Here is a 72,089-nt window from a genome sequence, read left to right on the forward strand (position 1 = left end):
ATGACATATCTTCACCTATGCCAAGAGTATAACCAACATATACTTCCAATAAAGCATACTAAACCCAGGTGCACTCACATATCAAACATAATCCAAAAAGATACCTCAGATACCACATCAAACACATATGTACATATCACAACTCAGATTAAATCGACAAAATGCCTCCATCAAAACACCACCGATGTACTTATACTACATCTCGGATTTAATCAACAAGCTATCTTCAATAATACCTCCGGATACATACTCCGAACTACATATCTATAATCCACAAGGAGCCTTCAAACCACATCAGAACATGGATACATATACTACTTGCAAATGGACAGTCTACCACAGGACTCCTACAACCCAAAACAATCATGATATACATGCAACATAGACATGCAAAATCAGCATACCAGCTCAATCAAAGAGACCAACCTTATGTTACCAACACTCATGGGTTACGGTATATCTAAACAAAATTCATGCATATGTATCAAGCATGAATACATCAATCAAAAGCAACCTAAAATAAAGCAGCCTAATCATCCAGTAACAACCCTGCTCTAGGTTCAAAGGAACTAGTATCGGACAAGAAAGATATACACACCATGGTATAACATTGCAAGTCAATGTCATACACTACCAAGACTATATCTAATGGGGAAAATTTTATCATCATAAATCCAAATGTACTCTCCCAGTATACACTAGTAACGATTGTATCCCATAAGTGTTAAGCAATTAGCTCTACACTTCCTTACACCAGCGGGGTCACATATCCCAACGCACCCTCTAAGTTATCCCACCAGGTATATACAGTCCACGGTCAAAATCTTCATGGAATAGGATACATCGATCATTTATAAACTATCCAAGCTGAAAATGATTTATGACTAAATCAGTCCTTCCCACGTCAGTACAAAACATGTACTCAAAGGTACTCTAGATACATAACTAAGCACAAATAACCTAAAGGTTCGAACCTCTAAAAATAGATCATGGCAATCCTTTACAGATCAACCAACAAAACTAAATCATTTCATGGGTCAATTCAACACTAATTACATCAACTCAAACTAGAGAATGTCAACCCACATAATACCATATGTATAAATGTATACGACCCAAAATAAAAAGTCAGAATTCAAGATCATCTAGACACTCTCATTTTTATCCTCAAAAATATCAGCCCACATAATATCAGATGAATCATTCTCTACTCCCCATGAGGGCAAGTTAACATTCAAAACATCGATCATTATATATCCACATAGTCCCAAATCAGAGGAAGCATATATCATATTTTTTTTTTCCATCCTGTTAACTATCCATAACCAACTAGATTTATTAAAATCTCATAGGCACATTCAACCGTAAACTCTCCAACACCCAATTTTTAATCTGATCACCAACCATAATCATCAAACCTGTAAATATCATAAATGACACTCACTATGTCACCATCAATGATAACCCAAATATAAACCATCAAAATAGTTATCCACTAATAGATCATCAAAACAAATATCTAGTAATGGATCATCAGACAACCACATAACATTTACTCTCATAAATCATTAGAAATCAACATATCACAATATCTGATCTCACAATATCCCTCAACCTCAAACCATTCTCAACAATGATCTAACATGGTAACTCCCCAATAAACAATTTCCATCGTACCTGATACCCTAATATCCAAAAGATATCAGTATAAAAACTCTACTGGCTAAGTCAACAGGAATAAGTAGTATCATCCACTACTCAGCTAACAATAGCAGAGGCTGGTATGTGCCTCCATCTCCTACTAGTAGTAACAGAAGCTAAAACTACTGATGGTATGATGTGCAAAATCACCAGAGACTATAATCCTTGATCTCTATTAAGGTCAACCATGCTCAATGGCTAACCCATCACATGTAATATAGGCTATAGCAATCAGACAGGTACTAAAGATAAAGTGCTAATACATGTCATAACTATCATAAAATAAACATCATACCTATTTGCCGTCTGGAGATGTTCCATCGCTGTCTAGTCCCCAACTTCTGACCTCAAAATTTCGAACGAGAAAACCGCCGGAAATCCATATAAATCCGAAACGGAAATCCGAAACATAACAATAACGGAAATCCGTACAAACCGAAATAGATATCCAAAAATCCAAAACACCAAAAGCAGGTATCCATAACCTGCTCTGATACCAATAAATTGGTATCAGATAAATCTCGAAAATCAAAAATACAAAAATCCAACAAGTATCGCCAAACTTGGCGCTCTGATACCAAGTAAATAAACTGGTATCAGGTTATCCAAACATCAAAAATACGAAAACAACGATCGCAAAACTTACGCTCTGATACCAAATAAATTGGTATCAGATAAATCAACGAAAATCCAAAACACATAGCAAGTATCGTATACCTGCTCTGATACCACTAAATTTTCACGCCCCGGAGGAGTCTCTGTCCGAAGAAATTTCGGCAGCATCTCCTCTGTACGGTGGACAATATGAAACTTTCTACATATCACATATACTTCAGCCACAGGCGGCTGGAATGATAACAAAAAATAAAAAAAAATAAACACCACGCAGTTTATAAAGATATTCAGCCTCTGGCTGTCACAACCACGCAGTTAATAATAGTAATCAATAACAATAGGACTCTGACTCGAAATCCACCCTACTCCACTACACTCGTAAAGCTTCAATCCAACAAACTCACCTCTTCTGCCGTCCAGGCAGGCATATTGTAGAATAAAAAAACCAAACCATCCAAAAGTCCATCAAACGGTAACAATCCGTACAATATCCATAAATAAAATCCAAAACAAAACTAAAACATAGTCTGATGGAAGAAAAACCAAAATAAAGCAAATAACAACCTAGTAGAGAATTAGCTCTACGTGCAGATGGGGGGCCAGCGACTGGAACTGCTCCGGACAGCCTCAACCTGAAAATATCAACAATGGAGGCGGGGTGAGTCCAACACTCAGTAGGTACAACTGATATGCATAATAAAACAAATAACAGACAACACTAATCATGCGTACAGTCTCCTGAATATGAGGAGGATAAATGCAACTGAAATGAAATCAGAAGATAACTGTACTGACCGGATCAAAGTATAAAGGTAACAGGTCGTCAGACCGAGTGAGTCATAATCCTGTATGCATGTCAATCAATGCATCCAAACAAATGCAGCATATAAGTGCAGCAATCACAAGCAAATAAAATGCAATAAATGCATATGTCAACCCCATACTCGAAATCAATGCTCCTGCAATGACAGAGTAAACGGAATGCTGGTCCCGTGACCCCAAATCATAAATGGGGAGCTCAATGCTCTCATCTCCGAGTACACGATGACGGGGAGGATATCTCTGCCGGCTACCACGCCGAGTCTCGACCAACGGAGCCAAACAAAGTCCACCATCCGACCACGCTGCTACCCTAAATGCCAACGGAGCCAAACAGAGCGGAACTGATTGCCGGCTGAGTCGGACCAACGGAGCTAAACAGAGCCACACACCAGCCAGATATACAAATCCATGGGTGATGTGTGCAGATATGTAACTGGCGATGAGCTCAACCAAAGTAGAGCCGACAATCGCACAGCATGCAATCATGATGCATGATACTAAACATGGCAATCTCATGAATAACATGGCATGATCCATATAAATAGATACAAAGTGTGTACCACAAGAAGACGTATCAAATAGAAGGTACACAAATCGAAGAGGGTATCAAATAAACCCTAGATCCAGAATATAACAGAGCATGTGGTTAGGTCACTACCTAAGGCATATGTGATCAGGTAGATAATATGCAGTGCAGAATAAATAAACAAACAACATGTACTAATCATGTAGCGACCAACCGAAATAAACAGGTAACACAATTACTGTTATATGTTAAACATATTATCATGCATATCAAAAGACATAAGTCAAAGTACCCGCCTCCGAAAATAGAAAGATCCAATCCAACTCCGAGATACTCGTCTCGAATCAGAGCCCTGTGTAAACAAATACTTTTACTTTTATTTAGCTAGAATACAATAAATAGCTAAATAAATCCTAAATATAAATTTAGAGATAAACTCTAACCCATCAATCTCAATCTACCTAAATTAAATCCAACGGTTAATTAGGGTTAAATTTCAACTCCCTAACCCTAAGATTAGGGTAAAACCCAAATCAATATACACAACCCAAACCTACTCATATTCATCCATCTAAACAATCGAATCAAAACCATATTCTAAAGCATATATAAAATGCCCTACACCTTACCTCAAGTCAACCGAATCAAGTAGGAGGAAGTGGTGATCTCCAACAGCAACTTTCCATAGCAACCAACCTACTGTTGATGCTGGAACCAAGCAAATCCGCAACAAAGCAAACCCTAATTTGGAGTCCCCTCTTTGTCTCTCTGCCGGCAACTGATGGATGAAGAAGGAACCGGCAGTAAATCTCGGGGTTAGGCCACAGAAGGAAGGAATTCAACTAGAGTAGAAGGAAGGCAACCTGTGGTGTGCCAGCGTTGCTCTGTGAAATGGCAATCTAGGGCAGAGAAGTCTCGGCACTTGGAATCCCACGGCAGAGACCAGGGCAAAGGGGGCGGCCGCCTGCCGGCTGTGGTGACGGTGAGCAACTCCACAGTGAGAGAGTAGGTTTCCGACGATTGGGGTCGGCGTCGGCTTCACCTCGTCGGCGGCAGAAACTAGGGCTGAGGAGCGGCTGGCCGGCACTGCTCGGTCCAGAGAATCGGCCGGTGCTAGGGCTCAGGGTGGTCGACGGTGGCTAGGGCTGACGGTCGGGCGTCACAGAGGCAGTGAGGAGGGGCGTCGGCGGTTAGGGCAAAGGGAGAGAGCTCGGGCGGCTGCTCGGTGCGCGAGGGAGAAAACACAGAAACGGCGCAGGGGAAAAATAAAAAGAAAAAGAAATTTAAAAGGAAAAGGAAAAGGAATAAGGAATTTATAAAAGAAACAATTCCTCGTTAAAATGGGGTAGCCTAAACAGGCTTTTCCGGGTCCCATTTTTATCCCCGTTAACTCGTCCGTACGAGCTCCGAAAAATTCTCGAAAAATTTCTAAAAATTCTGGAAAATTCCCTTATCATTTTCGGTATTTTACAGTTCAAATTGATTTTTACCTCCCAAATCAATTAGTTTTTCTTCCCAATTGATTGTCACATCATCATTCGACCATTCAACTTGTAGAACGGTTCTTTTTTAAACCCATAATTAATTAGTTAAACATACCAATCGATTCAATAACTTCTAATCAATTGTCTCAATCGATTTAGAAGTTTTCTGTTCGTAAGAAAAAGCATTCTAATCGATTGCCCAATTGATTCCCAAGTTCTCTGTTCTCTCAGGACAAAGACCTCAATCAATTAACCCAATCGATTGGGAAATGCTAAATTGATTAACTCAATCGATTCACCAAGCCTATGTTCTTGGCAAAATACAACCCAATCGATTGGGCATCTTCTCAATCGATTCAGCACTCTTACTCAAAAAGCCACTGTACTTCATGAAAATTACACTCCAATCAAATCCTCTGATCAATTGGATGGGTCAATCAAATATCTTAATCAATTGACTTAGGGTAAATCAATTACTCCAATTGAGTAGATGGGTCAATCGATTATCCTAAGCAATAGGCTTAAGGTCAATCGATTACCCTAATTATTTGCCCAATCCTAACTCACTTGATCCATGTTTAGGGTTCCCTTACCCAACATCCGATCAATCATGACTTGTTGGGGCATTCCATTACTTAGCATCCGGTCAGTCTTGACTTGCTAGGACTTCTTGATCAAGTATCCGGTCCTCCGTGACCCACTTGGACTTTCCCTTATTAACTCTCATTGGACTTCCAATCACCAAGTGCAGCCTTCCTTGACCCACTTGGATTTTCCTCCTATCTAACCTCTAGTTAGGACTTTACCAAGTGTCTGGTCCTCCGTGACCACTTGGACTTTCCCTTGTCAACTTTCGTTGGACTTCCAATCACCCAGTGTGGTTCTCCTTGACCCACTTGGATTTTCCTTCTATCTAATCTCTAGTTAGGACTAGTTACTTAGTAGTCTTCCACCCTACCTAAACTCAGCTAGGGCTTTCTTTTGCCAACATGAGATCATCCTTGATCCATTTAGACTTTTCTTTGCCTAACTTTAGTTAGGACTAGTCACTCGGTAGACTTTTACTCTGTCTAATCTCAATTAGGAATTTCCCTTGTCTAACCACAGTTAAGGTTTTCCTCTGCCAATGTGTCATCCTCCTTGATTCACTTGAACTTTCCTTTATCTAACATAAGTTAGGACTAGTCACTCAGTATACTTTCATCTTGCCTAACCTCCAGTTAGGACTTCGTGGGCAAGTATCCAGTCCTCTCTCGACCTATTTAATATCTCTCTCACATATTGTCAAATATCAAAATTCAAGCTTGACCTAAGGATGATTGTACCAACATAAATGATAGATTGTGAGTGTGAGGACGGCCAACATGAGATATGGCCATGGAATCAAGCAACAATCAAGGGTGAGGGATGGCGTTGAAGAGCCAACGCCCTTGAGAACTCTCTATGAGGAAGTGTAAGAGCAAAAGAAGTAGGCGGTGCCTTCAGACCTGAGAGATGCGCATACCAAACTTCTGTCAAGGTTATCACTTAGGCTACGTTTGGTTGTATATAATGTAATCGCGCTTGTAATGTAATCAAATTTGTAATGTAATGTAATGTAATCTTGATTATATAACTACGTTTGGTAATATAATATATGTAATTTTTTATTACAAAGATGATTACATTCTTTTGTTTGGTATCCATTATTTTTTATAAGAAATGTAATTAGTATTATTATAAAATGATAAAAATATCCTGCGACTTCTATTGACAGTCGCCGCACCTCTGTCGAAGCTTACGGCCGTTGGTGATGGCCGACGGTGGCGGCGGCGGCTGCGACCGGCCGACGACCGGCGATCGGCGGCAGCCGGCGATGATGGTCGGCGATAGCGGCTGGCAACCAGCAGCGGCGGCAGTCGATTGGCGACCAGCGACCAACGGCAGTGGCCGGCGATCGCCGGCCGACGACGGTGGCCGACGACCGACGACCGACGGCGATGGCCGGCGGCTGACTAGGGGTATATTCGACATTCAAATTTTGGTTAAACAGTGATCTTGTAATGTAATCAGATTACATAATATTTGCTTTGTAATCCAGATTACAAAACTTTACTACATTTTATAATTGAGATTACATTACATTACAAGTTTAAAGTTAAACCAAACAAAATAATCAGTCTTGTAATGTAATCTTGATTACATTACAAGGCATATTACACCCTACCAAACGTAACCTTAATGTCCAGCTTAAAGAGGAATGGACATGTAAACTCTTGGTAATGGCTCATCACACAATAGCCAAGTTTCCATGTTTGCTCTCCTTTGAGAATATCCATCTTAACACAAGTACACTCATCGATCCATCTAGCATACTCTCACACAAGCACGATAAAGTTATTCCAAAATGCGAAAAGATATCTTGAATGACATATCTCATCTATTTCCAATCAGTATATAGAGAAGGGAGACAACGATGATAGTTCGGTAGCGCCCCATGTAAGAGTCAAAAGTGAAAATTCCTAAGAGAGATAGCATTGATGTGATGCCACTCCGTACATTAATAGCAGTTGCTATCGTCACTGTCCACTCATGGAGAGGCCCCATGAGGAAGGAAATCAGATTACGGACACCCCGTAGTAGGCGAACTCTGCAATCTCTACCCCTATTATGAAGAGGACAGAGGACCAGTTGGTAGAGGTAGATCTGGAGGCAAAATGGCTGTAGTAGTCAACAACACCTTCCATTGGCTTGAAAAGCCTGCCTTGGGAACTTTGGAGAGGATCCATCGCCATTGCCACCGATTTGCGATATTAAAACGCTCTGCTCCCGTCCCTCATTTGGGAAGACCATATTGTTCATCGCTATTCTGTTCTTCAACTTTTGTATCTCAACCTCAATGTATCTTGCTCGTGTTTCCGCAGTGGTAGTGACGGTTCGAGTACCTTCACCATCCTTTTGCTGCCCTTCTTGCGCTCATCTTCTGCCATAGCTTGTTGTAAGATTTTTCTCTAGAAGGTGCCATTTTGATGGTCACTTTTTCCATTTACTCGGGCTATTCCTTTCTCGAATACAAGATTGGCTCACCATCCAGCGAGATCCAAGTCTCATGAGATATAACACGTATTAGAGCTTAGGTCAGCTTGTTCGCATGACCCCTTTAATGCCTAAGTCAGATATCAATCAGAGAAGGAAGAAGTATAAGACTAAAGAAAAAAACTGATGGAAAGGAGTCGCCTCTGCTTGCGAGAAGAAAAAAAACCAACTTCCTTGCATCTTACCTCTTATAGTGCTTATATAGCTATCAAAAAGGCATCTCGTTGGATCCTCCGTGTCCTTCCCATTTTCTCTCATATAAGTGAAGACACAACCTTTGACAATTCGTTACTCACTTATTCATTCATTGATCGACACGTGTTGAGATGAATGAATCAAGGGAACCAGATCTGACATTTACTACTTGCCTATCCATTTAATGATTGCCACATATTCACAACTAGAAGCTTCAAAGACTTTGCTACTCAACAGAGCTCAACTAATTGCTCAGTGGGATTTATTTGTATTACTCAAGATAACTTGAGTATCTTGCTAAGAGACACTTGGTGATGTTGCTCAACAAAACATAAATATATTGTTCGGTGGAACTTTGGTCATATTATTATGGAGAATAGACTAATTTCGAGAACATTATATCGTTGTGAGTATTGTAGAGTACTATCGCACCCGAAATTGGGATTGTTTGGAAAGATGAAGTTGATTTTTTGGAGTGCTATAGCGCAATAATACTACAGCAGTTACTGTAGTAGGATTGTTACTGTAGTACTTACTATAGCACCCATAATTGAGATTGCTCGAGAAGCTAAGGTTGATTTTCTAGAGTAGTATAGTGTAGTAACACTATAATAGTTATTGTAGCAGCATTGCTGCTGTAGCAGTCGAGCAATATATTGCATGAAAGAATAATCTTGTAGTAGAGCTATTGTAGTAATGTTATTGTAGTAATCAAGCAATGGATTGTTCGGAGAATAATATAGATTGTGGAATAAAGTATTGTAGCATGGTTACTGTAGTACTCGAGAATAAATTACTCGGGAGAAGATTCTAGCGATTTGGAATGCTCGGGGATAAATTCGGATACCATCAGATGTCCCTTCTTCAAGTCAGACTGAAGAGCGAAGTCGAATGAAGTTCATTAAAAAAGTGTTTAAAAATACTTAGCTTGGGGATAAATCTGGTTACCATCAATACCTTTGGGGAGTTCCTCGGTAGGATTTCAATGGAGTTGATTCCTCAAAGACGCTGAATATAATGGAGAAGTTCGAGGAGACTTCAAGCTCCTCCCGCAATCGCTTGTTCTCGTCGAGTAGCCGAAAGCTTTAGGATATATCAAAATGAAACAAGATCTAATTATCAACATTGATATTGAAATAATGAAGAAACCAAATGTTCGATCTGAATCTAGCGATAATACCATTTGTCTCAATACTTGTGAATACAAAGGAAGAAGTTAGGCGACAACCGGAGTCCTTGTTTCAATGGAAAAATAGAGAGGAAGAAGAAGCTTAGATTTTGGCATCATGCTTAAATTGAAATAGCTTGCCCCTCTTATACTAAGCCCAAAACTACGGCAACCATTCATCGTAAAACTGATAATATGTTAATAGCCCATTAATATTAACCAATTAGGTTATTAAATTTACACATACAATCTACATTCAATAACTTAAATCCCTTTCATACATGATGTATTAGATAACTTAATGAAGTTTAATTTTTAATGATAATTAAGTGCGATATTAATTCACGTATAGCCAATCAAATGGTGACTTACTGGGTGTTTGGTTGATGGGTTTGGGAATGAGAGAATGAAATGATAGTAAACGATAGTATTTGGATTGTAGGTTTGGGAATGACATTTTGGGAATGATTACTAGATTTATGGGAATCAACCAAACTCATATAACTTGATGGGTTTCATTTTCATTCCTATTCTCATTCCACCTTACTATCAAATCCATATCCATAGTCATTCCCATCATTTAACCAAACGCCCCTTTAATATTCAGTGACTCTTTCATGTAATCGATGGTATAGAATGGAGGTTCTGTCTATCTGTTGAAGGTGTTGAAGACCAATTGATTTTTACCCTCTTGGGTAAAAGTATGTTTGAGCCTACTTAGCTTACTTGAACTAATAAAAAATATAAGTTCAATTAGTGCATTGGCCTAACTAAAGTGATTGTTCTAGTGAAAATGGATACCCAAATTATTTCATTAGTGAATTAAAAATATTAAAAATTTAGAGGTGATATTTTATTGAAACAAATAATATAATATTAAAATTGTATATATTTCATAGATGTTGTAGATTAAAACTGCTGTGCTAATTTGAAAATTCCTTACAAAGTTGGAGATTGAGCCCATTACTTATGTGGGCCGGCCCAGGGTTAAGGAACTCGTATTAAGTAGACGACCTTAAGGCTAGCGACTTCGCTTGCCGACTCATTATTTGGTGCCATGGCCGACGGCGGCGGCAGAGCGAGGCCGAACATCCTGGTGACCGGGACGCCGGGGACGGGGAAGACGACGACTTGCTCGCTCCTCGCAGAAGCCACCAACCTCCGCCACATAAACGTCGGCGAGCTCGTCCGTGCGAAGGATCTCCACGACGGCTGGGACGAGGAGTTCGAGTGCCACATCATTAACGAGGATCTGGTCTGTCTCTCCGTAGCCCTAAACTTCGCATTCATCATCGATTCCCTATATTTTGATTTTTTTTTAGATTCCTTTTCGTTGTCCTTCGTTCGTGATCATTCGACGAGTAAAGTTGCCATTTTCTCTAGTATCTCATAGGAGAGTGCTTGATCGAATCTTTCCTAGTTGTAATCGAGGATTAGAAGCAAAATAACTGTTAAAATACGATGAGATTGTCAAATTTGATCACGGAAGTAGGTTTTGATGGAGTGAAAAAGGGGCAGCTGTGTGGAAAATAGTAGAATATGAAAGATGACTCTTTTCCTGTTGTTCTCACTATTTTTGCACATTGACCTTGAGTGAACGTTAACAATAATGTGAGCTCTCACTGGCTTCCACTATCTGGAAGATGGCCTTTTCCTATTGTTCTCACTATTTTTGCACATTGACCTTGAGTGAACGTTAACAATAATGTGAGCTCTCACTGGCTTCCACTATCTGATTCTTGGTCTTGTAGTTCTTCATATCATTTGGTTATCCTTATACTCTCTATTATTTGCATTATACTCTGGTACAATTGGTGTTCTCAGAAGAAAAGGGAAGTGAAAATAACACCAAAAGAGAAGTCGCTCAAACTTCTCCAGATCAAATCTATGTATCATGGATTTCTGTGTTGTGGTGCTCAGTAGCTTTTCCAAGTTTGTACATTTAACACTTTTTGCTGGAGAAAGCTATAGCATATCACCTCTCGTTTTCTGCTAATAGAATTGAGAATTTAATCAAGTTTCTGATGCTTTGGATATATGTTCCATAAATATGGGAAAAGGGAAAAGCTAAAAAGAGGTACAGCTGATTAATGTAATGTAGAAACAAGAAACGAAAAGAAATAAACTGGAGGCACTATGATCTCGTAGAGTTTTAGTGCTCAGTATAACTTTGAATCTCAATAAGCAAACAGCAAAACTGCCATGCACAAAGATCAAGCAAGCATTATCAGTTGTTGATTAAGCGTCGAATGATCACCACTACTCGTGAATTACTAATTGATCTCACATGTATGATTAGTCACAATCATGTTATGTCAACTTCATCTATTCCACAAAGTATGTCTGCATGGAGCAATGGTCATTTACTAATGTGTAACTGATAGAAATTCACTCTTTTCAAAACTTGATATTTCCTAACATCTTAATTGTTTTGGTTCATGTTCAAGTACTAGTTCATTGTCTGAGCAATTTTGAAGATAGTTTTAATTTGCATAGCCATCTAAAGAAGCTGCAAAGAGGACAGCTACAAAATATATTTCTAATTTTTTATGGTAATTTTTTTCTGCAAAAAGGTTTCTTGGACCTTTCAGATCTTCATAAACCTTTAGCCTTCATTGTTTGCTCATCCCATGGGTCGTTTTGATCGTGTAGAAGTTTCTTATGCTTCCAAAATATCCTGTTACTAGTTTACAAGTTCATTTTCAGATATATCACCTTTTCTTTTAACAATAAAGCCTCTTACTGTATAGTCACTAACTGTTTTAAATTATGGCATTGAATCATCATGAACTTGTTTTCTTCCTAGTAAATTGAATTGTTACCACAACGTGACTTAGTGCACCATTGGATTGGAATTTGAGACGTGAATCATCAAAAGAATTAGGGCTGAAGATGACAATACACGGTTGCTATGATCTACTGTCTTATATGTATGATATTTATCTTGCTCTATGATGGAGAGAACAATTCTCCAGTATGTCCCTTGCAGACCACTTTCCTAAGCTTCGTTTGAACGTTCAAATCAATTAGTCTTATGGTGCATTTAATTTGCCGACTGTAGGTCTCATGGTACATTTAATAAGCTGAGTGTAGTTTGCAGGTGTGCGACGAAATCGAGGATAAAATGGAAGATGGTGGCAACATTGTGGACTATCATGGATGTGATTTTTTCCCAGAACGTTGGTTTGATTGTGTGGTGGTTCTTCAGACTGACAATTCTATTTTGCACGACCGTTTAAGTAGCAGGTATTCCTTCCCGTTTAAATCTTTCATGAACATAAGAAGTGCTATCTTTCCCATTGATTCCTCTCCTGAAAATCTTGTAAATCTGGTGATAAACGCAGCAAATTTTCCTTCATCACAGTTCTTTGTTTCCTAACTTGTATTTGTCATTCGTTTATCGCTCGCAGAGGATACATGGGTCCAAAGCTTATGAACAATATCGAATGCGAGATCTTCCAAGTCCTACTAGAGGAGGCCAAGGCGAGTTATGCCGAAGAAATTGTAGTAGCATTGCAGAGTGACACTGTCGAAGATATCAGTAGGAACGTAGCCAATCTGACCGAATGGGCTGCTAATTGGACTCCTCGTTGATTCTGTCAATACGATATGGTCATTGTAGCTTCTGAGTGCATCTATTCTGTGTGACATAACGCTGAAGAGCGATTAGTTAGGAAGGTTAGTGACCAAATAAATGTTGGTTCCAAGAGTTTGTAGTTTGTACGTGTGATATTTGCTATTTAGTATTTTGCTGTCAATTTACGATGTCTTTGGCTGTTTACTTACGAAACGAATTGAAAGGAAAATCTTTTCTTAATAAAATTCCCCAGTTTTGAGGAAAAAAACAGTGAATTAATAGATTTGTCAGCATTATCTTATGTTTTACTTGGGGGGAATATTATCTTGTTTTACTATTGATAATGTATTGTAAAATAATATTTTACTAAGGGGGTGTGATGTAGTAAGTAAAATATTTAAAGAAATAACTATTTGAAAAAGGTTTTCTTTTGGTCCAACTAGTTCCGAAGATGAGCAGACTTCTTTTAAGTAGGGATGATAATGGGTCGGGTTCGGATTGAATTTTATATCCTACGTCCTCATACCCATCGAGTATAGGATCTCCGATATTAAATGATCGGATATCTTTTATAGTTATAATTCTTCTTCTTTCTATCTAACTATTATCATTCAACAAAAATATATTAAAATTAGAGGAATGATATTTGCCGCGACAACTCGCCGCGATACATATCCGCGACACTGTTGGCAGCCCTCGTGGCCACCTCCACCTCAGCGCTCTCTCTCCGCGACGCGAATGATCGGTCTGTGGACCGATCAGGAGGCAACGGGAATTACTGATCGGTCTGTGGACCGATCCCCTATCCTTTCTCCCGAACGCTGAGGGAGACGAGCCTCGCTGAGGAAGAACAGTTGTTGCTTCAGCGATGGGGAAGAGAGAGTCAAAATAGTGCTGTTGCTACTGCCCAAAGTGAGGGAGAAGAGCCTCACTGAGGAGGTGCCGTTGCTGCTTCAGCGAGGGGGAAGAAGGGGCTGCGACGCTTTCGAAGGAGTTGGGGCTGGGGAGGGTGCCGTTGCTGCTTCAGCGAGGAGGGAGAATGGGAGGGAGAATGGGCTGCGGCGATTTCGAAGAAGTTAGGGCTGCGGAGGGAGAAGAGAAAACGGCAGGGGAGAGCTTGTTAGGGCACGCGAGGAACAAGTTTTGGCCCGAGTGGATTTCATTCGCGTCGCGGAGAGAGAGCGCTGAGGTGGAGGTGGCCACGAGGGATGCCAACAGTGTCGCGGATATGTATCGCGGCGAGTTGTCGCGGCAAATATCATTCCTCTTAAATTAACAATCTATTAAAATATATATATATAATTAAAAAAATAGATTAAACATCTATATAGTCTCCTTCTAATATCAACAAAAATAGTAAGTTGATTTTAGAAAAAGAAAATTTTCTTTAATATATGTATATATATTATTTAATCGGATATTCGGATCGAGTATTGATAGTCCTTTCATATCCTCTTTCATTCGGGTCGGATATCGAATCTTTTATCAGGTTCGGATGAAATTGTCATCCCTACTTCTAAGCTTCCACATTTGTATTAATGTAGGATTATTATAATATCTAAATGATTTTACAAACTAATAATATGGTTGAAGGTTATAATATCCTCATATTAACCATGTTTAATTGTTTAAAGGTAGTTAATGAGTAAATTTTATATAAAAAAATTTAAAACTTAAGAAAATAAATTTTTAATATAAAAATAAAAATAAATAAATATATTGTGAGAATCACACCTAATCAATGTTAATATTACAAATAAATGTAATATATGTTAATAAAAGGAAAGTATTAATATAATAAATACATTTTAAAAATGCGACATATATTAACGTTTAAATCAATATAAATATCTAACCCATATAACATGAGCTGTTCTTTGACACGATAGATTAATTGTCTCAATAAATCAAATACTCATCGTGTCTTTGATAAAGGAGCTCAAATTTTCTGGTCCATAAAAAATAGATTAAGGAATGAATCATTTATAATTACGGTCGGATTATGGTCGTAATTTAACTGCAATTGATTGTGATTCCTCCCTAGACTTACTATCCCTTTCAAGTTGTAATTTGGGTCAGGGCGGATGATCGAAAACCGTCAACGGTGGAAAAGTAGTCAGGAAGCTTGGCACCGAGTGGGGGTAGCCTCCGACCATCCACCCTAGACTCAAATTATAATATGGGGATGATGAATACAAGAAAAAATCACAATCAACTATGATCAAATCATAATCATGATCACCGTAATTATGACCTATTTATTTCTTCTTGGATATTTTTTTTTATAGACCAGACTATGTGCCCTGTCGGAGGGAAATAAAATAAAAAAAAAATGGATTCAATTATGCAAAAATAGGCTGTGCGAGAATACTTTGGCCCAATAAAAATGAACACCACACACGGCCCGACGAGGGTTTTTATCGTGACTGATATTTTGGGCAGCCAAAGACCTCGTCGAGGGGGCTCTTGGTCCGATCCCGATAGTGCCATGGCGACGTCGTCTAGATTCGCCTTCTTCCTCTTCTGCCTGTCACTCCTGTACTCTACCGCGCTCTCCGACCTCGTGATCTCGAGAGTCGATCGACGGGTGAGCAGATCTGTTTCTCCCGCCCTGCTTTTGTCGTATCGTTGGTTGACTAGCATTATTTTGCCTCAAATTCGATCGTTGGATTACATATAGGTTGAATGTGATGCTCTTGTTACTGATCTGTTCCACGAAAATAGATCGCTTTTTGTAGAACAGAAAAATTTGTGATGTGTTAGCTAGGTGAACGTACGAGGTTTGAAGAATGGAGTGGTTGTTCGATTACCTTTCTTCTTCACTTGGTGCGCATAATGACGTATATTTGATGGGTTAGTCATCGGGGTGTCAAAAATTTCGAGTTTGAATTTGTCCTAGTGTATATTTTATCGCGAGTTTAAAGAATCTTATTGCTGAGCATTTTGTATACTTGGAAGCTGTATGCCAATAGATGGGATAGCTCTCTGTATCTTTGGACTGACGGAGATCTGTTTTAAAAATGTTTAATCGCAGTGCTTTGGTGCTGTGACAGAGAAAAAAACGTCTTGAATTTGTTATTTCTCTGTCGTAAGTTTCTTGTTGTTTTGGATCGAAAGCAAGTAGAGATCCAGATAAGTTAACTTAGATGGCTTGGAAGTAATAGGTTAATATTATTAGAATTCTCGACGTGAAATACTATTATTATTATTGATGAAAATCAGGCTCACAAGCAATGACACTATATCAGGCAAGATGAAGTCGGTCACATTTTTTAGTAATTGTAACCATGATATTTATCATTAGTATTTCTTGAACTTTCCCAGTGGAATCAGTGGTTACATATAAGTAGGAGAAGGTCCTTTACGTTAAGATTGTCCAATAGACTCTGATTTGGAGCAGTATTTTTGACCAAGTTAAGTGTGAATCTGTAGAATCAGAATCAATCACTCAAATCACTGGTCTAAATTGTTTTGATATGATAAAAGCTAACTTGAAAATCATTGTCGAATAGATGAGATTAGTCACAATTTATTCAGGTAAGACTAACTGACTCTTGTTGTTCTCCGGCTAACTATTTTGTTCCTCACTACAATGATGCACTGGGAGATGTATCACTTAATAAAGTTATATGACAAAGTCACTAATATTTATTGATAATGACATCTTTTCAGGTCTTGAATTTTACATTGAAAACTAGAAGTTTTCTTCATTTCGATATGCTTATACAGCAGATGGATGTGTGCTGATTAAAATATAAAATTTATATTTTGTTTTTTCAACATCTTCTTGCAGTATAATTGTTTTTCACAGATTTTGTTAATCTTCTTGTTAATCTTATTTGAGGACACCACAATTTGTTTCATGTTTGAAGCGCTTTTGATTACATTGATCTAATGCTGTTGCATGTTTGTTTAGTTCTTTATTTTAGCTTTAGTGCCCCTTATAAATCACTGACTCTGGCTTTGATTCTGAGAGACAGATATGGTAATAACTAATAAGGCTGGTTCTGCTTTGTCAAAGATATTCTTGGTCACTTAACATTCTCATCCTTTTTGGTTCCTGAGCTTATTTTGATCTATATTTACGTTGATTGCCACCTTCTTATTGTTCACAAAAATGAAACATCTCTTTCCAACAGGTGGATTTGACTTCCCACGTTGTACGGATATTGTCCTCGTTAAAGGTAATATATCACTTCTCTACATATTTTTCATAACCTTTAGGGTACTAATTGGGATTTTGTTGTACCATTTGATATTTACAAGTTTCTGCCATATAATCGCTGTGAGAATCGCCATAGTTTTTCTTTATTATTTTCTTGTTATTCAAACCTAGCCATTTCTTTCTACCATATGCACAATATTTCAAAGTCAAAATTGAGTAACCAATTCCTTTGGTTCTTATATCTGTATAATTAGGTTGAGTTGTGGATGTGAATTGAATTCTAAAGAATCACCATTTCAGAATAATCTCCGTGACAATTGTTCTTATTGTTGATTCTTGTGTTCCATGATGATTTCTTTTTAAAGAATTATTAAATAAAAGAATCATGATTCTGACTTCTACAGTTTTGGCCTAAGTTTTAGAATTCATGTCTCTTAAGGTAGAAAGGTTATTATCTCCATCGAAATCATTCTGTTATGGTAAAATTCAAGCGCTGAATTGGTTACTGCCTCAATCATTCTAAAGCTTGTGTCTCACTGTTATACTAATTAGATTAGCATTGCACTTCCATGGATGAATGTATTTTCAACAGCAGTGACCTCAGCATAATGCTACTGTTCCTTGAAGAATCAAACACTTCTATTTGATATGTGATCATTATGAAATTCACTAGCTCTACCATAAACATATCATTTTCTTCCTTGTGTTTAGATCCCATGAAACTAATTTATGGTTCCTGTTTTTTTTGCTTTCCCAGCATATGCTAAAATGCCTTTTCCTGCATGTAGATTTTCTAAATTGTGAAAGCAATGTGAATGCAACTATACAATCTGCTAAGTGTTGATAATAGTTTTTAAAATTTTAATTGGTAATAAAATATTTTTTTATCCGTTAGTACAAGTCAGGTTATGCAGTTCAAGTCTCAGGAACTATCAGAGGCTCTGCTTATTTGTATCAAATGTTTTCTAGGGAAAATTTTTACAAGGAAAATGAATTATTCTGTTGTTGGGATATGATAATAAAATATGTTAGCAAATATTTTTTTGTGTTTGGTGCAAAGGGGAAAACATATTTTCCTCCTCTTTAGGTTGGTCGGAGTGGTCTGGTTGAATCAGGCTAGCTGGTTGGTCGATCTAGCTGGGTTGGGTGGGCTAGTCAGCCTAGTTGGGTTAAGTTGGTCAGATAAGCTGGTTTTGCCTGTCAATTTGGTTGGTTCAGTGGGTCGGACAGGTTGGTCGGCCCACTTGGGCCCGTCAGTCTGGTTGGTTCAGTTGGGTTGGGCAAGGCCGGTTGGTTAGCTTTGGAAGTACGGATCAAGCTCCTGATGCAAAAATGTTATTTCAGACATAATGCTTTATGGTAAATCATTTAGTTATTGTGTCAGACTCCCTGGAAGTATGGAACCTTGCCTGCGAGATAAGAGATTGTTTCCCTGATTCCCTTGCTGCCTATGTCACACCAAACAACCATATAGTGATGTCATGATGCATTGTGAAAATGCACAGGTTAGTATAATTCCAAACATTTGCTAGCAAAAAATTTTAGGAGAAAGAAGTATCAATATTGACAATTAACTATGACATGATAACATTTTGTCAACCCATTTGAGATAATCCTTCTTTCTTAGTCTCTTACGAATCATGGGTTTCACCAATCAAGTTAATTAGGTTTGAGAACTTATATTTTCTTTTTTAATTTTGAGGTTCTGGAAATGATTTTCACGTTGATGTCTAATTTGTTTATTTATTTATTTATTTTCTCTTGTTAGGTAGAGAATGGTGGTAATGAAATTGCATCAGAAGTTTTGCTGGCATTTCCTAATATGCAAGCAAAAAACTTGGCAGCTATTAAAACATTTTATAGTGAAGGAAAAGGAAAAGAAAAGGGTTCTAGTGTTAGTCTTCCTACTACACTAGTTGAACCAAAAGGAATGCCCCAAGAGTTGACTTTTTATTCCGTGTCCTTACCTAAAGGTTTAGGAAAGGGAGGAGCTATTACTTTGGATGTGCTTTCTGTATTCACTCATTCTCTGCAACCATTTCCTGAAGAAATTACTCAAGCTGATGTGCAACTTGTACTCTATCAGGATAGTGCCTACTATCTATCTCCTTACAAAGTGAAAATGCAGACTCTTGGTATTAGATTGCCTGGTGGAAGAGTTGAATCTTACACAAAACATCCAAATTCAAAACTTGTTGATTCAGAAATTAGATACGGTCCATTTGAAAAGCTTCCTGCCTTCTCCTACTCTCCTATAGTTCTTCATTTTGAAAATAATAATCCTTTTGCTGTTGCACATGAATTGTTACGTGAGATTGAGATTTCTCATTGGGGTAATGTTCAAGTTACTGAACACTATACTCTTGTTCATGGAGGTGCCCTAACAAAGGGAGGGTTTTCTAGGTAGAGTTTCTGCTGCATTGCTACTTCTGTTTATAGTTGATCCATTTAAATTTTGTTAGTGAAATTTATTTTATCCTTTTTCTGCAGGCTCGACTATCAAGCCAGACCGGCGATAAGAGGGGTTTCATCGTTTAATCATTTAATTTTTAGATTGCCACCAAGGGCACATTCTATATATTACAGAGATGAAATTGGAAACATTTCAACCTCACATTTGTGGGGTGATTCTAGAAAGGTGATCTCTCATTCAGAAGAGCCGCCATGTATGAATGCGGGTCATTGTAAGATTAGATTAACTTTATGGCATCCATATGCTCTTAAATGAGATTGTGTTATCTCTGCAGACACAACTAGAAATAGAGCCAAGATTTCCAATATTTGGTGGTTGGCAAACATCATTCACTGTTGGCTATGGTTTACCATTGCAAGATTTTCTATTCAAGTTGGATGGAAAGTATATGCTCAATATTACATTTGGCAGTCCTATGGATGAGGTTGTCATTGACAATCTCATTGTAAAGGTAAATTAATTTTCTATTCTATGTTCTCATGCGGCATTTGATTTTTAACATATTGCAGATTGCTGGATGTGCTATCTTTTATTTTTAGAATGCCAAGAACTGAAAATACCAGATGATTAGTGTATTTATGTTTTTAACTGAAAATACCAGATGATTATTTTACAACTTCATGGAACTTCTAAGTTTTATTTAAAATACATGAAATATCTTGGTGCTTTTGATGAGACTTAGTTAAGGGTTTGATGAAATCACTTCCACGTGTAAGTAAACATGATACCATTTATTTTCAAACATTAAAGCTCATATAGCTTCTGATTTGTTGAATGAGGTCAAGAAAATGAGCTATTGAGAAAAAAACATTCTGTGTATTATAAGAAAGATTTGAAACCTCGAGCCAAGCCGGGGTTTCACTCCCCTTTCTGCTCGAGATGATTTTGTGTGCCAATGATGTGCCGGTGATGTGTCAAACACCAGAAGAGAGGACAAGGGGAAGAAGAACTTGCTTCAATTTTGGACGTTTAAGTGGAGGAAGAAGGAGAAAAGAGAGGAGGGAGCAGAAGAAGGGAGAAGGAGATGAATATGCTTTGTTCTGCACCTCTCTAGTTTCGTCGCACCTTGCTGCTCTGGTTTTGTCATGCTGCACATTTCTTCTTTCATTTTGTCACTCAGGTTGCATCAGCGTGTTGACGTCAAAAAGGAGGAAGAAGGGGAGGCTAGGTGGAAGGTGTAGCGCCATGGGCTGTTCCGCATGCCAGAATTAGCTGGCATAACAAAATGTTTCGCCCATGCCGGTTGGCACGGAACAAACTTGGAATACTGATAAAAAATCATCCAGTCCATAGTTGAGTTGAGACTTTGAATTAATTTCAGAGATGGGTTCAGTTTTAGCATCTAATTTTGAGATATTTTGGTCTAAACTATATATTGTAAGACTGGTGAAAATACATCAATCAGAATCCTAGTAGCATTGATTTGTTGAATGAGGTCAAGAAAATGAGCAATTGAGGAAAAAAAACATTTTGTGTATTATAAGAAAGATTTGAAACCTTGAGCCCCGCTGGGTTTCGCTCCCCTTTCAGCTTGAGATGGTTTTGTGTGCCAATCAGGTGCTGGTGATGTGTCAAACACAAGAAGAGAGGACAAGGAGGAAGAAGAGGAAGAAGAACTTGCTTCGATTTTGGACGTCTATGGGGAGGAAGAATGGGAAAAGAGATGAGGGAGCAGAAGGGGGAAGGAGATGAATTGCTTTGTTTTGCACCTCTCTAGTTTTGTCACATCTTGTTGCTCTGGTTTTGTCACTCCGCACATTTTGGGTTTCATTGTATCACTCAGGTTGCATCGGCGTGTTGTCGTTAAAAAGGAGGAAGAAGGGGGAAGGGGAGGCCAGGTGGAAGGTTTAGTGCCATGGTGCAGGGCTGTTCCACGTGCCGGAATTGGCGGGCGTAACAAAATGTTTCACCTATGCCGATTGACATGGAACAAAGTTGAAATATTGATGAAAGTCATCCAGTCCATAGTTTAGTTGAGAGTTTGAATTAATTTCAGAGATGGGTTCAGTTTTAGCAACTAATTTTGAGATATTTTAGTCTACACTATATATTGTAAGATTGGCGGAAATACATCAATCAGAATCTTAGTAGCATTCCTAGACAGGCTGAGTTATGCTGGTCTTTATTGTAATCAAAGAAAACCTAAATTACTTTTTTGATTATAGATGCAAAAATAGGCAATGTTTTAGACGAGATATTGTTGAAACAATAGTTGTTAAACATTGTTGATCCCAATAAGGTTCAGGCAGGATCAGCAATAGCCAATCCAATTCTTACCGATATCTCAGACATCTGTCCAATCTGGAATGATAAAGAATCAATGAAAAGAGATTGGGACCCGCTAAAACAATGGAATCATGTAGGAATTGAAAGAAATCTGGAAATATTTATTAAAAATTTGATCAATTTTAGTAGGATTGGAGAATCTGGTCTGGAGAAGATCCATTCACTGCTGGATTTTCAGCAGCAATGTTCAGTATGGGAGAAATATAAACCACTAACCCGAATTGCCACCCATAGAAATAAGTGTGTTTGGCATGCAAGAATAGAATGGAATGAAATGAGAATAAAGCTAGGAACACAATGGAATGAAAAAAAAAATGATTCAATCTGCTCTTTTATTTTGTTTTAATTATGGAATGGCACAATATATCATGTGATTCATTCTTATGTTTGACCTGTTTTTTTCCTTTTAATTCATTCACCCAATTTGACTTAATTGGTCTATTTGATATGTTTTGAATTCCCAATATGCCTTGTACTTTGGAGATACCCACCTTGGTCTATCCGCCTTACTTGCGCAGCCTAGTTGATCCATTCGCCTGACATGGTCATCTTGATCAATCAATGTTGCTTGATTGGCCTTTTGGGTCACGAGATGCTCAATTGACTCGAGTGGTTCATCCTGAATAATCAGATCAATAGTCCCTGTTAATTAGCAACCTATTAGCTTGAGTGGTTGATCGGCCTGCTCCTCTCAACTGATCCTCCTAGTTTTTTTTTACTTGACTAACCAGATAGATCTGTATCACCCATCCAAATCGGTTGACCTCATGATCCACTCATTCTATTTATCTTTATTTCAGTTATGAAATGATAATTTGTTAAGTTGTATTATATTTGATGGAAGTGGAATGAAGCTTTTTCATATTTTAAATTGTGGAATGGATAGAATGGAATGAGTCATTCATTGAAATGGATGATTTTACTTCAAATTGTTCATCCAAACAATTTAATTAAATCCCAAAGGGAGTAAACGATTCCCACTTCATTCCATTCCCCCTATAAATCAGCAGGGCATCCTTTCTTTATCCTCATAATTTTGTCAATTTTTTTAGCTGAAAAGATGATTTGCATTTTGAGATCGTTGCTCCAACTTTAGCAAAATCTTTACTAGTTGAAGTACACTATTGATATTTGAGATCATACATCTCAGAGTTGGATTTATGAGTACTAATAAATATTTTTAGTTGATCTTGGTATTTCACTTGGATTGGAAATCTTATATTAAAATTGCTGGATGCAGATTGTCCTTCCAGAAGGTTCAAAAGGAATTTTTGCTGCTGTTCCCTTTCCTACAAAACAAGCAGAAGAGGTAAAGGATTCTACCTTGAATTTTAATGACATATAATCATCCCTTAGCCAGAAAATTATGAAATGATTTTTATCTTTTTGCAGATTAAATATTCCCACCTTGACATCGTTGGAAGGCCCGTTTTAGTCTTGGAAAAGAATAATGTTGTTCCAGAAGATAACATCTATTTCCAGGTATGCTTTGACATTGATAACCCAGTATCAGCATAGCCTAATTTATTAATTTATTCATCAATTTGTAGAAACTTAATCTTTTGGTTTGTGGTAAACTCGGAGATTGTTTTGCTTGTTTGATTTGATTAATTTAGTTAAAATTATTGATATATTCTTGTATAGATGCATATAGTTGTTGCATAGTTTTATCACAACCATATCCATCTGTTGTTTCTAGAAAGAAAAATCTGGCTTGAACAATATGTTGCCATTGATCTTCAAAGTAACTCCTTTACGTTGATAAGAATTTGATCTAAATTTTATTTTGATGCTGATTTGAGAGGAAACTCCTTTTCCTTTTGACGTTCAGTTTCACAAATTGTCATCAGTAGGTGTTTGTCTAATGAGACACTTACCTTTGTGATGTTTATTTATTTTTACCAAAGACCTTATGTTTTATCATATATTAGCAAAATGTGGAATATAGATTAAATGAGATGCAAATCGGTTTTGAAGACAAATATTCACCAAAAATAAGCTCTAAAAACTTATGAATTCTTCTCTAACGTAATTAATGATATATTTTCTCTATCCTTTTGTCCATTCATATAGTTGCCTCATTACTTGGTTTACCAGGTAGAGTCAACCAAATATATTGCATATATTGACTACTGATTTCCTGCATCTCTCTACTAATTGGGGAATTCTATTGGTTACAAATTTATGATGTTTAATTCACAGAATTTATTGTGTGGAAATATCCCTGTTGATTAACTGGATTAATGAATCTCATTTGACTTTTAGGTCTACTACCAGTTCAGCAAGATCTCATTGCTAAGGGAGCCAATGATGCTAATTTCTGGCTTCTTCCTCCTTTTTGTTGCTTGCATTGTTTACATTCACACTGATATGTCAATCTCGAAGTCTTCTGCGTCATATATTGCAAAAATTCAATCAGAGGAGGTATTAAACTTTTTTTTTTCTTCATCTTGTCCTCATGGAGTTAAATTCATAGAAGCAAGTTTTCTTTGATTGGGGTTGCTACAACATGGTTTACATTATGGATTTTTTTATTCATATTGCAGAACAAAGATTCTTAAGTTCTGTGTTTATATAATAGGTAGCAAATTTTATAGCTTGAATGTGAGATATAAGATGATGATAATAACAATAATTTAAAAAGATTCTTTTGTTTTGGAGTTAAAAAGGAAACTTATATTATTGAAAATTTTCTTAAATACTATGACATGGAAAAAATATTTTCTATTCTAAATATCCATCTTTAAAATGTCTAATTGAATGTACATATTGTTTATCTAGTTATGCTTGCTGGGATCTAGATCCTACATAGGAACAGTAAACAAACATATCATAGGTTTGATCCAATGCACTAATTCAGATCCGACATAGGATATAGATCATCTAGGTAGTTTGGACAATAAGATTGTAAGATCGGGATTGCAATCTTGATTACTATGGTTACATTACTATGGCATCCATCACTCACCACTCACCAGAAGGGAGGCCTACACAAAATGCGGCATAGATGTTCCCAATTGTAGTATCAGGAATTCTCTAAAGAATTCCTAATAACCTGGGAATGAGCTGTGAGGGACGCCTGTGGTGGGTGTAATCACCTTTTGCTACAAAAGGAATTCTCTAAAGAAATTGCATCTTGCAATGTGATTTTAGGATTGATGTTATTGTTTATATTATTGTTATACTTGACCTTCTGGTTGAGAGGTTAAGCATCATGGATCACTTTTTTCGGTTTTTCTTTTTCTTGATGATGCTGTTATGTTATGAGGTCTTAAACTTGCTAGGATGAGTTAGCTAAAAAATATCTAGATACGTAAATAAATTGGAACACTTGTCTTTATTGTTTATTCTTATCAAGTATCAAGAATCAAAGGAGTAAGATATTTTTTTCAAGTGTAAATTTTCAATAAACAATTGAATTTTTGTGTTGAGAGACATAGTAATAGATATGTTGGGATTCAATTAAAGTAACATATTAGAAAGATTTGGAAAAGATCATGAGTTTAAAAGGATATAAAATATCTCCATTGGCATGAGACCTTTTGGGTAGAGCCCAAGAGCAAAGCCATGAGGGCCTAGGTTCAAAGTGGACAATATAATGTCATTGTGGAGATATGTGAATATCCTTTGGGCACAACAAGATATGACTATGTCTTACCTTCCTGACTTGTTACTCTTCTTGATATGTATTGTTTGTTTCTAAATGTTTAACATGGATGCATATTCTTATTTTGATTCACGACTTAGGTCAATTACAGAAATGAAAAAAGATGATTGTAATGTTAGTTCATTCATAACTTGACATCAGATATCTAAAATCCCCCATGCCTTTATGTCCGGAGGAAGCAATGTATGTCTATGATTAAAAAGTGAAGGGACTGGTGTAAAGAAGAAAAGATGCATAGCTTTTCCTATCCAGTATATGTAGATGGTTTTAAATCCAAAAATATGACTCCACAAATTATCCTCACAACACAAGATTAGTGCTTACTGGTATATACAGGATTTTAATGAACCAGAACTATACTTGGATTGCACTTGCAAATGAGGTTTAGATCATTTTCATGGGTTGTCTTTGTCGGCATGTATTGGCATTTGGTTTGCATCTTGATCAGAGTGTTTTTCTTTGATTTAATTTTCATCCACTCTTACTGTTATATTTTAATCCTTTAGACCAGTTATTATGCTTCCTCTTGAGTTTCTTTTGTGGTCAATTGCCATGTTTAAATGTTTGAAAGTTTTTCTCAGTTGCATTATGTCATTTGATTAGACAGTTCCACATATTAAACACATTTCATTTCTCTTTTTTCATATTTTCTGAGTATCACAGTTTACAATATCTTCTCTAATGATGGCCAAATTGAGTGTGCTTAAATTTGACATGCGATCATATTGATTTTGTTGCAGGTGCAAGCAACAGTTCAACAGGTTCTTAATATCATCAACCAATGTTTAGCAGTTCATGACAAGCTGGAGGCCTCACTAAGAGATCTCTCAAGGACTGGAGATGTCCAGTCTTGTAAAACACTTCGTAGGACAGCTGATGCACAGCTCAAGGAATTGGTTAAGGAGTTGAAGCCATTGACAACATTTTTACACCATTCTCCTCAGGCTTCCCATATATTACCAAAGGTAATAACATTATTTATTTATGAACATGCAATGTGGACTCTTCTCGTTTAAACTATGATGGTGTTACTTTCTCATAATGAAGTGGTCTCGGGAATATTAGAGTTGACATTTGACACTGGTAAAATATTACAGTTAAGCATTGGTTTAACTGTGGCAAAAATTGTCATACTCGTGCTTGCATTGAAATTGGTCGACTAGTTCATATTTGTACAGTATGAAAAAAAAACAGTTATTTATTGAAATTTTTTTACATTTGAACTGAAGGTTTTAAAACCTGACTTGCGTTTGATATTATTTAATCATGAAAGGATGAGGGATTGTTGTTCATTAACCATGCCATGCAGCGGAAACTGGGGGCACTCACCAGTTTGGGAGAGTGCCCTATGGTGTTATGCAATCTGCAATCACAAGTGGGATGTGGATACAGAAAAATCCTCGTTGGAAAAAGTTGTGCAAACTGTTTGTTTCGTGACTCAAAGAATTAGACTTAAAAGCACTATGGTTCTGGTTTGTTTGAACTGTCAATCAACATTGAAATAGATTACCTGCTTTTAGGAAGGGTCTACTTTGCGAATGCCAACAGAAATTGTTCTAGCTTCTTGCTTTTTATCCATATTTTTTTCTTTCTTTCTAATAATTTTATTAATTTTTTTGTGTGAAATATCTATTTTTTCCAGGTGGAGGAGCTGATTGCTAAGGAGAAAGACTTGCAAGACAAGATGATGCTGAAACACTCCACCGTAGTTGATTGTTTTGAAAAGAAGTACAGTGGAAAAGATATAGAGAACCGCATTGCTCCTCAGCAGCAGAAATTAACTGTCCTGAGGCAAGAGATGGATGACCTTCACGAGTTCCTTGATGAAATCTAAGCTCATCACGATTCCCACCGTAATCCTTAGCATTATGAAATGTTATTGAGAGTTTTGTGGTACTATGAGATGTCTTGATTATTAACAGTACTAGATCTTTTAATTTGTTTTATCAGTAGGTGGCTGGAAAACAATCTGTTTTATAGATACGCAGCATTCTTATCATAGAACCAACCTGACAGCTCTCAATTCTATAGAGGAATAACTGTTTTTTGGTAATGCACTATTCGCATAGCTTGTAGTAGCTTGAATTATTGCATAAATATGCAGAAAATAGTTGCCACCGAAACAAAATTTCCCATAGCTCATGTTATATTCAAGTATTCAAGTTTGCTCGATGCTTTTCATTGCTAGTGTGTTCACATTGTGCCAGATGATGCATAAACTACGTGAATCGCCATTAGCATTTAGCACTCTTAAGAAGAGGGTTTGCAAGCATTGAAAGGGAAACAAAACAAAACCAGCAACCAAAACTAGAATGAAAAATGAGACCAATTCACAAGTCAAGGGCAACGAAAATGATCAGAGGAGTAAAATTCTTGAGTCATCTAAGAAGGTAGTTCCCATCAATATCAATTCCAAAACAAAAAGCAAGAAACACCCACTAAAAAGATCGAGGGATTACACTTAAGTACATGCGGGCTGTATTAGACAGTTTAAACCTCCTATGACTGCTCAAAATAGTGGTACTAGGAGTCAAATGAGTTTAGTGACCAAGGGTATCATGAACGCTAAACATGAAAATGAATAATAATAATAAATAAATAAATAAATAAAATCAACTCAAATTCTGGTCGTTCAGGCTCAATTCATCGAGCTATAGTCAATATGGGCCCGGCCCAAATACGCGTGTTCGCTCTTCTAACGGTCTTGCTCTTCAATAAAAGCGTGAGAACGTGGCATCCCTTCCTTCCGACTCTGATACCGTCACTAAGCTCAGATTCATTCTCTTCCCGCCAATCGATCGAGCAATCGCCGCCTCCACTTCGACCTCCACCTCCGCTGCTCCAGGTACGAACCCCCTCCCTCTCTTTGATATCGCCAGTCCTTCATCTTGCTTTTGGATTGACGCGGCCGAATCTCGGGCATTGTTTTTTGGTTCCATTTCGCATACTTTTGGCTTCTATTTGTAGATTGGTTCTGTAGATAGCTTGCTCTTTGTTCTCCCTTTCTTTTTGATTTGATTACCAGATGCAGTGGATTAGGTGGGATCTTGCTAGCTGTTTAGTTGGGCATCTTGGGTTTTGTTAATTTGAGCTAGGTTTTTTTTAGTCCAGAGGTCATCGTCGTTTGATTTTAGGGAAATGAGTAGAACTTCTGATTTCTTGTTCCTTTTTGCATGAGCTTCGGTTTGTAGATTGGTTCTTGTAGATAGTGTGCTCTTTGTTGATATTGTCTCCCGTTCTTTTCGATTTGATTATTACCAAATGCAGTCGATCTGATCTTGCTCTTTGGATGGATATCTTAGGTTTTGATTAATTTGGGTAAGGTTCTTTTAATCCAGAGGTCATCTTCGTTTGATTTTAGGGAAATAGGTAGAATCTGATTTCTTGTTCCCTTTTGATTGAGCTTTGGTTTGTAGATTGGTTCTCGTAGATAGCGTGCTCTTTGTGATCTTGCTGTTTGGTTTTGATTAATTTGAGTTAAGTTTTTTTTTTAGTTCAGAGGCCATCTTCGTTTGATTTGAGGGAAAGATTTCTTGTTCCGTTTGCTTGATCTTCAGTTTGTTGATTGGTTCCTGAAGATAGTGTGCTCTTTGTCGTTTCGATTTGATTACCAAATGCAGTCAATCTAATCTTGCTGTTTGGATGGATATCTTAGGTTTTGATTAATTTGAGTAAGGTTCTTTTAATCCAGAGGACATCTTCGTTTGATTTGTTTGTACAGACTTTTAAATGGAAGGTCATCGTACCGATGATACTGGGAGTGTTGCTAATACAAGCGAAATTTATATCGACGATGTTGTAATATGTACGAAGTATGGGGGTCGACCTCCATACTTCGTACATATTACAACATCGTCGATATAGACTTCGCTTGTATTAGCAACACTCCCAATATCGTTAAAGCTATTGATGACAACGAGATACAAGTCGAAATAACTTGGATTGATGGTTCTGAGACCACAGAAATTACTAGTGATGTTACCGTAGTGGACAGAAGATTCAAGCACGGTAAGGTTGTTGCTTCTGCTGTATCAACACAACAATTAGGCCTTGTTATGAATGCCAATATTTCGGTTGATTTACTTTCTATGGATGGGAAAGTGATAAGAAATGTCTGTTCTAAAGATCTCAAACCCATAAAAGAAGTCAATGTCCATGATTTTGTACTTCTGGGTTCTGCATTTGGCAAGGTAAAGAAAACCGTAGATATTGTTACCATTCTATCTGACGATGGATCCATATGTGAAGCAATTGACGTTAATCCTTTGGAACTGAGACCTCTTTTGAAGTACACTAGAAATTGCCCGTACTATCCGGGTCAAAGGGTAAGATCTGTTTTAAACACTGTTTTCAAAAGTACTAGATGGATTTCTGGCTCGCGCAAAGCTAATCGTCTTGAAGGCACTATCATCAAAGTTCACCCAGCTTCTGTGAATATCGATTGGATATATCCTTTGGATCTGAATGATACTGAGCTGCCACCTGTTGCTTGGCACAATCCGAAGGACTTAACTATGTTGTCTTTCTTTACCTACACACAATGGAAATTAATTGCTTTTTGTCAACTTCCATCTTGTCAGCAGCCACCATCTGTTGTTTCTAAAGGTACTTCAACTTCCAAAGAGACAAATGACACCAAGTCCACTGAGGGTTCTCAGGAAAGCTGGCCTGACTACGATAAAATGCTACAGAACATCTTATCTAAGAGAGAGATGAAAGCTTTGAAGAAATCTTTGGAAAAAGAAGAAAGTTTTGAAAAGTGTTTTTTCATATTAAACACATACACAACGGTTGATGTGATATGGCAGAATGGGACGAAAGAATATGAGGTGCAATCGACATCATTAATTCTGAGTTCTCAAAATGACGATCAATTCTTCCTTGGAAATTTTGTGACAAAAAAGACATTAAGCGAAGAAGGTGATTCTATTGAATGCAACCGTGTTGGTGTAGTTGTAAGTGTGAATTTTGAGGATAGAATTGTATGTGTAAGATGGAGTGACAAATTAAAACAATTGGATCGTGAGGAACTTGTTAGTGCATATGATCTTGATATAGAATATAAGTACTGCTATGGCGATTTTGCTGTGCGCGTCTCTAGTACTCCAATAGATGATGTAACAATTTTATCTAACTTTGGTAACATAGTTGATTTTCGAGGTGGTGATGTTGTAGTTGCATGGGCAGATGGGGTGATATCAAAGGTATGATTGATATAAATAATAAATTCCAAATCTATAAATATCTTAATTATTTTTTTTTTCAGGTTGAACCTCAAGAAATTGTAGTCATTATTTTAAATGATGATGAAACTGGGGCGGATACATCTGACAGTAATGGACAGGTTATTCAATAAATATACCCTTGACTTGTAAATATTGTTTTTTTTTTAATATTTATGTCTTGCATTCTAGGAAACTAATTCAGTGAACAATGGCGAGGACACTACAACATCACTAGAAGTTAGCGCTGGTGAATCACAAGAAGACAACATTAGTGAATATAAATTCGAACATTATGATATTACTGAAAATGCAACATCACGAGAAGTTACTGGTGATACACAAGAAGACAACATTAGAGAATATGAATTCAAACACTTTGATATTATTGAAAATGCAACGGGTCATCATTATTATGGCGGCGATAAGACGGTAGTTGAAATCTGCTATATTTATTTTATTCTTAGATGTGAAATTTGTATTTACATTTAATTTGCATTTTATTATTGTATTAATTATATCAATCAAAATACAGGATAATAGTGGAAGGGAATGGGCTAGTAGAGTTCAACGAGAATGGAAGATTCTTCAGAAAAATCTACCTGGTAAGTCAATTATGGCCAAACCAACTGCATTAATTTTTCTTTCATATAAACTCTACTTGTGCTTTGTTTACAGATGATATTTACGTTCGAGCATTTGAGGAACGAATGGATTTAATAAGGGCTGCAATAATAGGAGCAGATGGGACGCCATATCAAAATGGCATATTTTTCTTTGACTTATATCTTCCTCCAGACTACCCTAAAGTCCCACCGGTAATTGAATAAATCCAAAATTACTAGTGTTTAGTTAATTTCCAAATTGTATTGTTTTCTACACTCTAACTTAGAATATTATTCCAATTAATTTTGTAGTCGGTCTATTATTACTCTTTTGGCTTATGGATAAACCCAAACCTCCTCGAGGATGGGAAAATTTGTTTAAGCCTATTAAATACATGGACTGGTGAGGGAAACGAAGCATGGCCATCTCACTTGGTTACCAGGATTCATAAACTCTAATACTTAAGCCTGGAGGTTTAGAGTTCGAATCCTGGGAGAGGCAAAAATCCACTGACCAGGGGTGGAAAGTCCTAGTGAGTAACGACACGGCCAAGGGTCGTCAGTCGACGACATTAGAGGTCGCCAAATGGACCGACAACATAAGGGCCGACGGTGGACGACATGAGAGGTCGCCAAATGGGCCGCCAAATGGGCCAAGAGGGTCGGGTCGTTACAATAAAAGACGCCTTTTATTGTAACGACCCGGCCCTCTTGGCCCATTTGGCGGCCCATTTGGCGACCCTCGGGTCGATCGTGCCGTTACTCACTAGGACTTTCCACCCCTGGTCAGTGGATTTTTGCCTCCCCCAGGATTCGAACTCTAAACCTCCAGGCTTAAGTATTAGAGTTTATGAATCCTGGTAACCAAGTGAGATGGTCATGCTTCGTTTCCCTCACCCGTCCATGTATTTAATAGGCTTAAACAAATTTTCCCATCCTCGAGGAGGTTTGGGTTTATCCATAAGCCAAAAGAGTAATAATAGACCAACTACAAAATTAATTGGAATAATATTCTAAGTTAGAGTGTAGAAAACAATACAATTTGGAAATTAACTAAACACTAGTAATTTTGGATTTATTCAATTACCGGTGGGACTTTAGGGTAGTCTGGAGGAAGATATAAGTCAAAGAAAAATATGCCATTTTGATATGGCATCCCATCTGCTCCTATTATTGCAGCCCTTATTAAATCCATTCGTTCCTCAAATGCTCGAACGTAAATATCATCTGTAAACAAAGTACAAGTAGAGTTTATATGAAAGAAAAATTAATGCAGTTGGTTTGGCCATAATTGACTTACCAGATAGATTTTTCTGAAGAATCTTCCATTCTCGTTGAACTCTACTAGCCCATTCCCTTCCACTATTATCCTGTATTTTGATTGATATAATTAATACAATAATAAAATGCAAATTAAATGTAAATACAAATTTCACATCTAAGAATAAAATAAATATAGCAGATTTCAACTACCGTCTTATCGCCGCCATAATAATGATGACCCGTTGCATTTTCAATAATATCAAAGTGTTTGAATTCATATTCTCTAATGTTGTCTTCTTGTGTATCACCAGTAACTTCTCGTGATGTTGCATTTTCAGTAATATCATAATGTTCGAATTTATATTCACTAATGTTGTCTTCTTGTGATTCACCAGCACTAACTTCTGGTGATGTTGTAGTGTCCTCGCCATTGTTCACTGAATTAGTTTCCTAGAATGCAAGACATAAATATTAAAAAAAAAACAATATTTACAAGTCAAGGGTATATTTATTGAATAACCTGTCCATTACTGTCAGATGTATCCGCCCCAGTTTCATCATCATTTAAAATAATGACTACAATTTCTTGAGGTTCAACCTGAAAAAAAAAATAATTAAGATATTTATAGATTTGGAATTTATTATTTATATCAATCATACCTTTGATATCACCCCATTTGCCCATGCAACTACAACATCACCATCTCGAAAATCAACTATGTTACCAAAGTTAGATAAAATTGTTACATCATCTATTGGAGTACTAGAGACGCGCACAGCAAAATCGCCATAGCAGTACTTATATTCTATATCAAGATCATATGCACTAACAAGTTCCTCACGATCCAATTGTTTTAATTTGTCACTCCATCTTACACATACAATTCTATCCTCAAAATTCACACTTACAACTACACCAACACGGTTGCATTCAATAGAATCACCTTCTTCGCTTAATGTCTTTTTTGTCACAAAATTTCCAAGGAAGAATTGATCGTCATTTTGAGAACTCAGAATTAATGATGTCGATTGCACCTCATATTCTTTCGTCCCATTCTGCCATATCACATCAACCGTTGTGTATGTGTTTAATATGAAAAAACACTTTTCAAAACTTTCTTCTTTTTCCAAAGATTTCTTCAAAGCTTTCATCTCTCTCTTAGATAAGATGTTCTGTAGCATTTTATCGTAGTCAGGCCAGCTTTCCTGAGAACCCTCAGTTGACTTGGTGTCATTTGTCTCTTTGGAAGTTGAAGTACCTTTAGAAACAACAGATGGTGGCTGCTGACAAGATGGAAGTTGACAAAAAGCAATTAATTTCCATTGTGTGTAGGTAAAGAAAGACAACATAGTTAAGTCCTTCGGATTGTGCCAAGCAACAGGTGGCAGCTCAGTATCATTCAGATCCAAAGGATATATCCAATCGATATTCACAGAAGCTGGGTGAACTTTGATGATAGTGCCTTCAAGACGATTAGCTTTGCGCGAGCCAGAAATCCATCTAGTACTTTTGAAAACAGTGTTTAAAACAGATCTTACCCTTTGACCCGGATAGTACGGGCAATTTCTAGTGTACTTCAAAAGAGGTCTCAGTTCCAAAGGATTAACGTCAATTGCTTCACATATGGATCCATCGTCAGATAGAATGGTAACAATATCTACGGTTTTCTTTACCTTGCCAAATGCAGAACCCAGAAGTACAAAATCATGGACATTGACTTCTTTTATGGGTTTGAGATCTTTAGAACAGACATTTCTTATCACTTTCCCATCCATAGAAAGTAAATCAACCGAAATATTGGCATTCATAACAAGGCCTAATTGTTGTGTTGATACAGCAGAAGCAACAACCTTACCGTGCTTGAATCTTCTGTCCACTACGGTAACATCACTAGTAATTTCTGTGGTCTCAGAACCATCAATCCAAGTTATTTCGACTTGTATCTCGTTGTCATCAATAGCTTTAACGATATTGGGAGTGTTGCAATACAAGCGAAGTTATATCGACGATGTTGTAATATGTACGAAGCATGGAGGTCGACCCCATACTTCGTACATATTACAACATCGTCGATATAAATTTCGCTTGTATTAGCAACACTCCCAGTATCATCGGTACGATGACCTTCCATTTAAAAGTCTGTACAAACAAATCAAACGAAGATGTCCTCTGGATTAAAAGAACCTTACTCAAATTAATCAAAACCTAAGATATCCATCCAAACAGCAAGATTAGATTGACTGCATTTGGTAATCAAATCGAAACGACAAAGAGCACACTATCTTCAGGAACCAATCAACAAACTGAAGATCAAGCAAACGGAACAAGAAATCTTTCCCTCAAATCAAACGAAGATGGCCTCTGAACTAAAAAAAAAACTTAACTCAAATTAATCAAAACCAAACAGCAAGATCACAAAGAGCACGCTATCTACGAGAACCAATCTACAAACCAAAGCTCAATCAAAAGGGAACAAGAAATCAGATTCTACCTATTTCCCTAAAATCAAACGAAGATGACCTCTGGATTAAAAGAACCTTACCCAAATTAATCAAAACCTAAGATATCCATCCAAAGAGCAAGATCAGATCGACTGCATTTGGTAATAATCAAATCGAAAAGAACGGGAGACAATATCAACAAAGAGCACACTATCTACAAGAACCAATCTACAAACCGAAGCTCATGCAAAAAGGAACAAGAAATCAGAAGTTCTACTCATTTCCCTAAAATCAAACGATGATGACCTCTGGACTAAAAAAAACCTAGCTCAAATTAACAAAACCCAAGATGCCCAACTAAACAGCTAGCAAGATCCCACCTAATCCACTGCATCTGGTAATCAAATCAAAAAGAAAGGGAGAACAAAGAGCAAGCTATCTACAGAATCAATCTACAAATAGAAGCCAAAAGTATGCGAAATGGAACCAAAAAACAATGCCCGAGATTCGGCCGCGTCAATCCAAAAGCAAGATGAAGGACTGGCGATATCAAAGAGAGGGAGGGGGTTCGTACCTGGAGCAGCGGAGGTGGAGGTCGAAGTGGAGGCGGCGATTGCTCGATCGATTGGCGGGAAGAGAATGAAGCTGAGCTTAGTGACGGTATCAGAGTCGGAAGGAAGGGATGCCACGTTCTCACGCTTTTATTGAAGAGCAAGACCGTTAGAAGAGCGAACACGCGTATTTGGGCCGGGCCCATATTGACTATAGCTCGATGAATTGAGCCTGAACGACCAGAATTTGAGTTGATTTTATTTATTTATTTATTTATTATTATTATTCATTTTCATGTTTAGCGTTCATGATACCCTTGGTTACTAAACTCATTTGACTCCTAGTACCACTATTTTGAGCGTTTAAACTGTCTAATACAGGCCACATGTACTTAAGTGTAATTCCTCGATCTTTTTAGTGGGTGTTTCTTGCTTTTTGTTTTGGAATTGATATTGATGGGAACTACCTTCTTAGATGACTCAAGAATTTTGCTCCTCTGATCACCATGAGTTCATTCTTCAAGTTGGTTTTCGTTGCCCTTGACTTGTGAATTGGTCTCATTTTTCATTCTAGTTTTGGTTGCTGGTTTTGTTTTGTTTCCCTTTCAATGCTTGCAAACCCTCTTCTTAAGAGTGCTAATGGCGATTCACGTAATTTATGCATCATCTGGCACAATGTTAACACACTAGCAATGAAAAGCATCGAGCAAACTTGAATACTTGAATATAACATGAGCTATGGGAAATTTTGTTTCGGTGGCAACTATTTTCTGCATATTTATGCAATAATTCAAGCTACTACAAGCTATGCGAATAGTGCATTACCAAAAAACAGTTATTCCTTTATAGAATTGAGAGCTGTCAGGTTCTATGATAAGAATGCTGCGTATCTATAAAATAGATTGTTTTCCACTCATAAATATGAAGCATTGGATTATTTTATTCATTATATGAACGAAGTTGAGAATTAAACAGAACATAAAGTTAAGATTTTACGCACAGACCGTGGATGGGAATATTTGTCTGATATATTCAAGATAATATGTAATGATAGAGGGATTATTAGACAACTGACAATCCTTGGAACTTCATAGCAAAATGAGGTAACTGATAAAAGAAAAAAACTCTTCTTGAAATGTTAGGTCTATGATGGCACAAGTTAATTTGCTGATCTTCTATTGGGGAGATGCATTAATAACTGTGGTCTATATACTTAACAAGGTGCCTTTAAAATCAGTTTCATCTATCCCATATGGATATTGGACAGGCAGAAAATTGGATTTGAGTAATCTGAGACCCTAGGAGTCAACCACTTATGTTTATGATAGTTCTCACATGTATGGAAAACTAGGACATAGGGGTAAGAAATGTATCTTTATTAGATATCATGAGACCTCCAAAAGTTATGTTTTCATAGGCGATGTGACTTTTTTCGAAACAAAGTTCCCAACCAGAGGTGATTTGATAAAAGAGTTCTTCTATTTCAGGAGGATGAGATATTATCAATAAGAGAGGTGTCAAAAGGGATGCCTGAGTCTAGTCAATCAAGTGGGAGCGATATGTCAAGTAATGAGTTGACTTCTCAAAAGCCCAACTTATGAAGAAGTATTAGTAAAATCAAACCTAAGAAGTGGTTTGATATTGAGAATAAGGCATTGATGGCACTTTCAGTTGATGATGATGAACCTCAATCTATTGAAGAAGTATTGGGATGTAGAGTTAGAGAAAAGTGAGAAGTTGCATGGTTGAAGAGACGGAGTTTATGAATCAAAATTATATTTGGGACTTAGTTGATATTCCTTCAAGCCGAAGGGCTATTAGAAAAAAGTGGATTCTCAAAATAAAGAGGAAAGATGATGGATTGATTAGCAGATGCAAAGCTCGTTTAACTGTAAAAGGATATACCCAAATTGAGGGTATTGATTTTGAAGAGACATTTTCTCCCGTAGTAAAATTTTTATCGATATGAGTTATTTTGGCCTTTGTGACACATTGTAACTTGGAATTACATCAAATGGATGTAAAAATTGCTTTCCTTAATGGTGAGCTTGACGAGAAAATCTATATAGTTCAGCCAGAAGATTTTATTGCTGAATGTCAAGAGGAGAAAGTATGTAGACTTAAAAAGTCTATATATGGGCTAAAGCATATATCAAGATAATGGAACATAAGATTTAACGAAGTCGTTTTATCTTATAATTTCAAGATCATCAATGAGGATAATTGCATTTTAAAAGAGAGAAATGAAAGTATGTCATTTTATCATTATATGTTGATGATATGTTGATCGCTGAAAATAACATAGGGTATGTGAATAAAGTCAAGAAATGATTGTCATCACAATTTGATACAATGGATATGTGAGAAGCTAAATACAACTTAGAGGTGATGATCATTAGAGAACGTCCTAAAAGATTTTTGGGTCTGTCACAAAAATCTTATATAAATAATGTTATATCATTTCAGTATGTCAAATTACAACGTAGATCATACACCTATTGTGAAAGGTACTTGATACGGTGCGTAAATGAGGGGTTTGAAAAGGCCAGGAAGTCAAAAGTCAAGGGGGTGTGACAGTTAAAAGTTAAAAAGACGTGGTAGTCAATAGTCAAGGAGAAACGGAAGTTAGACTATCTTACGTCATCAGCTGCATAATTTCTGGTTGGTCACTGGTAGGGTAGGTCCCTAGATCCGCATAATTTCTGGTCGGTCATAGGCAGGGCAGGTCACCAGATTTGAGACATAACACTAAGCTTGGACTAGTTCCTGGCCTGCACCTGACTGATCGTACTTCCTGAACTCAAGCTTTATAGATGATCCTAGTGTAAGACCGTTGGATTCGATAGAGGGGGGGGGGGGGGTGAATATCGATTCGATAAAGATGAGTATAAACGCAGCGGAAAAAGATAAAGTAGACACAAATATTTTTACTTCGTTCGGAGCCTGTGACGACTCCTACTCGAAGGCCCGTGGTCCTTGACCACTTTCGTTGGGCAATCACTATCAATTCGAATATTACAGAGTTAAGTACAAGAATTGACAGATAAAGAAAATACCGACAATAGAATTAAAACAAAACCAGCACTGAGTCGGAGAGTTTTTCGTGGCGTCGCAAGAGCACAGAGCAACAGATCTTGGATTCTGAGTTCTTGTAGAAGCTCTACCCTTGCCCCTTCTTTTATATGAAGCTCAGGGCGCCCCGGATCCCTTCCAGGCGCCCTGGTGAGACGTGGCAGGTCCAACCAGTGAGCTCCACGTGGCGACGCACAATCGGGATAAAACTTGCCTCCCGGGCGCCCGGACCCCTCTTCTCCAGAAAGTCCTTCTCCTGCAAGAAAAGGTTAGTCCGAGGCAAATGTACCCTGCAGCAAAGATTGTTAGCACAGTTTTATAGATAAGCAAAGTATGACTTAGATTCCGTCTTTCCGAGACCGGAATCTAATCACGATCTCGACTTAGATATCCGAAATGGATCTAAGCCGGATCGACGCCTAATGTTCCCTTCCCGGGAACGCGTCCTCGCAGTCACTTCCTTGACTTACCTGCCAGACGTCCGGCGCCCGTGCGACCCGTCGACTTCTGCGTCCGGTGGCCCGTCGACCGCTTGGACTTCTCGCCACTATCCGGCCCGTCGACCTAGCAGGACTTCTCGCCAAGCGTCCGGTCACCGTCGACCGCTTGGACTTCTCGCCACTATCCAGCCCGTCGACCTAGCTGGACTTCTCGCCAAGCGTCCGGTCAGCCCGTCGACCCGCTTGGACTTCTCGCCAGACATCTGGTCAGCCCGTCGACCTGTCTGGACTTTTCCTGCACACTCGATCAGAGTGTTAGACAACAACAAGCTAACTTAACCTGATTTGTCATTCATCAAAACCTGGGTTAAATCGTTAGTGCAAACCGCACCAACAATCTCCCCCTTTTTGATGGAATGACAACCTGGTTAAGTTAGTGTAAACATATGCATAAAACAACATGCATTTAATGTGGTTTTTAAGTTAGTTTGTATTTTCAGTTTGGTTCAGCTAACTTAACCACCTAACTCTCCCCCTTTGGCATTCATCAAAAATAAGCATGGATTAACTAAGCATAGACTTTAAACAAAAAACATGTCAAGATAATCTGGGGAAGTTTAAACTTTTGAAACTTGTTTAAAGCGTTAGCTTTTAGAAAAATAGCCAAGTTTAGACAAAATCTCACATACAAGTTTCAATTTTGAAATGCTTTTCAAATAAGTTTTCAAAAATTCCAAAACTGAGTTTGAAAAGGATTAAAAGATTTAATTTGTAAACTTAAGTTTTTGAAAAATCTAATTTCCACAATTTTCAACACTAAGTTTTTGCAAGTTAAATTTTCAAAGTAAGTTTCAACTTTTCAAACATAAGTTCTCAACATCAAAATTCCAAAACTAAGTTTTCAAAACTGATTGAAATTTATTTTTCAACACTAAGTTTGTAAAAGAATCAATTTTCAAAATTAAGGAAAATGATTTTGAGAAGCTTTGTTTGTAAACTTAAGTTTCGAAAGAAATCTAATTTCCACAATTTTCAATAACAAAGCAATTTTTAAAACTAATTTTTTGTAAAAGTTAACTTTCAAATCAAAATGTCAAAATTAAGTAAAATCAAATTTTAAGAACTAGAGTTTTAAATTCAGTTTTCAAAAACTAAGTTAAATCTAATCAATTTTCAATAAAAAGTAAAACAGCTTAGTTTTTCAAAAATAGGTTTAAGAAAATATTTTTCAAACATAAATTTTAAAATATTTTTAAATAAAGGGAAAATTTTAATTAATCTCTCCCCCTGAACTTGACATAAAATTTTAAAAGTATTTGCTAAAAATATTCAAAGTAATTTTTTTTTTTAAATTGAGGTAGAATTTTCTAGAGAGATTTTAAAGAGAAGATTAAAAACTAACACTTAAGGAGATAAATAAACCTCCCCCTGAATTTGATACTCCGTTAATATATTAATCCTCCTTATTTATTACTCCCCCTTAATATAATGCTAAGGTTTGAGTGTGTTAAATTTCAAGCCCTGACACATTTGTCTACCTAGTAACACTTATATTATTATCTCTGTATCCTTGGTATAATTATCTATTTGAGTTTGATTAATCATTAATTTTAGATTCAGGCTTGTAAGCTTTAGTTTAAGGTTAAATAAGATACGATTTTATTAATTCAATAACAGTTAACCATTATCAATAATTTATCGATTAATTTTTACTTGATTTAATAATTTAATACTTATTTAAAATGATTTAACCTTTGTATTAATTAATTGAATTGGTTAATAAAAGTATTAGTTATAATTCGATTTTTTCACTTATTTCCTTTTAAGTTGGATTAACTTAGTTTAAAGTTAGTAGTAATTTGAAGTAAAAAAAATTATTCAACATAGTTAAAGTTCAATTTGAATTAATAGTTAATAAGGATAACTTATGATTTAATTTATAGTGAAATTAGGATTTTGATTAACGTTAAAATTAATATTTATTGAGTTAAATTAAGAATTAATTAACTATTTAGTGTAAGTTAATTTTTTAAGTTCTTATTTCAATTATTCACTTATTTAATTGAGTTTATAATCTTAAGTTAGTCAAATTTTAGTTATTTGTTAACAATATTTTTCAATGTAATTTTGAATTTAATTATTTAATTTTATTTAGTTTTAAGTTTATTCTGAACATAGTTTTTGAAGGTAATTTAAGTTTGATTTTAATTGTGAATTATGTTTAAATTTTAAGTCTTAAACCTAAATTAACTTTAAAGTTTTGATGTTAAGTTTTAACTATAAAAATATGTTTTAATCTTTAAAGTTTTAAAGTTAAAATAATGTTTGAGGTTACAATAATGTTTAATGTTAAAAATATGCCTAAAGTCTAAATCATAATTTTTAATAGTTTTTATTATTATTATTATTAAAGTGAAAAGTTATTTTTAAAAGAGTTTTCTAAAATAAGTTTTAATAATTTTAAAAATAATTTTTAAAAGAATTTTTAAAATAAGTTTTAAAAGTTATTTTTTAAAAGAGTTTTTAAAATAATTTTTAAAAGTTTTTAAAAGTAATTTTTAAAAGAATTTTTAAAATAGGTTTTAAAAGTTATTTTTTTTTTTAAATAGATTTTAAAATAAGTTTTAAAAGTTTTTAAAAGTAATTTTTAAAAGAATTTTTAAAAGTTTTAAAAGTAATTTTTAAAAGGTTTTTTTTTTAAAAAAAAAAATAAGTTTTTTTAAAAGTAATTTTTAAAAGAATTTCTAAAATAAGTTTTAAAAGTTTTAAAATAATTTTTAAAATGATTTTTAAAATAAGTTTTAAAAGTTTTTAAAATAATTTTTTAAAATTAGTTTTAAAGGTTTTAAAAGAATTTTTAAAATAAGTTTTAAAAGTTTATAAAAGAATTTTTAAAATAATTTTCAAAATAAGTTTTAAAAGTTTTTAAAAAGAATTTTTAAAATAATTTTCAAAATATGTTTTTAAAAGTTTTTTTTTTTTTAAAAGAATTTTCTAAAATAAGTTTTAAAAGTTTTTAAAAGAATTTTTAAAATAAGTTTTAAAAGTTTTAAAAGAATTTTTAAAATAAGTTTTAAAAGTTTTTAAAAGAATTTTTAAAATAAGTTTTAAAAGTTTTAAAAGAATTTTTAAAATAAGTTTTAAAAGAACTTTTAAAAGAATTTTTAAAATTAGTTTTAAAAGTTTTTAAAAGAATTTTTAAAAGAGTTTTTAAAATAAGTTTTAAAAGAATTTTTAAAATAAGTTTTAAAAGTTTTTTTTTTTAAAAATAATTTTTAAAATTAGTTTTAAAAGTTTTAAAAGAATTTTTAAAATAAGTTTTAAAAGAACTTTTAAAATAATTTTTAAAATTAGTTTTAAAATTTTTAAAAGAATTTTTAAAATATGTTTTAAAAGAACTTTTAAAAGAGTTTTTAAAATAATTTTTAGGTTAAGATAATTTAAGTTTAATTTTTAAAATAAATTTGTAAGTAAAAGAGAAATTAAATTTAATTTTTAAAATAAATTTTTAAATTAAAGAAAATGTTATTTTAATTTAATTGATTTAATTTTAATTTAATTTAATTTAATTAATTTCTTTTAGGTCCTTAGTCATCTCACCTGATCTATATTTTCAATCAGGGAATCCTACAATTTTGTGAGATGAATTAGATTTAATTATAGAGTTTGATTTAACTTGTGTTAGATTCAGGTTTAGCTTTGGTATCAACAAATAGGCATTTTTCGGATAAACTTCTAAGCTTGGCGAGTCACTTGGACGTCATTAGAAGTAACCAACCTTTCGAGGTTTTCCGAATAGTCCTATCCATGGAGCTTAGTACTAAACATTGGTCTAACTAGTTAGGTTCTGTTTAAGGGTAGTTTCGGTCAGTTCCACTTGGCCAAATGCACCAGATCGAAGCCATATCTTTCTAGACATGCGATGCCCAAGCTTCCCTAACGTACTATCATCCAAAAACTTTACCCGTACCGTGATTCAAGTTAAACTGGGTCCCTTTTTAACTAATCCTAATTACCCTGCTGGGTTAGTTTATTTGGGTTACCCTGTCGGGTAAGTTATTTTTGGAGGTGCCAGCTATTCTGGAGCCTCCCCTTAAATTATTGATTTTTCTTTTTAAGATTTCTTGTATAATTAGAGTTGGTTTTAGTTAAGTTTTATTGTTTAATTTGTAATTTAAATTTAAGTTTTTAATTTTGAATTAATTAAATTGGTCAAATTATCTTTCTTTAAAAGAGTATATTTAACATTTAAATTTTCTTTCAATTTCAATTTCAATTTTATTGGGTTAATTGAATTATCTTTCTTTAATAGCTTATTTTTAAAGTTTAGGTTTTTATTTATTTTTGAGTTAATTAAATTGTTTGAATTATATTTCTTTAAAGATTTATCTTTTAACTTTTTATTAATTGTTAATTTTAAATTTTCTAGATTATTTTTGTTTAATATGTTATCTTTTACATTTAATTTTAAGTTTGTTAACTTTCGTTTTGATTTTATCAAAGTGTTTGATTTTATCAAAGTGTTTGATTTTATCCTTATATTTTCTTTACCTTTTAAGTTGATATAATTAGTGGAATTTATTAAATAAGTCTTATCATTAAAATTTAATTTTTGTTAATTAAATTATCTTGGGTTTGGATAGAATTTTCCAGATTGATATTGTCTAGATTATTAAATAATTTATTAATTATGTCTAGATTAATATTGACCTTGTCATCCTTTTTGTTCGAATTTTCAAATTTGTTTAGGTTTAAATTCGAATTTTTAGATTTATTGATTATTTTTAGATTTTCTGTATTTTCTAAATTAATTATATTTGTTTTATCAGAAAATATCCTAGGGGTATTTTCTATATTTTCTGAATTAATTATATTTATTTTATCAGAAAATATCTTAGGGGTATTTTCGCAAGTATTGTCATGTATACTATTTTCACATATACTTTCAGACATATCCAAATTAACATGCACATATTTTAAACTACTACTAACAAGGGTGTTTTGGTAATTATTACTAACCTTGAGCGCAACCCCTAATTCAGCAGGCTTCTCCGTTGGATCTGACTCGAGTCCGGATTCGACTTTAACTTGATCTTCTAGCTCCATTGGTGTCTCGTGAAGCTTGATCAACTGGGTCCATAGCTCATATGCATTCTTGTATTTTTCTAGTCTGCATATAATATTGTTAGGTAAGATATTATAAATAATTTTACTTACGTTTTTATTCAGCTCCGAGTTCTGAGAAGGTTTTTTCAATATTAGCATATAATCAATATCTACGCTTCCTAAGAAGCATTCCATTCTTCGCCTCCAGTAGTTGAAATCTTCATCGTACGGTGGTGGTTCATTGGGGTTCCATCCTTCTTGAAAAGACATTTTTCTTGCACACAATGAAACAAAGACAAAATCCCAAGACTTGGTCTTGGATTAGCAGTGTTGAAAAAAAAATAATATTTCACTACTAATTTTTTTTTTAAAATAATAAAATATTATTAAAATATTAATAAAAAATATTATCTCAAATTTTTGAAAATGTAATATTTTGTCGATACTAAATAATAGTGAAAAGATGACGATGTATTTTTCAAAACCAGTTTTGGAGGGAAAAAACGAAAGGCGTAAGGTTTTATTTTAAAAACGAACGATATATAATTTTTCTTTAAAAAGACCCCCTCTTTGTCTGATTGGTGGTTGCACCAAATCAGAGCGGTACCTGCTCTGATACCACTTGTAAGACCGTTGGATTCGATAGAGGGGGGGGTGAATATCGATTCGATAAAGATGAGTATAAACGCAGCGGAAAAAGATAAAGTAGACACAAATATTTTTACTTCGTTCGGAGCCTGTGACGACTCCTACTCGAAGGCCCGTGGTCCTTGACCACTTTCGTTGGGCAATCACTATCAATTCGAATATTACAGAGTTAAGTACAAGAATTGACAGATAAAGAAAATACCGACAATAGAATTAAAACAAAACCAGCACTGAGTCGGAGAGTTTTTCGTGGCGTCGCAAGAGCACAGAGCAGCAGATCTTGGATTCTGAGTTCTTGTAGAAGCTCTACCCTTGCCCTTTCTTTTATATGAAGCTCAGGGCGCCCCGGATCCCTTCCAGGCGCCCTGGTGAGACGTGGCAGGTCCAACCAGTGAGCTCCACGTGGCGACGCACAATCGGGATAAAACTTGCCTCCCGGGCGCCCGGACCCCTCTTCTCCAGAAAGTCCTTCTCCTGCAAGAAAAGGTTAGTCCGAGGCAAATGTACCCTGCAGCAAAGATTGTTAGCACAGTTTTATAGATAAGCAAAGTATGACTTAGATTCCGTCTTTCCGAGACCGGAATCTAGTCACGATCTCGACTTAGATATCCGAAATGGATCTAAGCCGGATCGACGCCTAATGTTCCCTTCCCGGGAATGCGTCCTCGCAGTCACTCCCCTCCAGTGACTTACCTGCCAGACGTCCGGTCTGCCCGTCGACCCGTCTGAACTTCTCGCCAAGCGTCCGGTCAGCCCGTCGACCCGCTTGGACTTCTCGCCAGCTATCCGGTCAGCCCGTCGACCTAGCTGGACTTCTCGCCAAGCGTCCGGTCAGCCCGTCGACCCGCTTGGACTTCTCGCCAGACATCTGGTCAGCCCGTCGACCTGTCTGGACTTTTCCTGCACACTCGATCAGAGTGTTAGACAACAACAAGCTAACTTAACCTGATTTGTCATTCATCAAAACCTGGGTTAAATCGTTAGTGCAAACCGCACCAACACCTAGTACTTTTACTGAGACAACGCCCAACCGACCCTTCAACGGTCAAATCATGAAAGATGGATCTCTCGCCGCAGTTTCATATAAAACATGATCAGTTCACCATAGCTCATCATCAAGGCTCAGTCCTGGTAGCACATCTGAGCAGTTGTCCTAAGCTGGCTATAGCTAAACCTGGGCATGACGAAAAGCACTAAGCGATAACAATGTCAGAGAATTATAACCTCCTGTCAGAGAATAATTGTCAAACGCTAGGAAATATTCTAGTGGTATATCATTCTCTGAGAGTGGAACCTTCCTTCTACCAATAGGAGGTCGTCGCACAACCTCTCTCACTCAACAGGCCCTAACACCCGACATTCTCTGACAATGGTCAGGCTCTAAGGTATGCAGCGTCATATAAAAAGGGAGGTCCTCTTTCTTGGCCAGGTACGTACACATACACACTCATCTTCAACAGTTCTTTTTTCAGTCGTACACTGTTCTTCCGGGGAAAAAGGACCTGACTTGAGCGTCGGAGGGCTTGCGCCGGGGACTTTTTACTTAGTTTCTGGTCTCTAACACAGCCTTTGGAGGTTCCATGTGGGGGTTCACCTTTCCGATGTACGTACACAGGGTGCATTAAATTCGCATCTCCGTCAACACCAATGTCATCTCTGCCAGCCTTCATCTGACTCAGATTTTGAATAGGATCAGTACTATTTTGAGCAAGAGTATGTGCCCCAAAATTCCAGATAAAAGAGCTAAAATGAATAAAAAATCATATGTCAGTGCTATTAGTAGTTTGATGTATACTATGTTGTGTATACGTCCCGATATCAATTATGTTGTTGGCTTAGTCAGTCACTTCCAGTCAAATCTAGGAACGAGACACTGGAAGACGGTAAAAATGATATTTAGATATATGAATGCGACAATAGATTATTGTCTCTATTTTCAAGGATCAGATATGAATCTGAAAGTTTATTCATATGTACATTAGGCTGGAGACCTAGATGATAGAAAATCTACATCAGGCTATGTATACTTGCTTAATGGTGGCACCATCTCATGGAGTGGCAAGAAACAAGCTTGTTGCTTTGTCAACTATGAAAGCTGAATATGTGGCATGTTCAGTGGCTATACAAGAAGCAGTCTAGTTGAGAAGGTTCCTGAAGCATCTAAAGATTGCTGAGGACAGTGGGAGTCCAATAACTATCTACTGTGACAGTCAAATTGCAATAGCTTGTTCTAAGGATTTCAAATATCACAGCAAAGACAAGCATATAGCGATAAAATATAACTTTGTGTGGGATATTGTGGCTAAAAGAAAGGTAATTATTGAGTATGTCCCTACACATACTATACTATCCTTTTACTAAGCCAATGACTAGAGAATCATTTAAAGAACATGTAAAGTCTTTGAGACTTCATAGAATGTAACAATATTGTAATAGCAATCAAATATTGTGATTTGATTGTGTAATTTATTATAATTTATTCAGTGTATATGATTTTGTTACATTCATACAAGATCTCAGTGAGCATGTTAGTAGGTTGATATCCACTCATATGGACAATCATCTCTATTTGTTAGGTTCAAATAGAGATAAAACTATTACTTATAGGACAGTTTACGTAGCTGTGATTAGAGACAGATCCATAAGTTAAGGTCGCCTTGATAATTGTGTCAAGATCACTTATGTTGAATAATAATAGAAGTAAGTGAACTCACTATTTACTAAACTTGTTGACGGCCAGATTGAAATTCATATGTTGAATTCAGGATTAGATATTATATATGTCTATATCAAAATTTGTACGATGTTAAATTTGAGGAAAACATGCGATCTTTTTAGTAAAGAGAATAACATCATAGAATGTGTTTCATACCACTTGTGCTATTACGACAATAAAAGTAATAGGGTAATGGATCATTATTTCTCTACTATGTGAGACCTTTGAAATTATAAGTTAATCTCGATTTTTTCCCTTTATGATTATTTAGTTGTTTACTTGAAATTTTAATCAGTGGCTGCTACTTTAACATGTATCCTATGACTATGGATGATTCGCTCTATGGAGCATAACTATGAAAGTGATTGATTAGAATGAATATATTTTAACTAAAAAGGAAGATTAAATAAATTTACATCTTTTGATGTTATTTACTGGTCGATCCATTTCTGTTATGTATAGAAATGATTATGAATATTGAATATGGAACATGCTCTTGACATAATAGTCATGATAAGGGATTAGAGATGTTCATATTAATGTAAATGAAGATGATTTAATTTGGATAAATAGTAAGATATGGATATTTCCAAAATAATGGCTGTGTTACTAGGAGATTGGATGTTTTCTGGATAACGAATATGTACCGCTAGGAAAGAGGCTATGTGCCATAATAAGTATGTCTCTAATTCATTTGAAAAAACGGCTAAGTAAAGTGTAATAACTTTGTTAGCATCGGCTATATAAGGTGTAACAATCTTCTTAGCAATTATCGCTCAGTGTGCTTGCTGTCACACAAACTATTTTCTCTAAGTATGGATTAGATGTTCTGATATAGTCTTTGTGACTAAACCCTTGTATAGTCTATGCGATTTATTTAGTTTGTGACTAACTAGTCTTAGTGACTTACCTTGGACGAGTGGAGATGTAGGAAATGGGAACGTGGGCATGCCCACTTTCTTTTTAGGAAATTAAAAGCCTCTTTTACCCCTGAGATAATTCTCATTATAAAAGGTGCGCCCAAGGGTGGTTCACGAAGAAAGGAAGAGAGGGGTTGTGAACGTAACATTCATTTTCACATAGAAGAAGAACATCTGAGATTGCGAGATTTGATTTGTGGATTTACGGAGAGCTTTCCGATTTTGTGATCGCTCTTCTGACAACAAGAGGCGTCTTCCTCCATCCAGTATTTTCTTCTCTCCAAATTTCATCGCAACAAGGTATGATTTATTATTTCATACAATAAATTTCTATTATACTTTCATCACGAGGCAAACCATCGTAGACAGTGCCATGAAGAGATTCAAGAAGAACGGAAGCGGCGTCCGAAATGGCGGCGTGGCTAGGATGGGGAGGAAAGCGGAGTGAGGAGGATGCCTGGAGGAGACGGCCGGATTAGAAACTGATTAGGGATAAAAACAAGAAATGTAATTTGATCATTTTGACATGCAGTTTGGCTAAGTATTGAACCGAGCACGGTTGCGAGTAGCAAATCATATTTTATTTTTTAACTGTTTTGTAAAAAGTTAAAGTTTGTAATTAAATGAACAAAATTAAATATCTCATTAAATTTAATAAATAAATTTGAAAAATATATTTATTATTTAATTCATTAATTTTATTATTTTATTAAAAATATATCTATTTTACTAACTAATTTTGATGAAGTCTAAAATAAAATTATGTTAAGATCTTTTTTTTTACATCGAAAATAATTTTAAAATTTATTAATAATTTCTACAAATGCATATCTAGAGTTTAAGACTAGTTATTAAGAATTTTTCTCATTAATTAATCAATGATCTAGAGTTTAGACTCAGTTATAACGTATTATTGAGAAGCATCTATAAATATATTGAGTCGGCCATGTTAGAATGCATGTTTTTCTCGACTTTTTAGCTAAGATCAAGTATGATATTACATTAATTTTTTATAAGGGGAGTTCTTGCTGCTGGAATTATCAAGCATCATCCTCGCATTGCACTATTGCATGGGTCTAGCGCACTCTTGCCTAATTTATGAGTGACCTTTTGACTAAGATTAAATGTAATATTTGTTCTTATCAATTTAATATTTGATATAAATAAGTTTAAGTGTAGTATTTGTTCTTATCAATTTAATATCTGCTATAAAGAATTAAATAATTTTTTTTAATGAATGAGAGTCAGTTATCCGCACGCGTTCATGTATTATATTGCACACGCAACGACGGGCAGAGCCATGCCTGCTGTGCTTTTTACTGATAATTTGGGTGTCATGTCTCCGAACTACGAGTTACTCATATTCCTACTGAGAATCAGTTGGTTGATACACTTACAAAGTCGCTTTCTCGACCTCGGTTGTTTACTATTTGCAGCAATATTGGTGTCATTTTTGGAACACCATCTTGAGAGGGCGTATTAGGAAATAATTATTATAAGTAAATAGTTATTTATTTTTTAGTTATTAGGAAATAATTATTATTAAAAAATAGTTATTTGTTTCGTAATTATTAGAGAATAATTATTATTAGGAAATACTTATTTTTTTCTAATTTATATATTTTCTAATTTTTATTTGTAATGATATTTATATATATCATATACTATCATTAATAATATGAGTGAATTCTATCATTAATATTATCAATTTGATAAACAAGCTTATACTTTGTTAGCTGCTTGAACTTCACTAGAACAGCGCTGTCCCATGACTGAATCATGTCTTGTTATAACCGGCATCATTTAGGGTAGAAATGACAGAATCTACTATGCTAAAGCCTAATTGCTGAGCCATAAAAGCAGCATGCTGTAACCATGGAGGCATTAGTATCTACTAAAGGCTTAATCCTATAAAACATTCGACTAATAATAAATAATAGAATTATTCTAATAAATCTTTTTGGTCAGCGAAATCAGTGCAATCTGGATAGTCAAAACTCTCTACTGGCTCCATTATGTGAGATGATTAAAGGTTTCCCTGTATTATAATTTTAAATTGTCTAAAGTTGAGTGTTATAAAGGAAATCAGCATATGCTTTTGTTTAACTGAGACAAACAACATGCAACAATTAAAACTAATTCAAAGTAGTAGCCGGAAATTCAAATATGTGATTAGCTATCACACTGTCAAAAAATATTCATCTCGGCGAAAAAAATGATGGGATCTGCTACCGGATCATAGCTTAGTTAAATCTCAAAATGTCATCATTTGCAAAGTCTGCTGTGTAAATCTCCAACCCAGCTTTATGAACATCGTTCACAATGGATGTGTAAGGTAGCAGATAATTATCACTTGAAACTGACCAAATTCAATTCTTTGGAACAAGAATTCCAGGAGCAAACACCTTAATAAATGTGAGATTACTCAACAGTTGACCATGTGATTTGTTTAGGCGTTCGAGAATAAATTGCTTGCGTTAGTTACTGATCCAGATATAATCAATGATGAGTGATACGGTACATAAAGGAGGAGTTCGATAAGATCATGAAGTCAAAAGTTAAGAGAATGCGGTAGTCAACAGTCAAGAAAAGACGGGAGGAGTTAGCCCGTCTTGCGTCATCAGCCGCATAATTCCTGGTCAGTCGCAAGCCCTGGCCGGTCACAAATAGGGTAAGTCCCCATATCCATATAATTTCTAATCGATCACAGGCAGGGCAGGTCCCTAGATCTGAAACGTAAGACGAAACTTGGACCAGTTCCTGGCCTGCCCCCGGTTGATCAAATCTCCTCAACTCATGCTTTATAGATGGTCCTGGTACGTTTACTAAGGCAACTCCCGACCGGCTCTTCAACGGTCAAATCATGAAAGATGGGTCTCTCGACATAGTCTCAGATAAAGCCCGATCAGTTCACCACAACTCATCATCAAGGCTCAGTCCTGGTAGCACAACTGAGCGATCGTCCCGAGCTGGCTATAGCTGAACCTGGGAGGGACGAAAAGCACTAAGCGACAACAATGTCAGGAAATCGTAACCTCCTGTCAGAGAATAACTATCATACGACAGAAAATATTCCAGTGGTATGTCACTCCCCGAGAGTAGAACCTTCCTTCCACCAATAGAAGGCGGTTCCACACATCCTCTCTCACCTGATAGACCCTGACACTCGATATTCTCTGGCAACGGTTAGACTCTAAAAGTATGCAGCGTCATATAAAAAGGGAGGTCACCTTTCTTGACCAGGTACGCACACATACATACTCATTTTCAACAGTTCTTTTTTTCATTGTATACTGTTCTTCCCGGAAAAAAGGATCTGACTTAAGCATCAGAAGGTCTGCACTGGGGACTTTTTCCCTAATTTATGGTCTTTAACGTTTCGTGTGGCTGTCTGAGTGTGCAGAGTCTGAGTACCACCAGTTCTTCTACCACAGCCTTTGGAGGTTCTAGGGGGGCTCGTCTTTTCGACACGCATACACAGGGTGCGTTAAAGTCGTCTCTCCGTCAACACCAATATCATCTCCGTTAATTTTTGTCTTATTCAAATTTTGAATAGGATCAATGAATATGTCATCCTTCACGCTTGTTTTAAAACAATGTGTATGCAGACATATTTTGTACTAACAGTAAACTTGTGACAAATCATTTATGGTGAAGTCCACACAGAGAACCAGCCCGATGTGTTTACGCCATTAACCATGTATGCTGTCTTACTCTGGGATAAGTGGATACAATATCAGTGCAATTGTCTAAATTGATGTTGGGAAGACAAACCCAATGCCATCTTTTGTCAATTGCACATTACACCATAAAGTTGTGTCGTTTGAACTGGTAAGTGACAAAAAAAATATAAGCAATGGGACTGTGAATCCTATGACTATATATCCTATGACTATGAATGATTCGTTTTATGGAGTATAACTATAAAAGCGATTGATTAGAATGAATATATTCTAGCTAAAAAGAAAAATTAAATAAATTTATATCTTTTGATGTTATTTACTGGTCAATCCATTTCATTAGAACTTGATCTTTTAACAAAGAATTTATTCAGAGCACCTCTTTGTGATTTACTTAATTGTTCTAGTCTTTTTCTTTTTTCACATCCAGAAATATATTTTTTAGACAGCATATTATAAATTTATAATGCATAAAACCATAATAATTGCAAAACTATAATTTAAATCAACTCAATATAAAAGAAATAATTGAAATAATTGCACTTGGATGAAAAAGATCAGAAGAGTAGATTTGTAGATGACAATCGTCAACTGTCGCAACTCGCAAATCGCAAGCCGTAAAGGTTCAGACTTCAGAAACCTTGTCGTTGCTGTGGAAGTTGCACGCAGCACGCTCCTTGGCCCTTGCAACGCTGCGTGCATCGGTGCAGGAGGTGCTGTCGTGCTGGTGCAGGCGTGCAACCATGTAGAATAGAGGCAAAGCCGCAAAGGTGCAACCGCGTAACCTCGCCGTCGTGGAGTCGCAGGTAGAGGAGAGTAAACAAAAATGAAAAAGGAAGAAGAGTTGTGTAATTGTAAAAAAAAAAAAAATCTAATAGAGAAATAGAGAGAATCTGAGAGACACGGAGCAATTTGAGCAAAGCAGGTGTCGATGGAAGTTTGCGAGGGTTGCACTGTTCATACGAAGAAAAGTTAATCTAATTCCTAAAAAATTATGCATATACATATAAAAAGGCTTGCATGCAAACATTTCTTACCTGCAAACATAACACGTGTGTATTTACCCTTGACATTTCTTACCACTTGACATTAACACCAGTGGGTCCCTCCCAAATTTTGGGTCCTAGGCAGTCGTCCAGGACCGACCGACCTCTAAGTTGGGACATTGGCTATATAAGGTATAATAATCTTCTTAGTAATTATCGCTCAATGTACTTATTGTCGCGCGAACTATTTTCTCTAAGTATGAATTAGATGTTCTGATATAATCTTTATGACTAAACCCTTATATAATCTATGCGATTTATTTAGTTTTGTGACTGATTAGTTTTAGTGATTTACTTTGGACAAGTGGAGATGTAGGAAATGGGAACTTGGACGGTTGGAATACCACTTTCTTTTTAGGAAAAAGTCTCTTTTACACTTGAAATAATTTTCATTATAAAAGGTGCACCCAAGGATGGTTCACGGAGAAAGGAAGAGAGGGGTTGTGAACGTAAAATTCGTTTTCACATATAAGAAGAATATCTGAGGTTTCGGGAATTGATTTGTGAAATTACGGAGAGCTTTTCAATTTTATAATCACTCTTCTGACAACAAGAGACGTCTTCCTCCATCCAGCATTTTCTCCTCTCCAAAATTCACCATAACAAGATATGATTTATTATTTTATACAATAAATTTCTATTATAATTTCATCACAAGGCAACCCGATTGTAGATTTCATCGCGGACATTGCCATGAAGAGATTCAAGAAGAACGGAAGCGGCGTCCGAAATGGCGGCATGGCCGAGATGGGGAGGAAAGCGGAGTGAGGAGGATGCCTGGAGGAGACGACCAGATTAGAAATTGATTAGGGATAAAAGCAGGAAATGTAATTTGATCATTTTGACATGCAGTTTGGCTAAGTATTGAACCGTGCACGATTGCGAGTAGCTAATCATATTTTATTTTTTTTAATTGTTTTGTAAAAAGTTAAAGTTTGTAATTAAATGAACAAAATTAAATATCTCATTAAATTTAATAAATAAATTTGAAAAGTATATTTATTATTTAATTCATTAATTTTACTATTTTATTAAAAATATATCTATTTTACTAACTAATTTTGATGGAGTCTAAAATAAAATTATGTTAATGTCTTTTTTTTCACATCGAAAATAATTTTAAAGTTTATTAATAATTTCTACAGATGCATATCTAGAGTTTAAGACTCGGTGTGTTATTGAAAATTTTTCTCATTAATTAATGAATTATCTAAAGTTTAAGACTCAGCTATGACGTATTATTGAGAAACATCTATAAATATCTTGAGTCGGCGATGTTAAAATTCATATTTTTCTCGACTTGTTAGCTAAGATCAAGTATGATATTAAATTAATTTTTTATAAAGAGAGTTCTTGCTGTTGGAATTATCGAGCATCACTCTCGGATTGTACTATTACATGGGCGCACTCTTACCTAATTTATGAGCGACTTTTTGGCTAAGATTAAATGTAATATTTGTTCTTATCAATTTAACATATGATATAAAGAATTAAATTATTTTGTTTATGAATGAGAGTCAGTTATCCGCATGCGTTCATGTATTATATTGCACACGTAATGATGAACAGAGTCACATATAGTTTTGATGGGATAGTTGTCCTATCTCAAATTTTTATAAGTGCCTCTAGAGATGTATAAAATTATAAAAATAATAAAGTCTGGCCGCACTAAAAAAATAAAGATAGAGGCAATACTTAAAAATTAAAATCATTTGCTATAAGTTAAATTTTCTTCTAAATCTCTCCTTGTATTACCTCATATGATATAAGGGGTTTAAGTCACGCAATAGTAAAGATTAAGAACGGCCATGAATACACATCCAAACCGTATATTAAATTTATAAATAAATAAAATAGTTTCCAAAATAAACAAATAAATAAATGGTAAATTTTCACTTCACTCCCTAAGTAACAGGATGTTTTCACTTTACCCCTCAGAGTTAAAATATAATATTGACCAACATTTTTTCAAATATTTACTGAACATGTGGAAAGAACAATACAGATAACAGATTCAATACCATGAAATGCTACATTGAAATGTTGACAGTGGTTTTGATAGCTTAGAGTAGAGTAGAATAAACAACAGAAGGATGAGGAACCATAAAAAAAAAAGGAACATAATCAAATCAAAAAAGAATAGTAAACGGAGCCAGATGATCACCGCAGTAGCTTGCTTACTCGCCGTGACAAATTTCAGAAAAGCATTCGGGTTTGAGTCGGATAAGAAGGTCGACGCAAATATAATCATCAACAATGTAAAAAACAGCATGGATGAAGGATAAATGGATTGTTTCCCAAGGGCCACAGCATTGGCAAATCTCTTGATATCCGCCACTGAGGAACTGATAGCATCACGAATGGACTTATCAATTTGATAGACAAGCTTATACTTTGTTAGCTGCTTGAACTTCACTAGAACAGCGCTTTGTCACATGACTGAATCATGTCTTGTTATAACCGGCATCATTTAGGGTAGAAATGACAGAATCTACTATGCTAAAGCCTAATTGCTGAGCCATAAAAGCAGCATGCTGTAACCATGGAGGCATTAGTATCTACTAAAGGCTTAATCCTATAAAACATTCTTATTTGCAAATTGGATATTGTTTAGAATTGCAGTCTTAAGAACTATATAATTAGAAGAATTTTGATGATGATATTCATTTGGATCAAAGGTACAAGTGATTGTCTCTTTACTCTCACCTCCACGGAGATTAAGATCCCAGACAAAGGTTTGTTTTCCGCAAATGTTAGAAAATCAGATAGTGTCATGAAAGCTCCACTATTTTTGTGCCGTGGATTCTGCACCATACCATATGATGTATATGTAAGTTCATTGATATTTGTCCTAAGGACAGTAGAATATTTAATGTATAAGAAGTATTTGGTCAATTGATTAATTAATCTGGATAGTCTACATTCTCGACTGGCTCCATTATGTGAGATGATTAAAGGTTTCCCTGTATTATAATTTTAGAGGAAAATATGGAGAAGAACAATCATAAGCGGTAATTGTGTCTAAAGTTGAGTGTTATAAGGGAAATCAGCATATGCTTTTGTTTAACTGAGACAAACAACATGCAACAATTAAAACTAATTCAAAGTAGTATCCGGAAATTCAAATATGTGATTAGCTATCACACTGTCAAAAAAATATTCATCTCGGCGAAAAAAATGATGGCTGATGCATTTAATTCTTGTTTGCATTTATCAAACTAAAAGAACATGGAAGATAGTCTGAAGCAAGAAGAAGAACACTTTATACGAAGCTTAGTTGCACAGCTGGTGTTTTGGAGGGAAGAAATTAGTTTCTCTTACAAGAAAATAACAAATTGTTTAAATCTTCAGGGCAAAAGAAAGAGAAAGATTTACCTATTGCTTCTGATGGAGTTATAGGGAAGTCTGTCAGTAGCCCATCAACTGAGAAAACTCCATTGTTAATGAACATGAGATACCCTGCTACCGGATCATAGCTGTAGTTAAAGCTCAAAATGTTATCATTTGCAAAGTCTGCTGCGTAAATCTCCAACCCAGCTTTATGAGCATCGTTCACAATGGATGTGTAAGGTAGCAGATAATTTTCACTTGAAACTGACCAAATTCAATTCTTTGGAACAAGAATTCCAGGAGCAAACACCTTAATAAATGTGAGATTACTCAACAGTGAACCACGTGATTTGTTTAGGCGTTCGAGAATAAATTGCTTGTGTTAGTTACTGATCCAGATATAGTCAATGATGAGTGATACGGTACGTAAAGGAGGAGTTCGATAAGATCAGGGTGTCAAAAATCAAGGGGGCGTAACAGTCAAAAGTCAAAAGAACGTGACAGTTAACAGTCAAGAAAAGACGAGAGGAGTTAGCTCGCCTTGCATCATCAACCGCATAATTCCTGGTCAGTCGCAAGCCCTGGCCGGTCACAGATAGGGTAAGTCCCCAGATCCGTATAATTTCTAGTCGATCACAGGCAGGGCAGGTTCCTAGATCTGAAACGTAAGACGAAACTTGGACCAGTTCCTGGCCTGCCCCCGGTTGATCAGATCTTCTCAGCTCATGCTTTATAGATGGTCCTGGTACGTTTACTAAGATAACTCCCGACCGGCTCTCCAGCGGTCAAATCATGAAAGATGAGTCTCTCGACATAGTCTCAGATAAAGCCCGATCAGTTCACCGCAGCTCATCATCAAGGCTCAGTCCTGGTAGTACAACTGAGCGATCATCCTGAGCTGGCTATAGCTGAACCTGGCCGGGACGAAAAGCACTAAGCGACAACAATGTCAGGGAATCGTAACCTCCTGTCAGAGAATAACTGTCATACGCCAGGAAATATTCCAGTGGTCTGTCACTCCCCGAGAGTGGAACCTTCCTTCCACCAATAGAAGGTGGTTCCGTACATCCTCTCTCACCTGATAGATCCTGACACTCGATATTCTCTAACAACGATCAGACTCTAAAGGTATGCAGTGTCATATAAAAAGGGAAGTCATCTTTCTTGACCAGGTACGCACACATACATACTCATTTTCAACAGTTCTTTTTTTCATTGTATACTGTTCTTCCGGGAAAAAAGATCTGACTTAAGCATCAGAGGGTCTGCATTGGGGACTTTTTCCCTGGTTTCTGGTCTCTAACGCTTTGTGTGGCTGTCTGAGTGCCACCAGTTCTTCTACCACAGCCTTTGGAGGTTCTAGGGGGGTTCGTCTTTCCGACGCGCATACACAGGGTGCGTCAAAGTCGCCTCTCCGTCAACACCAATATTATCTTCGTCGGCTTTTGTCTTACTCAAATTTTGAAGAGGATCAATGAATATGTCATCCTTCACGCTTATTTTAAAACAATGTGTATGCAGACATATTTTGTACTAACAGTAAACTTGTGACAAATCATTTATGGTGAAGTCCACACAGAGAACCAGCCCGATGTGTTTACGCCATTAACCATGTATGCTGTCTTACTCTGGGATAAGTGGATACAATATCAGTGCAATTGTCTAAATTGATGTTGGGAAGACAAACCCCAATGCCATCTTTTGTCAATTGCACATTACACCATAAAGTTGTGTCGTTTGAACTGGCAAGTGACAAAAAAAATATAAGCAATGGGACTGGAATCAGGAAACAACCCCCAAAAAAAAAAAACCTCCCTTAGCTATTATTGAGGCACAGCACAATAACTAACCTTTTGTCATGTGATGAAATAATGACCTTAACTGTATGTGATTCATGGCTAAAGTGGCCAAATAAAGATGGTAAGTTTTCAGGAAACATGATTCAGCTTCATAGGAGCCAATGGTATAACAGTGGCTAACTCAACCATGGTGCACGTCATTTTACATTTCAAGTTTGGTTAGGTTAGCTTATTTAACCGAGAGAATTTAAAAATTCACTTAGGTTTTTTTTTTTTGAAATTTCAATTTTTTCTAAAAAAGTTATTTATATATATTGATTAATGCGATTAAGTTTCGATTATAAAATCTCTTATTCAATTAAACTGAATAAATTAAAATAAAAGGAATAAATTAGTAAATTTCTGACTTCTGAGCCTATAAATCCCTAACAAACCAATAAATTATTGAAATATGAATTGAAAACGCAATATCCTTTAAACTAAGTCCGCGTGAATTCTAAAAGGCATCATTCCTTATCTTAGGTTGCGTTAGCATGGTGAGCCATAAATGTTAGAGCATGCCTTTGATATGAAATGACAACTACAGTATGTCTCTAATATAGATTGACAACTGACCCCACAGATCATCCGAGTTGATATATGGTGGGATATTTGCCACATGAGATCGCGGGGTCAAAACTTAGGGTAATCGGGGCGTAAATTCTCGGTCCCTGTGCAACTCACCCCACCTGCCACATGCTAGCTCAGGATGCTGTGATTTATCTCCCTCGTGATGACCTTAGGTCGGGTGCGACGGAAATACTGGGGACGAACGATTTCACCTTTTACCACATAATCTAAATTGACAACTGTAGCATACCCTGACATGGACTGACAATTGCCTTATGCACAAATAGTCTCCGCCCGTACCATAAAAAAAGTGATTTGACATGGATTGTTGTGCACACAAAACCAAACACTATTTATATAAAAGATAGATGAAGTTCATTTAAAAGGATTCCTCTCTTATCCTCCCCCTCCCTTGATTACTTTGCCAAAGAACTCACCATAACTAAAGATGATGGTTTGACCCGATCAAATACTATTCTTCATCTTCTATTTCTCCTACTACTACTCTTGCAAAAGCTCTTTCTCCGATGGAAGACACTCTGCTCTGCAACTCTGCTCCGCAGACTATAAAAGTCGGCATTCTACTTCACAACTCTACTTCAGGCTATTTTCTTTTTTTTATCCGAGCTATCTTCTTTTCTTTCTCACATATTTTTTTCTTTTTCTCATAGAAAATTCAATTGCTCCTCCTTATTAACGATGTTGGGCCCACGGGCTATAGCTCGGCACGCTTACGGACACATCAAGCAATCTTGTTATCTTTTTTTTTAAAAAAAAAGGGATAAAGCAACATAGTCATACAACCCTATACTAGTAATAACAACCGTAGTAGTAGTATTAGCTCAACCGCCGTGGGAGACAATTTAATTAGATTCTTAATTTTAATATGGATAATATATATATAGAGAGGAATTAGTTAAGGAAATTTTTATTCAGTTCCAGTTAGAAAATTATTCTAATAATTTAAATATAGATTTTAAGGAAAAATTTTATTTAGTCTAAATTAAGAATTCGTCTAGCAATTTATGAGCATGACATGTTAAAATTTAGAAATTAAATTTATAAAAGGAAAATGAAATATATAATTATTAATCATCCACTTTTTTGTTTTAAAAACATTATTTTGTTATGGAAAGATAAAATTGATTTCTAAATATAGATGGATGATTAATAATTATATATTTCATGCACGTTTAAAGTTTTATTATTTAGAAATTTAATTTTAAAATTTTAACTTGTCAATAGACTAATTCTTAAATCGGACTAATTAAATAAAATTTTTCATAATTAATAATTTTCTAAAATGTATATATATTTATGCTGATAATTCTTAGATTGATTGATTGATTCTCTAATATATCTAAACTAAATAGAAATTTCCTTAATTAACTTTTCATACATCTTATCTTAGACAACTATCTATATATATATATACCCACCATGTAAAAAAAATTAAAAATCAAAATTGTATATGATCAATGGAGGTTGAGGTAATACCAGGGTTGCCTGACGCTGTTGCTCTTGAATGTCTCATCCGCCTCCCTTTCTCTTTTTTACGGATTGCTCGACGTGTCTGTAAGCGATGGAGGCATGAAATCTCTTCGTCATCTTTTTACCGCCTCCGTAAAGCCGCCAACGTCGCTCGTCTTTTTGCTGCATGCGTAGTATCGAATCCTAAGCATCCCTTCGAAAAGTGGGTAGCCTTGTACGACGTGACCGAACAAGTCTGGACGAGGCTGCCGATGATCCGTGACTCGGCTGCCGAATGTCAAGTGGTGGCCGTGGGGCACGAGCTGGTGGTGATAGGACGACGGCACAGCCCGACTAATTTGGTCCACGTGCACAATTTGTTGACCGGCGTTTGGCGGCTGGGGGCGCCCATGCCGGGCCCGCGGAGGGCCTTCTTCGCGTGCGCCGCCTCAGCGGAGTCGCCGGTGGTGTTCGTGGCCGGCGGGCGAGACCAGAAAGGGATGGCGCTGAGATCGGCGCTGGCCTACGACGTAGAGACGGACGCATGGGCGCCTCTGCCTGACATGGCGCGTCCCCTGCACAAGTGCAGAGGATTCTTCGCCCGTGGCTTATTCCGCGTTTTCAGCGGTCAGCTGCTAACGTTTGAGGCGTTCAAAGCCACGATTGGCAAATGGACAACGAGGCGTATAGTGATCCATCAGCCGACGGAGGTAGCTGCGGTGGAGGAGAATGCTACGGAGGAGGAGGAGGAGGAGGAGGAGGAGGGGAGGGCGTCCACGTCCTACTTGAGAGCATTAAAGCACGCCCACGACCAGGTGCTGGTGCTGATTATAGCAAGGAGTCGGGGAGGGATAATTGACTACTTTTTGGGGAAGTTGAAGGAGAGGTTGCAGAGGGAGAAGTGGCCGACGCCGTACGGTTTCGAGGAGCAGAGGTTCGTGGCGTTGCTGAGGAAGAGCGACGGCTTTTGCGATGTCGAGTCTCTATGTTATTTCTATTTTTAATTTTTATTGGTTCATTATTGCCTATCCGAATTTATTTGCCAACGCTTAATGTAATTAATTCAAAAATATGTTAGTCAAAAACTCTCAAAAATAAATAAATTTGTTTTATTTATTATAAAATCTCAAACTATTTTTAATACATTTAAAAAGCATGTAACCTAAATTTAATTAAGAAAAAAACTATGACTTCTTAGTTCTTACGAATCCCCATAAAGACTATATGGAGATTACCCATAATCAGATAATTTTATTAGTAATAAAATTGTTAATTAAAAAAAAGACAAAAATTTAAAAAACAAAAAAGCACTCTTTATTTTTGAAATCATTAAAACACACTCCATTTTATTTTTTTTTTTATCAAAATTATACCTCATTGTCTTATAAAATAATCCAACTATCATTCACTATATTATTCCTATTATTTCCTGTCTCTTTTATTACAATCAAAAATAGGTTATTAAAAAATATAATTTATTCATTACCTAAATATACATTTGATAAATAGTATTTTTCTAAATTTTGGAAATAAAATTTATTCCAATACTAAAAAATCTCTCTCCTCTAAGTAATAATAAAAAAATATAGAGAAAAGATAAAAAAAAAAATATGGTAAATTATAAAAAATTGTAGTGAAATGTGGATATCCAAATTTAATAAAATAATTTTTTTATTCTAAATTTTAGATTTTGGATGATGATTCTATTGTGGATGCGATTAATTAATTTATTATTTAAATCTAAATTATATAACTTTTTAGAATGGTTTTAGTTATTTTTAGAATTACCTTGATTAATTAATTCATATTGTCTAATTTTTTAAAATTACAATTTGAGCTATCAGAATTATCTTGATTATTATTAAATTTATTTAATTTAATTGGATTATCTTTATTGAATACTAAAAATGTGGAACCAGCCTCGTCCCACGGATATAGATTATCTTGATTGAATACTAGATCAAGTTTCTTATTGATTTCTTCAAAATTTAGATTATATTAATTATTAATTAAAATTTTATCTTCGTTGAATTATTAATATTTATTAGATTATATTTATCTTGATTATTAATTAAATTACTTGAATTTTTCAAACTAGATGAGTTATTAATTAACTTTGGATTTATTAAATTAATTAAATTTGAATTAGTTTAAATAACTTTATATCTTAAGATTTAATTAAATTCAAATTATTAGGATTAATTAGAGTTGAATTATTCGTTTTAGAGTTATCTTGATTGAATAAATTAAAAATTAATTAAGATTAGGATTGATTTCATCTAGATCTATATTTACTTGATTTTTTATTAATAATAATTTCTAAGTTTTTAATGTTTATCTTTAAATTTATCTTAATATTTGAACTACTCAAACTATTTCATATTTTTTTCAATAAAAGATTTATAAAATAATGTGATTTACATATTAATCAGTATTTTTTTAATATCCACCAAATTTCTTTCTTTAATTTTGGTTTTTTATCATCATAGGCTGGATTTTTTTTCTTTTTTTTTTTATTTCTTCTATTTGATTCTAGATTATGATTTTCTTATATCTTTCATTTCATTTTGTCTAATATATATATTGAACTTGCATGAATCAAATTATTTCTAAAATTATCTTGATTAATTATATTTAAAATTTTTAAATTAATAGGTTTATTAATAAAATCTAATTTAAAATTATCTGAATTATTTAAAATTTTAAATCTAATTCATTATGCAAAATATTATCTAATTTATTAAAAAAATATTCTCTAATTTATCATAGGGTATTTTTATAATTAAATATATTAATTGGAATCACAACCCCTAACTACTACAACATATATGAAAAAAAATAATTTAAGACTAAAATTATTAGAAACCTCCGAAACGATTTTAAATGATATTTTTTTAGTTTGAAACTGAGTCATTATGGATTCCATCCCATAACTAATTATAGATCTCTGAATGAGTTCTAATTTGATATATTGTGAGTCTCGTGGTTCAACTCGAGTCAAAATAAATAAGTTTGATCCGTTTTACTGAGAAGGTCCACTGTTCGAGTCCGTATAGCCCTATAATCCTAATATATTTTTTATTATTTTAGTATAGTTTTCATTTCCTCATATTTATGGCCAGATATCGTAGAAATGAAAAAGGATTTGAAGATGAAATCTGATAGGTTGCCAAGGTATGGTATCTAACGCCCGATACCTCTTTAGATTTCCTCAACCCGCAAAAGGTGAGGGAAGAGCTGCCCGACTCAGAGAAGCGAATAAATGAAAGGGCATTATCATGTTTTCTCTTGTAATTGGCCAAAAAATTTGATATAAAATATGTATTGATACCATACATAAATTTTTGTTGAATCAGGTAGACTGGCTAGAGAAGGGCAAATAGATGACGTACAATCAAAATTAAAATTTCTCTTATTTTCTACTTAGTAAAGATACACGGTTAATTAAATAAAAATAACATAAAAAAATTAAGGGATTCTAAATTCTGCTGACAATGAATGGGGATGGGATCCTCTGGATCACCTTTCTTGGTCTGCTCGGTGGCAGACAATAGCCCCCACATGTTAAATAGATGAGGGTCATTACCTCTCACCAATACAAATGGTGTACCAAGAGATGGTCCAGTATTTATGGACCAAAAGATCCTTCCCCCAGTGAGGGTGAGCTGGGAGGCTGCGACTGCTTGACGGGGGAGGAGGAGGCGGCTAGGGGGGGAGTCTCACGGAGCAAGACCATAATGGATTTTGGATGATCCAGAGTGAGCCTAGTCTTGATCATGATCAGTTTCCTCATTAATTCATCCACTGCCTGCTGCAGTGACCAGAGGAGCTGGATGATCGAAGCTACGGCAGATAGGCTTTAGAGCGAGCCATCGACTGCCTACTACAGTGATCAGAGGAGTGAGATGATTAGTGCCATCAGTTTGCCGAAGGTCTGCTAAAAAACATAGGCAAGTGGAGGTGGGTCGAGGAGGGAGTCTACCTTTGAACCTCGGAATATACCTGGCCGGATTTTGCTCGATTGTTTGGGAGTTGCAAGAATTTGGAGGCTATTGAGACACTGCGGGATGGTTGAAGAGGAGCAACTGCGAACGATGGATCACATGGATGATGGTAGTGTGTATTGGTGATGAGGGATGTTGATTTTATTGGTATCATTAGTTCTTGTATAGATTTTGATAATATATATATATCCTTTTTCATATAAAAATAGAGTGATCCGACTTCTATTAAATAAGTATAAGGATTACAAAAATTTATCATGCCAAAAATAATATTAAAAAAAAAAACTAAATCATCCAATATCCATTTTGCTCCTCCATCAAAAATAAAAAAGAATAAAAAAGTTTATTTAGTTTAAGTTAGAGAATTAATCTAATAAATGTAAGCATAAATATAAATTTTAGAGAATAATTATGAAAAAAATTATTTAGTTAACTTAGGAATTATTCTAAATTTTAAAAATTAAATTTCCAAAAGAGAAATGAAATATACAATTATTAATCAACCATCTATATTTAGAAAATAAATTTATCTTTCTATACCAAAATAAACTGTATTTTTATATATCATATTAATATTTTAAAACACGATCACTTAAAACCATCCTAAATCGGTTTTCCATATTAATTATTCACTAAAAAAATTCTCATAATTATGATTGTTCCTGTCGGGAAGCTGAGAAGATGGATCTGTCTGTGTGACGTGTCTAGAATGTTGACCACATCTCCATGACCCACATGGTGAGCTGTCTTCTGTGTTGACCAAGTCGTTAGATGTCCTCTGGTCAGCAGTACCTATAGCCAACGACCGGATTGCCCCGATCCCTGGTACCTCGATGCTCGAGGCGAGTCCGAATAATGCATAAGAAACAAGCTGAATAAATAGTGGAATAATGAAATAAATAGAGAACGAGTACGATGACGTACCCTGGCCCCGAGGGGGGAGGGCGCCCTCGGATGGATGGGTGAGCTGATCGAGTCGTCGCTCGACTCTGGATAGCAGATAAATATCCACCAGGTGAGTAGCTGGCTCCGGTGGCTCGAAGCTGGACGCGATATGGATCCGCAGGGCGACGCACAATCCGACTACAGCCTCGGCTCACAGGCCGGAACGCCACAGCGGCACAAAGGCCGAACACTCCATCGGCTCGCAGGCCGGGATATAATAACAGCACGAAGGCCGAATACACTCTCGGCTCGCAGACTGGCATATAGACATAGTACGATACCTAAGCCCTTGAGCGGCGGTTGCTCAGAGGGTGGCGACGGCTGCCAGGAGGTGTCGGCGGCTGTGGCAGTGGCTGCCAGAGGTGACGGCGCTGGACGCCGGAGGCACTGGCTGCAAAAGGCGGCTGTGGCAGTGGTCGCCCGAGACGATGACGCTGGTTGCCGGAGACGGTTGTTGTGGGAGGCGGCTGTGACAACTGCGGGGGATGACGATGATGCCCCCCAACGGCGTCAGCGCCAGAGAAAGGAGGAGGAGGCGGCGGTGCCGCACATCTAGTAAGGAAGGAAGAGGTGGCACGTCACCTGCCCCAGCCGATTGTGGCTCGGATCGGGGATGAGGAGAAGGGTGAGAAGAGCAGAGAGGCGGTGTCGGCCGACGATGGCACCGGCGGGCAACATGAGATGAGGAGGGAGGAAACCCTCTTCGTGTTGGCGGCGGCTCAAGGGAACGAACCCAGTCTCCTTCCTCCTGATGACAGAGCCGGAGTGAAGAGGAGGTAGAGGAGAGGAGGAGGGCAACACCGACAGCTTTGTCTGACACCGGCGAAGGGTGTGAGAGGGAGAAGGCGGCGGAAAAAACTTGAAACCCCCCTTCTCTTCTCGGTTGCTACAGTGCCCTCTTTAAAGACAAAAACCCTTATCTCATGAAAAGACCTCCTTGCCCTTCCTCTTCCCCCTATTTCCATCCTATGCGATAACCTGTATCCGGATCACAAGCCTCTCCTTCAAGTCTAGTCGAAGGAGGCGCAAGTCCGACTGACTAGATAGTTAGTCGCAAAAGCCGAACTACTCTCGCACAAGCTGAAACGCTCTCGATAACAAAATCCCATCGTCGAATCTCTCGCATAATGTTACGGAAGCAATCGCTGTATGGTGCCTCATGAGGGATGGAAACAATGCCGAGCGGACTGCGAGAATGTCAAGCATGCGACAAGTAATATGATAGTAGATCGAGCGGCACGCGGGATAACGAGCAGGCCAAGCGGACGAGCGATGCCGAGTGTGTGACCACAAAGGTGCCGATCGGACGATCGAAAGGATGTCAATCGAGTGGATAGACGTCGGGCGGACGATACTGAGCGCGCGACCGTGAGGATGTCGACCGAAGGATCAAGAGAACAGGAACCGAGCCATCAAGAAATATCGACTGGATGACTGTAAAATGTGACCAGGCGACCTAGGGAGTGTCGAGCGCGCGACTTACTTCAAGCGTGTGGCCGATCGAACGACCAAGTGATATCGGTCGGACGACTATGAGAGTGTTGACTGAGCAGCCCAGAGAATGTCAAACGGGCGATCGCAAAATGCTGATCCATCAATTGAATAATACCGAGTGAGATAATGCTGCCCGGGAGATGATCACGGGGGAACGAAAAGTACGGAGTTGGCTTCCCGAGTGGGTGCGAGGCTCATGCAATCGAAAGGCCTGGAGCCCGCAAGATGCCCCGATCGACGAATAATGAAGATACCCTAGTCTGAGACCATTGGTGATGGCTTAATAAACTGGTTCGTGCCTAGTCGAGGCTGCTCTACCCCGAACGGGGGAGATAGAAGATCCGATAAGCTGGTTCGAGACCAGTGAAGACACTCGACTCCGAACGGGGGAGATAGAAGATCCGAAGCTGGTCCGAGACCAGTGACGATCACTCGACCCCGAACGGGGGAGATATAATATCCGAAATTGGTCCGAGACCAGTGACGATCACTCGACCCCGAATGGGGGAGATACTGTTGGGACCGATGTGCCCGCTAGAGGGGGGTGAATAGCGTCTCACCAAAATCGATGGCTTCCTACGTATTCGTTAGTTGCACTGCGGAATAATACAAAACTAAATACGAATATGAAAGCTAAAAGACAAAGAAAGGAAATGCAAACCAATGCACGTCAATGTAACGTGGTTCGGAGATAACTTGCTCCTACTCCACGGCTGTCCGTAAGGTGGACGATCCCGATCCTTCGGTGGATTAACCCCCGGCAAACTCCGGCTACTCAAGCAACTCCTTGTGGGTGGAGAAACCTCACCACAACACCAACCAAGAACACTTGGACACAAGAGAACCTTGAGCACGTTAGGTGACTACTAATTAGGCTTTAACCAAGTCTAATTTCGTCACCTTGGCCGACCATCCCAAGCTCCTTCTTATAGAGCTTGGAACAAATCAGTAAGCTGATTTGCCCGTTACCAGTCGACTGGTCCTTGCACCAATCGACTGGTGTCAGCCCAACGGCTCTCTCAACGGCTCTCTACAGTGCACCAGTCGACTGCTACAGTTACCAGTTTATTGTTACATTACTGTTACAATAACGCTACAGTACTGCTACAGTAAACCCTAATTCTATAATTTTACCTCGAGTACATTCACTCAGCACTCGTTCTCGCCCGACCAACCTAGACCTAGCCTTCTAACCTTCTCCATCAGCCTTGCGTCCCTCGGATGCCTCCCCATCCTTCACGTCTTGCCTTCTGGAGCTTCCATCGACCTTGTCATTGTTGTCGGGTCTTCCTTTGCCAAGAGGTCGCGCCTCCGGGACTTCATCCATTGCCAAGTCACACTTGGACTTACGTTGCCAAGACTACATGCTTGGACTTACACCGCCAAGACTCATCCTTGGACTTTCCTCCTTTGCCAAGATCACACTTGGACTTACGTTGCCAAGACTACATGCTTAGACTTACACAGCCAAGACTCACCATTGGACTTTCCTTGTTGTACCTGCATCCTACACACTCACAATGCATATCAAATACAACAATAAACCTAACTTAAACCTTTGCCCAAACATCAAAACCTAGGGCACCTAGATTGCTTCAACAATCTCCCCCTTTTTGATGTTTGACAACCTTTTTAAGTTAGGGAAACATAAATGCAATACATATGCAAATAAATATGCAAATCAACTCATGCATAAATAATGGAACCTAAATTCCTAGGCTCCCCCTTCACCTAAGCTCCCCCTTGAGCTAGGATTTCCCGCAAAGGTAAACTTCTCCCCCTTTGCCTAAACAATCGCTCCCCCTTCACCTAAGCTCTCCCTTGAGTTAGGATTTCTTGCAAAGGTGTATATGTTTCCCACTTAAACCTAGACTTCTCCCCCTTTGCCATACATCAAAAAGGGCTCCAACAATATCTCAATTGTTGAAAATATGTCATCTAAATTGACCCTAAACTCATGTTTTTATCCCCCACGGATCTCATACATTTAAACGAGTTGACACGGTCAAGAACAACGTTGAAAAATACTTTTAGGCTGGTATCAGTCGACTGAACTAGGTACCAGTCGACTGCCCCCTTCGACAAAACCTTACAGGAGCATTATGTGATCGAAATCTACTGTTACCAGTCGACTGGTATCGGCACCAGTCGACTGGTATCGACAAAATGAGTTTACAGAAACATTCTGTGCTCAAAAAAACTGTTACCAGTCGACTGGTATCTGCGCCAGTCGACTAACACCCTATTTCTGCAAAAATTAGTCTTTTCAGGCCAACTTTAGAAATGCACCAGAAATTCCCTAGACCTCCAAAAATCTCCAAATTTTGTGGAGAGCTCTATTGTACCCTTGTCTACTTGGAAAAAATATATATAAAAATATATTTATCACAGATCCCAAGATTGACATAAAATTCAAAACTAGCTAAATAGTTCAATTGAACATTGATCTAAAGTCCTAGTTTTGGCTTTCTCTTGATGTATCTTCCCATACTAAATCACAATACTTCTCTAGCATGGGTTTATATGACATCTATACATCAAAAACTAATTTTTATGCAATATGCCCCCCAATGTCATATTTTCATGCATGAAACACATCCCAATTGTGCCAACCCACTAGGTTAGAGACTTAAGTCTGTCTTTTAACTACTTGACACATTTGATAACCCATCTATCATGGGTCCCAAAAGCTCTTCCTATCCTTAGGAATCTTAACCTTAGTCACCTCTCTTGGTGACTCATCCACTATGGCTAGGTTACTTCGATGCACCTCGGGTGACACTTGGCCTACTAAACTCACCTTCTTAACCTTAGACACCTTGTCTTTGATTAATTTCTTCTTGTCCTTAATCTTGGACACCTCATCCTTGATATAATTATATGCTACCCTAGCATATTCCTTCTTATTGGCCTTGGATGACTCTCCCTTGTCCTTGGTAACACCTCTCATACCAATGTCATGTGCTACCTTAACACTTGACCTCCTTTTGGTCTTGGAAAAGATTTTTATGTTTCCAAAGCGTAACTCCCCCTAAAAATATGGTCAAACTTCCATCATTGCACCAACAATGACTTGGGGTTCCTAAATAATTAGGAAAATCAAAATTCGAAGTTTTGAGATTCAAAATTCAATAATGAAACTAAACCTCAACCGAAACTTCACTTTGGTTTTTCTTAACCAATCCATACTTGTTTTCATCATGAAAACTCATGTAAACATTATTTAGGGTATACTTTATCAGGGAAAAATAGTTTTCTATGAAAATACTTCCTATTTTCAAAGATTGATACAAATTTGAAAACTCTTGAAAACTTCAATGTTTTCTCCTAATTTGTGTCTAACTTTTCAATGATGATTACTATCAAAAGATAGTCTTCACCAAGGTTTTCCAAAAGTATTTTGAAATCATTTTCAAAACTAATATCCAACCACGTTCTTTGGGCTCAATGCACATGACTTGTACATTAGCTTTCCCAATGATTGGAAGACACATAACTATGTGTTTTGATGAACCTAAAACTCAACAAGATGCACTAGATCAACATCTTGAGTTTTGTTCACCATCTTAACATCTCACTTGTATCTAACGTGTATTAAAACACATACAAGTCACCTTATAGTCCTTTGTGAGATGTATATTTGGTCTTGCCCTAAACTAAGGGATCATGCATCTCTATCTAGGCATTGTAAAAATCATGATCATCCATCTAGGATGTCACTTGATATGATCCCTCTTGTTGGAACACTTCCATACATAATAAATGTCTTTTGTCCTTAATTACAAGGAAATTGACATACTGCATGATGATTAATGACATACATCAAAATAAACAATTTTCAAAAGCAAAGCATGTTATAGCTACATGATGTATGTATGACATGACATGGTATTTTTATATTTTTCATAATAAAATGTGAATGCTAAATATGATGTCATGACATATGATGGGCAAACAATCATGGCAAGTTAGCATAAATAAAATTTACTTAGATTACCTATCTAAGTATTATTAACCCTAGCTAACTCAAAATTTAACCCTAGATTGCCTAATTTTATCAAGAAAATGTCAAACCCAACTTGACATTTCCTTAATTTCTTTCTAAATTTGTGTCATTTTAAGTTAAACAAATTCCTCAAAGTATGGCACATTTTACTCTTTCCAAGAGTAAATGAAATCAAATTAAAACTTAGATTCGCCTTTAACCTTCTGAGAAAATGTCAAAACTCCAACTTGGCATTTCTTATCCTTTTCTAAATGTGTCAATTTAAATTAAGTTCAAAACCTCAAAGTTTAACACATTTTACTCTTCCAAAGAGTAAACATCTTACATTAGGACCTAGATTTTCCTTTAATTACCCTAAGAAGATACCAAAACCCCAATTTGGTATTTCGTATGTTTTTCCACATTGTGTCAATTTAATTCAAACATAATTCCTTAAGATTTGGCACATGTTACTCTTTCCAAGAGTGACAATTTGGATTAAGGTTTGCATTTCCCTTAATTCCATAAGAAAATGTCGAATTCCAAATTTGGCATTACTTTTGCTTCTCTCTAGTGTGTCAATTTAAATTATATTTAACTCCTCAAATTTTGACACATATATTACTCTTTCAAAGAGTAACCCTACAATCCTTTTCATTTTCAAAGGTTAACAATAACCTTGAAAATGCTCTCAAGTGTCAACTTTAACAAGTTTGGGTTAAATACCCTTCCAATTGGAGTTGACACTCTCTAAATCTATCTAGGGTGTAGAGAATATGCTCCTAGGAACCCACAACCTATTGATGCTCCTTGGATGCTCTAGGTACTCACTAGGGATGATTTCCCTAGATACCTTCCTAAGGACCTTTCTAGGCTTTTTAGAAGCCTTGGTCACCTCTATTAGGTCACTTCTAGGAATAACTTCCCTTGTAACCTTCTTTGTGACTTTATTAGGCCTTTTTGGAGCCTTAGTCACCTTTACTAGATC

The 72,089-nt window shown here is 36.4% G+C and overlaps 4 protein-coding genes and 1 pseudogene across 4 annotated transcripts; 4 read left to right on the plus strand and 1 right to left on the minus strand.

The window, feature by feature from the left end:
- The first annotated feature begins 10,624 nt into the window (after window positions 1-10,624).
- LOC122028107 (adenylate kinase isoenzyme 6 homolog) lies at window positions 10,625-13,344 on the plus strand. Its single transcript, XM_042587124.1, has 3 exons — window positions 10,625-10,841; window positions 12,687-12,832; window positions 12,997-13,344. The coding sequence occupies exons 1-3, from the start codon at window positions 10,644-10,646 to the stop codon at window positions 13,178-13,180; spliced, it is 528 nt and encodes a 175-aa protein (XP_042443058.1). The 5' UTR covers window positions 10,625-10,643; the 3' UTR covers window positions 13,181-13,344.
- A 2,227-nt stretch (window positions 13,345-15,571) lies between these two features.
- LOC122026994 (dolichyl-diphosphooligosaccharide--protein glycosyltransferase subunit 1A-like) lies at window positions 15,572-27,784 on the plus strand. The gene is made up of 10 exons (XM_042585769.1): window positions 15,572-15,750; window positions 17,303-17,347; window positions 19,097-19,731; window positions 19,819-19,966; window positions 20,076-20,252; window positions 23,328-23,396; window positions 23,480-23,569; window positions 24,353-24,511; window positions 26,495-26,719; window positions 27,397-27,784. The coding sequence occupies exons 1-10, from the start codon at window positions 15,652-15,654 to the stop codon at window positions 27,586-27,588; spliced, it is 1,839 nt and encodes a 612-aa protein (XP_042441703.1). The 5' UTR covers window positions 15,572-15,651; the 3' UTR covers window positions 27,589-27,784.
- A 1,773-nt stretch (window positions 27,785-29,557) lies between these two features.
- On the plus strand, window positions 29,558-31,806 carry LOC122026802 (probable ubiquitin-conjugating enzyme E2 23). Its single transcript, XM_042585517.1, has 5 exons — window positions 29,558-30,958; window positions 31,021-31,098; window positions 31,169-31,408; window positions 31,512-31,581; window positions 31,655-31,806. Exons 1-5 carry the CDS (start codon window positions 29,558-29,560, stop codon window positions 31,804-31,806), a joined length of 1,941 nt encoding a protein of 646 aa, XP_042441451.1.
- Window positions 31,807-32,656: 850 nt separating this feature from the next.
- LOC122026803 (probable ubiquitin-conjugating enzyme E2 23) lies at window positions 32,657-58,734 on the minus strand. Its single transcript, XM_042585518.1, has 9 exons — window positions 58,646-58,734; window positions 58,423-58,537; window positions 58,186-58,283; window positions 56,841-56,941; window positions 33,505-34,805; window positions 33,365-33,442; window positions 33,055-33,294; window positions 32,882-32,951; window positions 32,657-32,808 (listed from the first exon to the last, which is right to left on the minus strand). Exons 1-9 carry the CDS (start codon window positions 58,732-58,734, stop codon window positions 32,657-32,659), a joined length of 2,244 nt encoding a protein of 747 aa, XP_042441452.1.
- On the plus strand, window positions 49,698-49,829 carry LOC122028444 (annotated as a pseudogene).
- Window positions 58,735-72,089: the final 13,355 nt, after the last annotated feature.

Source organism: Zingiber officinale, chromosome 10A (assembly GCF_018446385.1).
Source record: "Zingiber officinale cultivar Zhangliang chromosome 10A, Zo_v1.1, whole genome shotgun sequence".
NCBI lineage: Eukaryota > Viridiplantae > Streptophyta > Magnoliopsida > Zingiberales > Zingiberaceae > Zingiber > Zingiber officinale.

Coding starts and splice junctions, on each gene's coding strand:
- LOC122028107 (XM_042587124.1), top strand. CDS start 10,644: ATGGCCGACGGCGGCGGCAGAGCGAGGCCGAACATCCTGGTGACCGGG. Junction 10,842..12,686: donor ACATCATTAACGAGGATCTG/GTCTGTCTCTCC, acceptor TGTAGTTTGCAG/GTGTGCGACGAAATCGAGGA. Junction 12,833..12,996: donor CACGACCGTTTAAGTAGCAG/GTATTCCTTCCC, acceptor TATCGCTCGCAG/AGGATACATGGGTCCAAAGC.
- LOC122026994 (XM_042585769.1), top strand. CDS start 15,652: ATGGCGACGTCGTCTAGATTCGCCTTCTTCCTCTTCTGCCTGTCACTC. Junction 23,397..23,479: donor CTACAAAACAAGCAGAAGAG/GTAAAGGATTCT, acceptor ATCTTTTTGCAG/ATTAAATATTCCCACCTTGA. Junction 26,720..27,396: donor CTTCCCATATATTACCAAAG/GTAATAACATTA, acceptor TATTTTTTCCAG/GTGGAGGAGCTGATTGCTAA.
- LOC122026802 (XM_042585517.1), top strand. CDS start 29,558: ATGTACGAAGTATGGGGGTCGACCTCCATACTTCGTACATATTACAAC. Junction 30,959..31,020: donor CAGATGGGGTGATATCAAAG/GTATGATTGATA, acceptor TTTTTTTTTCAG/GTTGAACCTCAAGAAATTGT. Junction 31,099..31,168: donor CATCTGACAGTAATGGACAG/GTTATTCAATAA, acceptor CTTGCATTCTAG/GAAACTAATTCAGTGAACAA.
- LOC122026803 (XM_042585518.1), bottom strand. CDS start 58,734: ATGTTTCCTGAAAACTTACCATCTTTATTTGGCCACTTTAGCCATGAA. Junction 34,806..56,840: donor AACTCCATCAGAAGCAATAG/GTAAATCTTTCT, acceptor ATATCGTTAAAG/CTATTGATGACAACGAGATA. Junction 33,443..33,504: donor CAAATGGGGTGATATCAAAG/GTATGATTGATA, acceptor TTTTTTTTTCAG/GTTGAACCTCAAGAAATTGT.